The sequence below is a fragment of the Telopea speciosissima genome, chromosome 4 (genome assembly GCF_018873765.1).
Source record: "Telopea speciosissima isolate NSW1024214 ecotype Mountain lineage chromosome 4, Tspe_v1, whole genome shotgun sequence".
NCBI lineage: Eukaryota > Viridiplantae > Streptophyta > Magnoliopsida > Proteales > Proteaceae > Telopea > Telopea speciosissima.
Genome location: NC_057919.1, coordinates 61003065 through 61075153, shown reverse-complemented (window position 1 = coordinate 61075153; position 72089 = coordinate 61003065). Strand labels below are relative to the sequence as shown.

The window sequence follows — 72089 nt, the reverse complement described above, 5'->3', positions numbered from 1 at the left end:
TCCCAAATTGAGGTCTCCCTTAGAAAAATTAAAGAAAAATAAAAGACTAGAAAAAATTCACTAAAAACATGAGGGAATAAATAGACAGTTGGTGCATTGCCCTCAAAAATCGAAACAATGGTTCCAAAGCTGTAAGGTTGCCATATAGGTTGACAGCAAGGGAACCCGTATAGTCTTTAAGAGCCACCTACGGGCGACTCCAATTGGATTCTAATGTAGAGTGGAGGACTACTAGACGTTTTTGTTTCCAAGGCACTCACTATGTCGCTTTCCTGTTATCAAAGTTGGTTACCTCCAAAGATAAGTCATATGCCATTCCACCCAACCAAGTCAAGATGCAACGTCATAGGTAACTTAATCCTATGAGGGACACCAAAAGAGGTTGGGTTTGAGCATAAGAAAGAGTTTAGATTGGGTGCACAGTCTTTGAAATAGAAGAGAAAGAAGATGAGGTCTTAAAAAACTGATTTTTTTTTTTTTTTAGAAGAAAAGGTAAAATAAAATAAAACACTTCGAATTACTTAAAAATCAAAAAAATAAAGTGGACAATAATCTCCCCGGCAACGGCGCCAAAAACTAGTTTGAGTTTAAAAATTACTGCAAGCGTACGGATCAATCGTAGCTACGGGTCGAACACGAGAAGATATACGCCACTCTATTTAACTAACTTAAAAATAATGCAAAGTAAACCAAATTAAAGTGTTAAATTAAACTAATAAAAATTAATGCAACCTAACTCATAAGCATGTAACAAAATTAAGGGATTAAATTGGTGTCCTAACACATTAGCATATAACCTATCAAACTAACACAAATTGAAAGGAATAAAAATACAGCCACACATAATAACCACATAAAAAGGAATAAGGGAATAAAAGTGCATCCACAAACCACAACCATATATAAAAAAAATAAAAGAAATAGAGGGAGAAGAAGAAGAAGATAGAGAGAGATAGAGGAGAGGGAGAATGAGATTAAGGGTTTAGAGAATGAAAACCTGGATGTGCTTGAATCGGACTGAAATTGCTTCCTCTTCTAAATCTCCAAGTCTTGTCATCAACTTAGAAACTTAGACTAGAAAGCTTGAAACTAAACTAGAATTATTACAACTATATTGAAGACATAAAATTAAAGCATGAATTAAAGCATCACAACCATGAAATTGAAAGCATGAAATCAAACTAGAACTTAGAAAGCCAAAAATTAGAAAAAGAGAAGAAGAAATTTCACTAATTAATTGAACTAAAAACTACACTAAAAACTGAATTAAAATCGAACTAAAAACTAACTTAAAAACTGAATTAGAACTAACTTCTTACAACCCAAAGGGCAAGGGGTATTTATAGGGGGAAGGGAGAAGAGAGAAGAAGGAAGTGGTAGGAGAAATATTCCCTAAGAAAAGAGAATATTCTCTTCTCCTTCCTCCTTTACAATGCCTTGAATCCCAAGAAAAAAGAAAAAAAAATAGAAAGAAGGAGAGAAAAGAATCCTAGATACATACGCCTTCTATTTATTAAAAAGTAACTTTCTAATTCTAACTTGTGTTTCCATTCCTTTGTAGATGTCTTCTCCAAGTAATGAGATCAAAACATCTTTGATTTTTCAACTTTCCATATATGAGAGAATATCTTTCAAAAGAAATCTATCCCAAGTAGAATTCCAAAAGTGCCCTTGGAAAGTTGGAGGAGAGAGAGAGAGCAAGGGTGATGACTAGGATTGCACTCACAATTAATAAAATGTCAAACCTGTCCTTCAAAAAACGTGGAGCATGGGATGCTTATATGGGCCTCACTTTTGTATTCCTTACGAAAAATCACTCAAAATAGACCCAAATTTCGTCCAATTTGGAGTTCGGGAGCCTAAGATATCTCAAGTTGAAGTTGGACTGCTCCAGAGCCTTTCAAATGGAATCTTTCAGCTGACAGAAAGATAACTTCTGATAATTGCGCTAAGGCCCCTAAAATCCGAACTTCTGTTTTACTTTGTCCCTGGCCGATTGCCAATAATTACAAATAAACCCTTATCCATGGAAACTACAGTATGTTCTTCGTTTCAACTCGGAATCAGGTGCCGTTTGAACCGTTGCGAAGCTGACTCAATGGGCTACGCACCCATACTATTAACACCTCAAAATTATGCTAAGGGGCCCACTGTAATCACATTCAAATTTGATTGATTGGCGTGATTCTTTCAGTGCTCAATCCAAACTTGATTTTCTCGACTCCTGGGCGCTTCCGGCTATTCTTAGCATTTGCTCCATTTTCACAAGAATTCACCTAAAACCTGAAAAACACAATAAAACACCGAAGTAACTCTGTCCAATGTGGTAAAATGTATGCTTTATGCCCTAAGATTTCACACATAAATGTGCTCATCAACAGCCTTGTCTCACAAGTCATGCAAGAGGGACCCTCAGTTTTTATGAGGTTTTAAGATTTTGCACTTCAAACTTTGTTTTCAGTCTAAACCCGATACAATCGAACAACCAAAATAGAAAAGTACCCTAAACAAAAACTAACACTACTAACCAACATAAAAATAGAACTCTCTCTCTCTCTCTCTCTCACACACACACACACACAATAGGGAGTAACAAGTAGCTTAGTACTACTACTACATGGGTATGGGATCAACAAGCAATGAGGTAATGATCTCCTTCAATATTTCATTAGCAAAAGTGAAACCATCTTTATACTTGTAGACAACATCAATATTACGATCATAGTTGACAAACACTGATAGAACTGGCCTTGGGACAGCTGCAATAGTCATCATAGGTTTCATGCACGCTTCATTTACATCTTTCCATGCATCCACCACTCTTCTCTTAAGCTCATCATATACCTCTTGTTTAGAGACATCATATTGCTTCATGTAGCACTCCACAGTCGAACAAACATGTCCTCTCTCTTGCCCAAACTTCAAAAACTATTCAATATATGTTTTTTTTTTTTTTTTTTTTTTTTTTTTTTTTTAAGCCTTGAATATTCTCTGGGACCCGGGACAGCCCCTACGATTTTATTTCATCTTTCAAAAAGAATAGGTGTACAAGAGGGGGGGACATACCCACCTTACCCCAAACCCAAGTTGACTTGAGGCTCAATCGCACACACTCTAACGCTCCTATTAGAGTTCACACCCACCCTTACATGATTGGCAATCTTAGGATCTAATAACCGAAAGACCAATAGTGTCGTCGTGAACAATTCGCCGCAGCTCATGGGGCAACCGAGATTCCCCATAGAATGTGGATTAATCCTTCTTCCATTCACAAGCTAAATTTACCAAATAGTCTGCAGCCCTGTTTCCTTCTCTGAAGGTGAATTCTATCATTGGTTTAAGAGAGTTCACCATACCTAAAACATCCTGGAACCAATACCAGCCCTTCCAATTTCCATGTGTTCCCTTCGCTATGCACTTCACAGTTGTCAACGAGTTCGAATTAACATGAAACTCCTTGAATCCTAGGCTTTCACAGAGCCTAAGCTCGTCCCTCAAAGCTCTTAGTTCAGCTATGGTGTTGGTGCAAACACCATAGAAGTTGGCAAAGCCCGCCACGACTTCACCTTCCCTGTTCCTAATTACACCTCCACCCCCTCCTATCCCAAGGTTACCTTTACAAGCCCCATCTACATTCAATTTCACGGACGAGGGTGGGGAACACCAGTACACCGGAATAGGTGTTTTAAGAGAGCCAGGGTGATGGGACACACCAAAGTATTGTAGAGTAAGAGCTTCCCTAAAAGAGGGCTTGCTGCCCAGCGAGAGACATATGGGTATCTCCGCAATCCACCTCCTAATGACCTCCACAATGTATCTGGCCGACCGACCCTTCTCTCCATGCCTCCGATTATTCCTTTCTTTCCATAATTCCCATATAATAAGATACAGGAGCAGACCAATAATCATACCATATAACTTACCCTCATTCGCTTGATTGTGCCAGAACATCATGCGGCTGCGAACATCCTGCAGCGGAACCAATTCCACTTCGCAAAGCTGTGAAAAGAAGCTCCATACCTTTTTCGCTGTTCCACCTTCTACTAAGGCATGCATTGTCGACTCACACCTGGGCTGGCCACAGCAATGACATTTTGATGCAAGCGGTACCCCCATCTTCATGATAAAATCATCTGTAGGAATCCCTCCGCTCAAAACCTGCCAAGAGAAGAAACCCACCTTGGTGGGAAGAGCTCGGTTCCAACACCACTTCGCGAATGGCTTTTCTGCCGAACCCCACCTTAACTCATTCCATAGCGACTTTGTGGTGAGCTTCCCATCTTTCGTTGCTGTCCACACCAATCGATCCTCTCGATTTGACAGAAAGTAGCGTCCCTCCAACAAGCTATTTCAAACATTGTCAGAATCTATCATGTTCAAAATCCCCATGTTCCATGCTCCTTCCCGGCTAAGAACATCCTTGACACGAGTATCAAGATTCAGACTTAGTGCCCCCATCAACAAAATCCATTAGCGCACCCTTGCTTGACCAGTTGTCCAACCAAAATAGCACCTCCCCATTTCCAATTAGCCATTGCGAATTGGATAATAGCCACTCCTTGGACCGCAACGCTTTCCTCCAGATGGCCGATCTGCTAGCCCTATCTCCAGCCAGAACTGCATGTTCATTTTTAAAATATTTTGCCTGGAAGAATTGACACCACAGGGATTTTCCGGATATAGCTCTCCACAGCCCCTTCAAACGCAACGCCCTTGTCATGTCATCTAGGTGTCGAATTCCCAACCCACCTTCAGCGAGCAGCGCACACACCTTGCTCCATGCAACCCAATGGTGCCGTTTTCCCCACTCCGAATGACCCCACAAAAAGTCCGAGCAGAGTCCATTGAATTTTCTTAGGATTGTGGTGGGAAGGTCCAAAGAAGAAATAACATGAATCGGCATGGCAACTAGCACGTGTTTGAGCAATATTACACGCCCACCGGAGGATAAGATTTTCCCTTGCCAGCCCGCAATCTTCCTTCGCATCTTTGCTAAAAATTCTTTAAAGAAACTCACCCTAAGTCAACCTATGAATAGGGGCACCCCCAGGTAGGAGATTGGCAGCCTTTTTCTGGGAAACCCCGTAACCCATTCCACCATGCGGCTTCTTTACTCTGATGCCCTCTCACTGATCACAAAACAACTCTTCGATTTATTAACCAGCTGGCCCGAGACTCCTTCATACCTGTTAATAAACCCACAGATCTGCTTCAAAGAGGATTTCAGTCCCCTCGAGAAAATCCTCATGTCATCTGCGAAAAGACTGTGTGAGATTCCCAGACATCCCCGCGGGAGGCGGTAATACTCTGCCCTGCCCTCCATGAATAAAGATCTCAAGCCTCTACTCAGTACCTCCTCTGCAATAATAAACAGTGCAGGCGACAGGGGGTCCCCCTGACGCACCCCCCTCATGGATTTAAAGAAACCCATGGGCTCCCCTTCCATCACCACAGAGAACCAGCAATTCTCTATAGTCTTTTTGATCATCTGAATCCACTCTGTAGCAAAACCAAACTTGCCTAGGACTTTATACAAAAATTCCCATTCCAGGCAGTCATAAGCTTTTGTCATGTCCAGCTTAAGAATCACATTTCCTCCACGCGTTTTCCTGTTAATTTCTTGAGTTACCTCCTGCACCAAGGCAACGCAATCATGAATATTCCTGCCCTGAGTGAAAGCTCCTTGCTCCTCCGAAATAATGCTGGGGAGTATGGCTACAAGTCTCGTCGTGATAACCTTCGCAATAATTTTGTAGGAGAAGTTGGACAGGCTTATTGGCCGAAAATCTGTCATTGCTTCTGGGCTCTCCTTTTTGGGAATTAAGGCCAAATTTGCTGAGGTGTAACTTCGTGGCAGACTCCCCCTGCAAAGATTTCCTTGACCGCCGCCCAAACATCCATCCCTATAATGTCCCAGCAAGCCGTGAAAAAGTAGCCTGTGAACCCATCCGGACCAGGGGCACTATCCGCAGATAGGTCAAACACCGTCGCCTTGACCTCCTTTAACAAAGGGGTGGCCAAAAGCATTTGATTCTCCGCCTCGGTCACCAATGGTGGAATGTACTGAAGGAGATCCTCATCCTGGAGACAAGCCTGTGAAGAAAACATTTCAGTAAAAAATCTAACCGCCTCACCTGCTATGTCCGTCGGGTTGTTGAGCCAGTCACCCTGCGCATCTCTAATTTTTTCCACCCCCTGTCGCAGCCTGTGCACCTTGGCCGGGGCATGAAAAAACTTAGTGTTTCTGTCCCCCTCCTTGAGCCAGCAAATCCTAGATTTCTGCCTGCAAAATATTTCCTCTTGTAACAAAACCTCGTTGAGGGCTTTGGTGGGGTCTTCTAGCTCTCCTCTAGCTGCCTCAGAGAAGTTCTGTTCGAGCTCAATTTCAGCCCTGCAAACTCTGTCTTCCGCCATCCTTACATTCTGATGTATGTTGCCAAATACTGTCTTATTCCAGCCTCGAAGATGAGCACGGAGTGCCTTTAAATGGAGGTAAAGAGTATGGAGTGGAGAACCATACACTGGTGTCGCCCCAACTCTCTCTAACACAGTCCAAAAATCCTGGATGCGAAAGCCACATTTGCTGAAATTTGAAAGAACTGCTACGAGAATTCGCCTGTTGCGAGCTCTCTAAGAGAATGGGAGCGTGGTCCGAGCACACCCTGCTCAAATGCACCACTTTGTTCACTACAAATAAATCCATCCATTGACCATTAAAGAGATAGCGGTCCAGTCTAGCCACCACTCTCCCTCCGCCTGTTTGGTTGTTGGCCCAAGTATAAGTGTTCCCTTGAAAACCCCCCATCAACCAAGCCCGCACCATTGACGAAATACCCAAAGTCCTCCATAGAATTGGGGCATGCCGTCCTCCCCCCTACCTTCTCAGAAGGATCTAAAACTGCATTGAAGTCTCCCCCCACCGCCCAGGGCTGGTTGGAGCTGCGCACATCTTCCAACAAAATCTCCCACAGTCGTCGTCTCTCCCCCGTGCCACATAACGCATGCACAAATGTGAAATAAAACTTTTGGGACCCCTGCACTGAGCACTCCACCATCACAAACTGCACGTGCTCCTTTACCACTCTAATAAGGACCTCATTTTTCCAAAATATCCAAATTCTCTCTCCCATCTCCACCCCATTGGTGGTGACCGCTTCCATTCCTATTCTCCTCATAATTCTAGCCGCCTTCTCAAAGCGTACCTTGGGTTCTGCGATTGCCACGACATCCACTCTCTCATCTTTCACCAGGGCCTTCAAACGCCTCAAAGTCGGCTTATTCCCTATCCCCCTAATGTTCCAAAACAACACGATCATTATAAACTCGACGGGATAGGGGATCTGGCCTCATATACCTAGTGACCATGCCTCTGCGTCTCACTGTTTCTGATTGAGAACAGCTCTCTGTAATTGCTTTCTCTGAAGCACCCAGTGCCTCTATTGTGCCCTGAACCTCCCTGCCCTCCTTAACCCCAGCCATAAATGCCTTAAAGCCTTTATCAATCCCCTTGCTGCTTTCTCTCTCAACTCATTCAGAGCTGTCCTCCAGTTCTGCACCACGCCTCTGGCAGCCACACCTGAGTCATCTTTGGTTGAATAAACCACTTTCCTTGGGGGCACATATGAAGCATCTGGCCCTGCAGTTGTAATCAGGCCGCGCGACGATTCCCTGGCCCTCCCTGTACCCTCCACCAGCCCTGTTGCCTCTCCAATATCACCCTGAGCGCCTGCACCACACGTCACCGAGCGTGACTCACGTCACATCCCACCACCCCCCTTGGCCCTCCAGCCTGCGCCCTGTGGGCCTCCACTTTCGCCACCCCCTTTCTTTGTCCGTCCCTGAGGGGACCACAACCAATGCACGAACACCTGCATCTTCCCCCACTGCATGCGCACATGCCACCGAAGGTTCTCCCACCTCCAAATCACCCCTTGCACCCTTGTCAATATTATCGTTTTTTCCTTGGGGCTACAGCACCTCCACCAATGGGGTCCCTTCAACGCAGATTCCATGATCACCAACTGCTGGCTGCACTGTAGTAGGGCCCCGCACAATCTCCTTTAAACCACCAGGTCTCTCCCCCACCAATTGCTTGCGACACCTGTCCAACGCATGACCTAGCTTGCAACAGCCCACGCAAAACTCAGGTAGTTTCTCAAACACGACCCTCTGAAAAACCCCAGACGCACCGCACCCGACCCATATGCGATCCGGCAGTTTGCAACAAAGGTCCACCTCAATACAGGCTCTTGCCGCAACCGTCCTAGAGCACCCTGCTGTAGCACCGTCAACTCGCAAAACCTTCCCCACCACCCCTGCCACTGATAAGAAGTAATTACCATGATAAACCGGCACCACCGGTGACTCCAAGCCCGGTTTGAACATCCTGGTCCACTTGAACAGCCTGAACGGATAGCCCTTGATCACCAAATACTCCTTCAGCCATACCCTAACAAAATCAGAATGGTTCACGAAGCGGAGAAGAAGATGACGTGCGTCCAGGGAGGAGACCATCACGTCCGCCGCCAAGTGAAACACCGACTGTAGCGTTCGCTTCACCTCAAACAGCGATGGTCTACCATAGGAGCACTTCGCAACCAGCGCCAGGCTAAACGGTTCCTCCGACCTAAGAATTTCTTCCTCTGAAAAAAACACCGCAGGCGATCCTTTGTGCACAGAGGGCTTCTTCACAGTCTCTAGAGATGGTACGATAGTGCTACGCGCCACCACCGCCGAGAACGAGGGAAGTGTGGCCGACGCCGGCCGAGCACATTCCGGGGGGTGAGCCCCCCAGCACAGGGCGGCCCCTCCATCAAACCCTAAACCCACGCTAACGTGCACCTACAGATCGGCCTAACCCTCACACACGCTAACGTGCGCCAGTCTGAGTGAATCTTATTCAATATATGTTATCTTGTGTTAGATTAATTACATGTTTGGTCAAATATATGGTGGTCAAATATATGGGAAGCAGTTTTCTGTCAAAGAGTGTAGCCTACGCTAGCACTCCCATGTTGATTGGAATGATAATGTGAAATACAAAGGAGCTATATATGGGATTCAGATCCTCTACGGCCCTTGAAGAGCAGCGATCTAACCGGCCCTTGAAGCTCAGCTCGACACCTGTAAAAGTTGATATCCAACGGTTACTTTGATAAATTTTGAAAATTGTTGTTGGGAAATCGGTTCTAGTACTCAGACCTTTGATGGACCAAAACCGGTCTGGGCTGAACAGCCCAGCCCGGACCGGTCTACAACTAAAACACAAATATTTGACTTACACACACCCATTTTCCGCCAAAAATCGATCGTCTTCCTCCTTTGGTCTGCGAAAAACCTAGTTTTTTCTCTTCTTCCTGATCCTTCAATCGTGAAGACGAGGAACCCTAAACAACCGAAAAATCTGCATCTCTCATCTCTTCTTCCTCCCGTTTTATTTTCCCCTTCTTCCCAGCGTTTCTCGAAGTTCGGTGACGAAAAAACGCAGATCTCTCCCCTCCTTTGGTCGGCATCTCCTCTGACGACGGTCGACGGTGAACTCTCTGTCTCACTCTCTTAATTTCTCCATTCTATTGCTTAATAATTTCTCCTCTTAATTTCTTCCCAGCGAATCTCGAAGTCGGTGACGAAAAACGCAGATCTAATCTGGCGAACCAGTTCGATCGTCTTCCTCCAGTGGCTCTTGTGTCGAAATAGGTCTCTCTTAACTCCTCTGGTCCGGCGAAACAGAGTGGGTGCAAAACATGGCTGAATGGTTAAAATAATATTTTGATTATGCCTACCCTTTAAAAGATCAACAATTATGCCGTATGGCTCAAAGCTAAATCTGTTGGAATATATGGTGTACCAGCAATCGTTCAGGGGTTTCGTTGTTGGCAATGCTGACTATGATGATGTTTCATCAATCCGATACAAAGTGGTGCGTTGGGAGACTGGATTTGCCTGGTTACCTTATGAACAACAACCATCAACATTTAGTCTGCATCAATTTGTGGGTGGGTGTTGCATCCACTCTGTTTTTATCTCCAATCGCAAAAGCTACTAAAGGAATAGGAGAACATTAAAATAACTTGAGAACAAAGCCACCAAGCAAGTTTGCAGGCCTTGGAAGCACATGCAAATGAAAATTCAGTCTTGATTTTGAAAAAATAAAGCACGAACCAGTTCTTTTTTCTGACCCAAAAGAGGATGACAACTCCAATGACAGTGGTCTAACTTGAAGATTAGCTCACAAACAGAAACCTGAATCAAAGAAGAATGATTGAAGTTCAGAATTCAGAGTTTTAAGAAGTTGAATTCAACTATGATTTCTGAAATAGAGGGAGAAAACTGAATGAAAAACTAGAGAAGAACTATAGCAAGTAATCAAGCAAATCAATGGCAAGTTCCAACAGGTTTGAATCAAGGGTCAAAGCTGAAACTGAACTCGAAATAAAGCATTAATTAGAGTCCTGATGGAGTAGTGGAGGTACCAAGAACTGTGGCAGAATTGTAAGTTCAATCCCATCATATGCACTTGCTCCAGGGGGTGAAAAAACAGAGAGGAAGAGGATCGAGCAGTAGATGAATTGTAAGTTCAATCCCAGCATATAGCACTATATTACAAACAAGAAATGATAAAAAGCAAAAGTTAATGGGAGCAGCAAAGATGGCTTGCAAGCATTAGGGAAGCGGACAATTATTAGGGATGCAGGAATTGAATAACATTTGTTCCAAAACCAAATTTTGATATAGCTCAAGAGAAAGAGGCCAATTCAAGAAAAATGAGAGTGGCCATTAACATTTTGATCCTATGCCAAGGTTGTGTCCACATCATAAATTTACCTCCTGCTACCCATATGGTCAGAACAACACAACATTCATTAACCGAAACAAAATCAAAATATAAATAAGTCAGCCCTGAATTGAGTAAAAAACTATGAATGTAAAGCAAAATAAATGAAAGAGAAACATATCAATAGCTAGTATCCATGTAAGATATGATTTGTTGGAAGTCACAAGAACACTAATCTCTGAGAGACAGCCTCTGCAGTATTTCTCCAACCTATCAGGCTAATGAATCAATCACTTTCTCATTTTATTCATTCACTCCCAATGGCAAAGGGCTCATTCACTCAAAGGAGGAGGAATTTATTTTCTTTTTCTGCAGTTAGAGAGTCAGTAAATGGTATCCATGGCAACTTAAAAGAACTTGAGGATGGTCTTTTGTCCACCTTTTAAAAGACATAAAATCTGTTAAAACACTTAACTTCCATCAACCACACCACATCCAACTAAAGAGTTTATTGCCATATTAGTTTTACATGATCCACCTCCAAGGGTTCCCACAACTAATTTGTTCACTCTGTTCTTTCTTCTCTTCTCTTTTTCAATTTCTTTCTTGTCAATCAAGGATAAACCAATAGTCCAAGTGTCATTACAATCACCAAAAGCTTATAATCTAAAAAGAATTTCTAATGTTGTTCAAAACCAAATGTAAAACTACTCCCAACATTCAGCACTCTAAAGCTCATATTCTTTAATTATCTTTCCTTCTTCATTGAACATTTCTTGAAAATCTCAAGGTACACGAGCAGGTGGTTTATGTTTTGCTTGCTGGGTGTAACCCCAGTTTCTCTTCCGTTTTGAGCTAAAAGTTTACACTCAATAGGAGTCCTGGTGGGTTCGAACCACCATCTACTGGGTGTAACCCCAGTTGCTCTTCCATTTTGAGCTGAAGACTCACCTACCTCCATTTAAAACAGTAAAAAATTACTCACTGAAGAATGCTTGAACATGATAAAATATGCATCATGATGCTCCTAGAACTCAATAAATCTTGACACAGTCCTTTAATTATTATCCAAAAGGTATGGGGGGGATTGCAACAACTCAAAAACATCCTCTTCTAAGTTATGTAATGATAATAACAATAATGCTAATAACAGAGCATAATTGCTCAGTCAAGCTAACAATCAATTACTTTGAACAATTAATAAGCGTTTAGAACACTTATCAAGCAACAATGAAGAATAAATTATTCAAGAGGGAGCTTATATGGTTTGATTTTAGAAGAAGTGCAAGCTGTTGCTACCATAGTTACAGCATAATGTAAATAAATTATTCAAGACCTAAAAAACCCTATTTCCTGGAAATTATGACACTCTAAGGCTGCAATGGCTTCATCCATTATCACTGAACTGGTATATATCACGTAACCTGTTGTGATCTCTATCATATGTAACCCATTCTTCATTATAAATACAAACCAAAGAAGCCTCTGAGAAGGCACACACAGCAAAATAATCTGTTCTCACGTTTCTTCAACTTCTTACTACAACTTGAAATCTTAAAAATGCAAAATTTAATATAGTCAGTCATATTTAGGACAACTTCATACACAATCTAATATAATTATATTCATAATCTCTAGGTCAAAAACAACACCCAAACCCCAACCACTAAAAATAGATGATTCCAACAGTTAGCTTCAAGGGCCGGACAAGGCTAAGCAGGGGAAGGACACCACCATGGAGAAGATGGGGGAGTACAAGGATTACACTGCCGAGAAGGCTAAGGAAGGGAAAGATTCTACCATTGAGAAGCTACCTGAACTGAAGGACACGGCGGTGGATACTGCTCGACGGGCGGTGGAAATGCTGGCTGGTACGAAAGAAGAGACGAAACAGAAGGCAGAAGAGATTGGAGAGGCAGCCAAGGTTAGTAAATTTTTAATAGAAATTAAATTAGTTAAGAAACTCCGAACAACACCCAAACCCCAACCACTAAAAATACCAACAAGGTTAGGGTTTTGATTCTTGGAAAAATATGGATAAAAAAACCCCCAAAAAAAAAAAAAAATTTGTTCTCACCTTGGAGCTTCGCCGGACCAGAGGAGTTAAGAGAGACCTATTTCGACACAAGAGCCACTGGAGGAAGACGATCGAACTGGTTCGCCAGATTAGATCAGCGTTTTTCGTAACCCACTTCGAGATTTGCTGGGAAGAAATTAAGAGGAGAAATTAAGAGAGTGAGACAGAGAGTTCACCGTCGACCGTCGCCAGAGGAGATGCAGACCAAAGGAGGGGAGAGATCTACGTTTTTTCGTCACCGAACTTCGAGAAACGCTGGGAAGAAGGGGAAAATAAAACGGGAGGAAGAAGAGATGAGAGATGCAGATTTTTCGGTTGTATAGGGTTCCTCGTCTTCACGATTGAAGGATCAGGAAGAAGAGAAAAAACTAGGTTTTTCGCAGACCAAAGGAGGAAGACGATCGATTTTTGGCGGAAAATGGGTGTGTGTAAGTCAAATATTTGTGTTTTAGTTGTAGACCGGTCCGGGCTGGGCTGTTCAGAACAGACCGGTTTTGGTCCATCAAAGGTCGAGTACTAGAACCGATTTCCCAACAACAATTTTCAAAATTTATCAAAATAACCGTTGGATGTCAACTTTTACAGGTGTCGAGCTGAGCTTCAAGGGCCGGTTAGATCGCTGCTCTTGAAGGGCCGTAGAGGATCTGAATCCCTATATATGGGACTTGCTATTTATAGATAGGGAAAAACTTTCCCAGGGCACTTTATTGCCAATGTCGGCTCCTATCAATCCGGGCATGCGACAATGAGCATTTACGGCTTTGCCTTTGCCCAAATACCTTGCTCGAGTAGGGGTAAGGCGGTCAATACACCCACCTCATCTTAGGTGCTGCACATGACTGCATGCTGCCCAGATTGACAAGATCTTTTTCATCAGTGCGGTCCAGACACTACTTAAATTGAAATCTGTCTCATATTCTAATTTATTTTATTCTATTCTATTCTCCACTCCATAAATGAATTGGATTCTTCTCTTTTCGACGATTGGGTGGCTGTAAAGTATGGCTTGTCTAATTACAAGGATGGGTGTTGAACACGTAGCCCAAAACTACTTGTTAGGAATACAATATTTCACAATTCCAAAGCTAAATCACATCCAAGTCTCCTCTCAACTCTAAAGGATGGTTGTTGAACAGGTAGCTCTCTCCCTTTTTGTAAAGGAAAACAACTTATAGATTGTTCTTCACCAATTTAAGGTGGCTATTAATAAGGGAAGAAAGAGGAAGGGTGGTTCATACATACTTAATGATTCATAATTTGATTTGAGGTTCTATGATTTAGAGTCACAACCGGCCTGCAGCCTTGTCTCACAAAGAGCATGCAAGAGGGACCCTCACTTTAAGAGGTTTTAAGGGGGAAGATTTGCACTTTAAACTTGTTTTCAGTGTAAGTGATCCCAAAGCCCCAACTCCCACGTAACTTGACAAGAAGATGAAGGCTATCAACAACATATATCTCAGCAAAAAAAGAAAAAAAATCTATCAACCACATATTAAGTTCCCTATATTATCATGGATTCAATATCGATTCCAACCTTATCTAGAACTGTTATCACATATAATCATTTATCTCCTAAACCATGTATATCTTTTTGCATTGCACATCAGTCTTGCTAGTAAAAATGGTGTTTTAAGTACGTAAAGCGATTATTATTAGACAAAGTTTTCCTCCACCCATAAAGGAAGGTTTACCAACCATCCTAGGATTTTAGTATGTTCCACAATATCCTTCCGATACTCATTCCCACCCTCTCCCACCATCCTAGGGTTCAACTTGTTATTGTTTGGTATTTCCCCAACATTTTCAATCATCCATTTGCTCTTGGACCTAGTTTTCTTACATGGAAATTAAGGAAATAATCTTCTTAATGGGAACCTAGATCTACCACATGGCAGGTTAACTAGGGCTAAAATTTTATGGATATTTATAAAATTAAAAAAGAAGAAGATATTTATGGACTAGTAGACCTCAAGGTTCTTTGCTCATATGGCAATTCGAGTTTGTCAAGTGACAAAGCAAGAAAATGAAAACCAAGCCAAGACTACCAAGAGGGCACACTAGACTACAAGACGTGGGAGATGATATATGTATAGTTCACCAAAAAAAATTCAATGCTATACCCTCCTTCTCCCTTGTATGAAATTCCTTCTATTTTTTAGCGCTCCATATATTGGCAAGCACCCTTCTTATACATAAAATGCTTTCTTGTGCCGTTTGACCAATCACGTCTGGGGAAAACTTGACATTTGAGCAAAGAATCTTTACGTCTATCTTTCCCCAATATTTAAACCCCACTAGACCTGCCATGTGGCAATATTTGATTGTAGGCCTAAGATAACCCTGTAGGTAGGTAGACTAATACTTGAGGTGTTATCTTAGATCCTACTTGTCTACAACAAGTAAGGGTATCAAAAGTGCAGTTTGGTCCTAGAAATCATCAAGCTATAATCTGGTAGAAAATACAAGATGTAATAATTTGATTGGGTTATTGGTGTGGCGGGAAGATACGGGAGTAGGGAGAGATCACAATCTCCTGTACTAAACGCTGGACGAAATTTTGCTGCTACAAGGCTGACAGTCAAGGAAATGGACTCTTAAGGGGTATTGTAAAAAATACTAAAATCTAGGAGGGTATTTATGAACTCAAAGGAGAAGTGAATTATTCCATTTCCTTGGCTGTTAGCCTTGTAGCAGGAACATTCCTGCTATGGGCGTAGCAGCAAAATTTTTTTCCCTCAACGCTTGGGGTTATTGGGGTCAGGACCCCAACGTATTTCACTCATGTTGGGAGTCTCCACGAATGCCAAAGTGAACTCTCCTACCTTCTCGGCCTTCCCCCTCTTCCCAGCTCTCAGCACCACTTGCTTGCTCCGATCATATGAGAAGATGCCTTTGGTCAAGCGGATGCTGTCCCCCACCTCAAAGGCGTCACACTCTTCTCCCCACAGCTGGAAGTGGACCACTGTTGTCTCATCGGCCACTAGTTCCAAGCATGCTCTGTTTTGCTTACCTTGACTTTCCATGGTTCTTGTTGAAGTGTTGCGTTTCTCCAGCAATATAAATCTTGTGTTTATGTTATTCTCCGCTGCAGGGACCATGTCTTTCAGAGCAATCGAAGATGATGAGGCCATTCTTGTTGCTGTTTGTTGCAGTTAGGTTGGAGATTGATGGAAAAAACAAAAAATTACTGTTCCTTATGGAGTTGTATTCTCAAAGCTAAATATTTTTCTAATAAAAGCATGTGCATTCTTTACCCATTCTTAGACATCTGGTCAATTTGAAAGTTGGGATTGGTGATCAAGGTTTAAAGTATCGATATCGGGCATCGTATTGATCGAGCGATTTTAAGAGACGTATCGTATCGTATCAGAGATACATATCAAACGTTGTAGAAACGCATGAAAATGGTCAAAATACACATGAAAATACACTTGTGAACACAAAAAATAATATAAACAAGTATATATAGCATATATCATGCATAAATACTAAAATGGAGAATAATGTATAACAGACAACTGTGTTAAATTGAAATTGTTAGAAAAGATGATGTTCCTTACATGTTGTAATTGTCTATAGCCATGGAGAGTATTGGATGATGCAAAGGATGATGTTGCAGCACTCCTTGATTCATTTTTGAGTCCAAAAGTATGAAAAACCAAGATTAAATGCAAGATTTTAGTCTGTTGGTTGATAGTTTTCCTTCATTTTTCTGTTAGAATTAGAGTTGTATCGAGTTTGTGAGTAAATATGATTTTTTTATGGAATGTATCAATGGTATCGATTCGTATCGGTATGTATCGATATGTATCGAGCCGTATCGACCAATACGTATCAAACCACCCACGAAAACCTTTACTGTACGTATCGATATATATCAGTCGTATCGTATCGTATCGTATCGGCCGATTCATTTCAATACAATCAATTCATCCAACGAAGTGTGTGGAATGTTGTTGTCATTGTTGACAATGTATTTGGTTATACTGGTGTTGTGGCAGTAGCTATTGATGGTTTGGTAGAGTTGGAATGGTCAAACGGGCCTCTACACAGTGTCAAAGGTAGTTTGGTCATTTGGTAGCATTACAACGGCATCCGTGCATGGAGGATGACTTTTGACACTATATCAGGTCCTTATACAACGTTTGGCAAAGGTTGAACCGGCAGGTGAAGGCTATGTGCATCAAAAGTTGCGAAATCATAAGTTCACGCAGTGGCAGCATGTGTAGAGACATTTTTGGAAGTGATAATGATAGAACTGGGTGAAGTAATCTTCACAAGAAATGTAGTTTATCGAGTTGTGGCTATAACGCAACTGGTTTCACGTCATTTCAATGTCGTACAAGGATGTTACATAAGTTTTTGTGTAGTCACACAAAAATGGGGCGACTTGAGAAAGTGTTTAATGGCTTTGAACGAATTTGGGGAGTATTTTGTTGTTTATTTATGCAATAGGTCTATAATCACATTTTTGTGGTTACAGAGGTCATTTTCAAATTTGTTTGGGTTGATTTGGGTATAAAATGAGTGTTTTATAAGAAATATTCTATTTCGTGAGTTCTGGTAGGCCAGAAGGATGGTGTTTAAGGTGTTATGGTGTGCACCATTTCATTAACCACTGGCTGAGATTAAAAGATTCCAAGTAAACAAATTCTGTGAAGCAATACAAAGGCATAAGCGCTAGATTCTTGCGCAAGATTTTTAATAGGTGCGGCGCACCATGCATCACATGGATGCGCTACGTGGAAGTAAATTTCTGTTCTGGTGTATGGCACATATATGGTATCATACAGAAAGATTTTGTTTTGTTGACTGCCAGCAAACCCTCTTTGCTTTGCTTGAGGTGGAATCAACAAGATCTAATGGTTTTTAATCAGCCCGAGAATAGAAGGTTAATCGGACAGTCTAGAACAGACCCGCCCTATGTGGTGACGCGTGGATCGCCACGCCGCTCGGTGAGTGACGAACTGTCACGAAACATCTCTGAGCTAATCGAGATGCCCCCAGATCGTAAGGTTTTAGTAAAACAGAGATATCTCCCTCGTTTTGGATCAGAATTGAGCTCCGCAAAGTGCTACGCGTTCACAGAGACGAGACCTATCTTCCTGAAGAATAAAAAAAATGTGAAAAACCTTCTGCAAAACACGGTTTTGCATAGAAGACTTATTTTGGTGGAATTCTCGATTTGTGTGCACATGGGGATGTGTGTAGTGTACTGACCGCGTCAGAGATACAATGGAGTGTGGAAATACCCAAGGAGAGGTATTTCAGAATTGAAAAACCATTGTCTCATGGTTTTGAAGGTTTTTTGTATTTGAGGAGATTGAATACATTATTTGAGCGTGTTCAAGGTTGCAAGTACACGTCAAATAATTGGTCAACAACGGGAATACACGGGTAGAGGTACTCCGCAATTGAAAAATCCATTTATTATTTTTTTTTAGGTTTGTTGCATGTTCTGAACCCTAGGTTGTTGATGTAATGCGAGGAATTTAATTTTTGAATTTATATTGTATTTCCTAGCAAGTTGGGGCTTGTCCAAGGTTTGGGGTTGTTGCCCTTGTCTGAGTTGCACCTTAGATTGAAGCAGGGATTGGAGTTCCTGGGCTGTTGTTGCATTCAAAAATTTGAGTAGCATATTGAGCAATATACGAAACCCTGGGTGGGGTATTACTCTGTGGATGTAAGCAATTTGGCCGAACCACGTAAATTTGGTGTCTTGTCTGCTTTACTTTTCATTGCATATATTGGAGTGTGTTTTGATATATAAAGTACGTAGGGTGCATTGTCTGGTAGACCTGGCCACACAGTGGCTGCAAGGTGGACATACATGTATGTTGTGGGATTGGTAATTACGAGATTGCCCCGGTCAATCAAGTTTGCTTGAAGTCATCTCCATCAACGTTAACACAGGGTTGGAATTTAGGGATTATTTTTGAAGAACACTGATTCACCCCCCCCCTTTTAGTGTCAACCTAGGATGAACACAATCCGAGACAGTCCATTTAAAAAAAAAAGAGATGTATCGGTCTGTATCGTATAGGTACTGACTAATTCCTATATATATCGACCGATACAATACAATACGTACCAATACTTTAAACCATGCTGGTGATTCCTTTGACATTTGAAAAGATCCATGGATGTCGTATTGGTCTCATAACGATGTGGGGGTTGGTGGGATTGGTCCTTCTAATTTGTAAACTCTCTCACCTACTCATAGGACGAAGGTGGAATCCTCCTTCGATTAACTCCTTGTTTGCACTAGCATTGGTACCAAAGATTCTGACCATACCTTTAGCTTCCAATCCACAGGATTTATTATTTTGCCCTATCACCAAAATAGGGAACCTTAGTACAAAAGTTACTGCGAATTTCATTTCTTCATATAAGCTATTTTATCAGCAAAATTTTACTCTTACATCGTGATATGAATCCTCTTTAATCAATTGTATGAAAAACTAGGAGTCACCTTAAGTTTAAGATGTTCACCTGGAAACTCCTGCATTATAGTATTCCTAATAGGAACAAATTGGTTAGGTTCCTATCTATTGATGATCTTTACCCTTTCTTTAAAAATAAAATTTGAAATGGAATGAGACTCCGCCTCAAGAAGCTAGGTCTCGTGATCAAACCTTCGTTGCTGCATAATTTCTTGGGGTCACCCGCCTGAGGCTCACTAGGGCTAGTAGCTCCCGGTTCGTGCGTGGCGTGGGGGTCATGTACGAGCCCAGGGGAGATTTAGTCGGCCTAAAATCGGATACCCCACCTGTCTACAAAATAAAAAATTGAAATAGAATGACATCTTTTTCTTTCTTGCCCTTTTTCTAAACAAATTTGGGCATCAGGTATATTGTTGGGTTGGTTTTCCCTCCATGCGGAGGATGGCCCAAAGTTTTGGTGAAGCCATTTGGGTTAAAGCCCATATGGAGGGCTTCTAGTTATTATTAATTCATCATGAATTAGGGTTCAATCTTCAGATAAGGCAGCATAGGTTGCCGCAAACCTTAAACAAAAAACAGATTTTAAAGACTCTGAAAACTTGGATTAATGGATGGATTATTGAAGCTATGATACTAAGTAACTTGGTAGAAAACTATGAATCAACAACTCAAAGAAACAAATAGGAGAAGACAAAGAAGAGATGACAATAGAGTGAGAGAAGTGTAAACCAATGATAAATCTAGAATAATCCTATCACTAGTCAATAGAATTTTATTTATAATAGACTATAATAATCCAAACCCGGTACGATCGAACAACCAAAATAGGAAAGTACCCTAAACAAAAACTAACACTACTAACCAACATAAAAATAGGACTCTCTCTCTCTCTCTCTCTCTCAATAGGAGTAACAAGTAGCTCAATACTACTACATGGGTATGGGATCGACAAGCAATGAGGTGATGAGCTCCTTCAATATTTCATTAGCAAAAGTGAAACCATCTTTATACGTGTAGACCACATCAATATTACAATCATAGTTGACAAACACTGACAGAACTGGCCTTGGGATAGCTGCAGTAGTCATCATAGGTCTCATGCACGCTTCATTTACATCTTTCCATGCATCCACCACTCTTCTATTAAATTCATCATATACCTCTTCTTCTGAAACATTGTGTTGCTTCATGTAGCACTCCACAGCCGAACAAACATGCCCTCTCTCTTGCTCAAACTTCAAAATAATATTCAAATTTACGCTAGCTTGTGTTAGATTAATTACATTTTTGGTCAATTATATATATGCAGCTTAATAGATACATCTTCTATCCATATATATATATGGGGGCAGTTTTCGTACACGACTGTGTAAGCCATGCATGTGAGAGGGTGGTAGTTTTGAGGCAATAAATATAGGTGGGGGGGTTTATGACTTTTCCAACTCTTTGTGAGAGGCACTCGACCGTGCATGCTTGCACGGCTGTGTATGAAATCATTGGTATATATATATATATATATACAACTTTTTTTTGCTAAAGATCAGCAAAGTATTGTATAACTTATATAAAAAGATATTATGTACATCAAATGACCAAGCTACCAAAGAAATTTCCTCCCCACCTTCGGCATGGCCATCAGCAGGGAGTGAATTTCAAAAGCAAATCAAGCACAATAAAAATAAAAAAAAATCCTCATTGGGCGAATCTATGTTTAGGTCTTAATTGGGCATCCCAACTTAAGCCCTGGTTAATACAAGATGGAGCCATATCCCAGATAAATGAAGTTCTTGTAGCTGCAACATGCTTTGCTAAAATATGCAGCTTAATTTAATGATGCACTAATAAATTAAGTAAGAAAAAAATAATAATTGGAACTAATTAGTTAATGTACCTTATGGGCCTTCATATCATTCATGAGTCTGGCAATTAAGGTTGAAGCCTTCATAAGCTCTGGATTATTCATTGCCCAAGCAAAGGTTTCCTTTGTCACAAAATCTCCCATGCCAACCAAGGAATGGACTACTAGCAAGATATAAGCAATGCTGGTTGATGCATTTTGCATATACACTTCGAATGTTGGAATATATCCATCATTTAACCATTTGGCCTCGATGAAGTAGGTTCTAACTTGTGTTTGCATCTGAAAATGAAACCAATTAAACAAACCCCACTGGTCATCAATTATTAGAATTTTAATTAGTTTTTAACATTTTTTGAACTTGTCTAAACTATTTTTTGTGTTTGTAAAATGTCATCATCTTTAAGAAGAGGAACAACTTTTTAAAAGAATGTTAACCCAGTAGTAGAGTTATTGATGATCACACACCGCTTCTTTTGCATAGTAAAAACGATAAGATTGTCCATCCTTTCTCAACTCTTCCTCAGTTTCATTGTAAAAATCTAAGAGTGCCGAGTAGATAACTTTCATGTATTCAGGGAGTCCATCCATGGCGCTATAGTCCCACCTGAAAATTAAGCAATATATTTTCAAAGAAAACATGAAGCTCGCCGAAATCAGCAAAGTCACAAATGGGCCAAGAAAAAAAATTAATATTAGAGAATGGATCCTCTGCACGTATGTTCATTCACCTGCATGTACATGTTAATTAGGTGCCAACATCTATCCCTATGCTTCCATGTATACCCCTTTTCATCCTTTAAAAGGTAAGAAGTGGGATAGATGTTGGCCACCTCATGTGTATATGCAGGTGAACGTACGTGCAGAGTAAACTTGATCTCCTCGATATGTCCCCGATAATGTCTAATGTATCAAACCTCTCAACTGCATCTGTGAAGAGCTGGAGTTCTTCGAAGGTACCATATGCATCATATGTATCATCTATAATCACAATCAGGGATGTAACTTTGGTTATCATCTTTCTAGAAAGAGCATAATGAGGCTCAAAACACAACCCCATTGCAACAAAATATGACTCCACAAGTCTGTTTCTAGCATAAGGTAGCTTTGATGCAAACCCCAATTCTTTCCACCATCTGCAATTAATTATACATGTATGAATATATATCATTAAATATATATATATATATATGAGAGAGATAGATGAGTTAGAATTATTAGGTTACTTTGAGAGTTGGCTTAGCTCCTGCTGGTGGATGGACTGTAGTAGATTGAAATCTAGTTTTGCAAGCTTAAGAAGAGATTCATTCTTTGTATTGTAGTCTTCTTGGTAAATAGAGATGTAGTCCCTAGCTTCTATCCTTGGCGGGTTCTTGTGAAAGGATTTTTTCAAGGCATGCATCACTTGTGTTGCAAGAGGATGAGGTTTTAAACCATCAGTGACTATGGAATTAAGTCTAGTGGTTGTGAACTCTAGGGCTTCATCTAGAATATCTTCTCCATGTACCCTCAAATGTGTAGCTTCATACAAGCATAGCATCCCACTCACATCATTAATGAAGTCCTCTTCCTTGAATCTTTTGAAAACATCTGCAATATAATTCACCACACCACCCAAATGGTGATGACCAAATGATCAATAATCTAAGTTGAAGACCATATAGACATGGCCTACAAAGTATAAGAATGACCAAGCAAGCAAGATTGAGTTAGCTATCTATCTAGATAGGGACTTACCACAAGGGACATTATACCCTTGCTGTCTCAGTAAGCGAAATCGCAAAGCTATGGTATAAAGATCATCATTGTCATCATCAAAACCATGATCTGGGGCTTCATGTATCTGCTCCAGTATCTCCTCAATCTCTTCTTCAAAGTGATATGCCACACCAAGCCTTTGCAATGAATCAATCAAGCTTAGTTTCTTTAAAAACTCATTATTAGCATCACCCACTAGCATCCTTCTCACTTCTTCTTTCAATTCATCAACTTGTTTAAGACAAGCCTCATACATCTGCTAAAAAACATATTTTCTGTCTTTTATTAGTATAATGCAAAATGTAGCCCAAAATATTGCTATAATAAACACTATATAGTAACTTTGGTAACTCATTGTAGATAAGTAAAAATAATAACAAGTAAATTCTTTCATTGTTGCAGAAACTGAAAAAAGAGAAAGGAATTTAGTAAGAATAATAAGAAGTAAATTCTATCATTGTTGCAGAAACTGAGAAAAGAAAAAGAGGGATTTGATTAGATATAGCTGTCTTAAAAATTGCAACTTTGAAAATAATATAATGAGAGAAGGTTTTTGATCTGGCAGTCCATATAACCAAGCAATGGTTAGGTGTCTACTTTTAGTCTACAATTTTGGGGTAGGTAGACCCTAACATCCCCTACACATGTCAAATTTCAGTCCTACAAGTGGATTTGAATTTAGGTCTGAAATTTGACATGTGGTTAATCTAGACCCATGTCTTAGGAATTCAATGATACATTTACCATTTGATCCTTCTTTTTGACATGGTGAAATTAGGGTATCCAACCATAAAATTTAAAGAACAAAAAAAAATTAAATAATTACCATATCATCAGGAGGAGCATATGTGATGAAGCGATCACCCCAAATGCTAGGATGGAAATTGGCTAACGGGCGAATGATCTTTGTGTTTGCATTTGGAGTGGCAACAAAAGAAGATTGGAGAGACATATCTTTCTTTTTAAGATAAAACTGAAGAAGTAGATCAACAGAATGATGGAACGGAGAGCAAAAAAGGGTTGGAGAACCACTTTTCTTTTTAAGACAAACAAAAATAAGATGGAACTGAAATTGGGACAGCTTTGATGCAACGTCTTTTGATTGAAATGTGAATGTGAAGTACAAAGGAACTATGTGACTTTCTATTTATAGATAGGGAAAAACTTTCTCAAGATATTTTCATAAATTCCCATAATACTTGTTTTGATGATAGAGAAAAAATATATTAAAAGTATTATGAATTAGGTGGTGGAGAGAGTAAATGTCTACAACGATCTAAATGCATATTAAATAAGACCTCATTGATGTCACTCAAACCAGTGGTGATGGTGACAAAAAATAATTATATACAACAAATTGGAGACTAAGGGTGTTAAATGGTCTGATTTTGACTAAATGGTATGATTTGGTTTAAATCGTTTAATTAAACAGTCTCAATTTTGAAATCATAATCATACTGTTTATTAAACGGTTTTACGGTTTCGAATTTAAACAATTTGATTCGGTTTCGGTAAACGCTTTTTGTTTGTTTTTGAAATTTTTATGTATATTTTTAAATGTTAAACGGTTTATTCAGTTAAATGATCTGGTTCAGTTTAAACCATTTAATTAAATGGTTTTCATTTTGAAACCATAACTGAATCATTTATTAAATGATTTCACGATTTCGATTTAAACAACTCAATTTGATTTCAATAAACGATTTTGATTTGATTTTGACACCTACCCCAACTACCTTTAGATCACTTGGCACCATTATTAAATAAGACCCAATTTAATGGGTCAAACTGAAGGTGATGCTAAAATAATTTCATCTATTTTTTAACGAGGAAAAAATCAAAAGTAGAGTAGTTGGGAGTTGGGACAGTTGAAAATTTAATTTTCTATTTTTTTTTTTGTGACTTCGACTCACCCTCCTTAAAACTAGGGCTGTAAACGGATCGGATTCGGCTCGGATAGTGCTATATCCGTATCCGCATTCGATTAGCTATCGGACGGATTCAGAAAGTGCTAAATGAATACGGACACGGATACGGATTGGATATTTTATCCGTTTACATGTAAATATAGTTTTTCGGATAGTTATAGCCTATCCGTATTCGCATCCGTTTAGCTTTCGGACAGATTCGGATTGTGCTAAACGGATACAAACATGGATACGGAAACAGATTTCGGCTATTCATTTACATCAAAACCAGATAACTCTGGACGAGAACAAAGCTGAATCCCCTCCTAGAAGGGGTGTCAAAATCAAATCGAAATCGTTTATCAAAATCAAACCAAATCATTTAAATTGAAATCATGAAACTGTTTATTAAATTGTTCAATTATGGTTTCAAATTTGAAGTCGTCTAGTTAAATGGTTTGCACCGAATCGAACCGTTTAATCGAATAAACCGTTTAAATGTACATGTGCCAAAAAGAAACAAAAACCGTTTACTGAATCGAACAAAACCGTTTAAAATCGAAACTGTGAAACCGTTTAATAAATGGTTTGGTTATGGCTTCAAAATTGAGATCGTTTAATTAAACGATTTGAACCGAACCAAACCGTTTAACCGAAACTGCACCTTTTAACATCTGGCCTCCTGTAACAGTTTTATAGATATCAGGATCCATGGCTAAGCCTCTCTATTATGTAAATTAAGTGTTGTGTTATCTGTTGTTAGCTCAGTTCTTAATTTATAAGGGGAGAGACCAAGGACTTGATGAGCACCAAAATAATAAATTTTAAGGAAAATTACATGTCCCTCCCCTGTATTTTGGTCTAATTATACCTTTTTCTTTTATATTTTTTTTAATTACATAATTCTTCCCTCTATTTTGAATAAAATTATTATTACATCCCTGCCGTTAGCATCCGTCTGTTAGTTGCTGATGTGACATAAAAAGATTTTTCATAATCCTTAAACTAACCTGGGTCTTTTTGACATGATCCATTATTCCATTTGCCCTTTAGATTAAAAATGAATCTTCTTCTTCTCTTCTCTTCTTCTGCTTCCTGTAACCCCACCCACCCTCACCCCCACCCCTCTGCAATCCCATTTGATTAAAAATGATTCTTCTTCTTCTCTTCTGCATCATCTTCTCTTCTTCCTCTTCTTCCTGTAACCCCACCCACCCCACCGCTCTTCAATCCCGCCCCATTGTCAACAGCATCGGTGATTTCGCTCCCACTTCCCTTGGTGATCAAGATACCCCATATCTCTGCATCGTCAAAGTTAGCCAGATGTAGACCATCCAAAAAGAAAGAAAACCAAGCACAGAGCTGAGATCCCTCTGCAAAAAAAACTCACAAACCCATCTAATTTTTTTCATTTCTAATAAAAACCCTATCTCCACACCACTTAAGAAACCAGCCATGATTTGAGCGAGGTCACCTGCAGATAATCCATCCATTTACTATGAAGCTTAACTAATTACCATACAATTTTCTCCACCGAGCAAAGTAAGGTAAGACAGTTGAATGGATGTTATGGGTTTCATTTACAGATTCAAAAAGAGAATCTTTATCATTTTTTCACATATCTTCAATATTCCTCAAAAAGAAATTTGATTTTGGACCTCCAAAACCATTCTTTCAAGCCTCTTATACGCTTGGATGGGTGAAATCCAGCATATGAACATGAGAAGGGCTGCCATGGCAAATCCCGAAGTTGCAGTAACTGAAAAACCCTATCTTTCTACCTCTCCCTTTCTCTTTTTCTTCTCTATTTACAGCTTCAAAGTTGATTGATTCTAAGGGAGGAGAGCAAAAGGTATTTATAGATGGAAATTGGGGGTTCAAGAATGCTGGGAGGAGGGGAGCAGATTTTGCCCTATGCAGAGATTTAGAGGCAGATTCAGGAGCTACAAAGACTACAGTTAGCTAACCAAGAGCAACAACCTGTGTTCCAGAGAAAAAGTGATGGGAATCTTCCTAGGGCATATGCCGGTGAATACTACATCCAACGGGTTCCCGAGAAAATGGCTCCAGCGACAATGTCGATTCCAGCGGCCAAAACTCAGCTTCTGCTCAACTTAAGCAGAATTTCTACCAACATCTGCCTCAATGTTAAAAATATGTTCGTAGTGTTGTTGAAAAGAAGTTCAATGAAACTTTTATGACAGCCCTTGGCACTCTCAGAGACTCTTCTTCCATGATTGTTTTGTTCTGGTTTGTAGTTTCTTTGGAACTGTGTTTCAATTTAATTGATTCAAGTAAGACCTGTCTTTGTAATGCATAAAAATCTTCCTAAAACTTCAATCAAACTCACCTGAAAATCCTCAGCCGCAAAGCGAGACCTGTCTTTGAACTCTACTAACAGAACGAAGAAAGATCGAAATCGAAATAAAGATTGGGGGAATTAACAAACTAGAAACACCAAAAGAGAATCAAAACCCTAAAAATCACTTAGTAAAACAAAGTGGAAAATCATTAGAAAACAACATCACTAAACCCTTACAAACTTGGAGCTTGCTGGAGATGAACGCCCGACCTTCGTTTTTCATTATCACCTACAATTCTAACACCCTCCAATTCCCTACAATCCCTCACATGAGAGTGAAATGACCACTTACCCACTGCCTTGGGAAGTGTATCCAGGCAGTGGGTAAGTGATCATTTCAACTCCCATGTAAGGGATTGTAGGGGAATTGGAGGGTGTCAGAATTGTACGAGATAAAAATTCTTATCCCTCACATGAGAGTGAAATGACCACTTACCCACTGCCTTGGGAAGTGTATCCAGGCAGTGGGTAAGTGATCATTTCAACTCCCATGTAAGGGATTGTAGGGGAATTGGAGGGTGTCAGAATTGTAGGAGATAAAAATTCTTCGTTTTCCTCTGTTAGGGGTGTTTTAGATTGAAAATGAAGATAGGGGTAGCAACATAATTTAATTTTTATATTTTAATACAAGGGCAAAATAGTTTTTTCCAAACTAAAACTAACAGCAGGTTAACACCGTCAATCAAAGGGGGTCTAGATGTAATTGAGGAAAATACAAGACAAGAAAATATAATTAGGCCATAGTACAGGGCAGAGGCATGTAATTTTTCCTAAATTTTATTTCCTACCAGGTTTCCAATAACCAAGGATCTCATTTGACGCTTTGGTGTTGGTTTGGATCGACTTGATTTTCATACTCTTTGAGGTTAGTATTTTATTTTTCTTTTTACTCCTCAAATAGTAAATGAGACATAGAGAAGGGGATGAGACTGCCGTGCCCCAATGAAAGGCAAAAAAGACTGATTGCCTGATGCTTCCGTCTGTGTTCTCATTGACCCCTATGTGTGCACGAGAGCCACGCTCCCCCATAAAAAACACTCCCCCAAAATTAAAAGTCAACAAAGATAAATCGAGAGTGACCGAGACACAGGGAATAACCCCATTGCCCGAATTGTTATCCCCTCCAAATCGCTGTCCACTCCAATTCCTCCAATTTCACACATATGAGTAGAAATGACCACCCTACCCCGAACACACTGCCCAAGGTAGGGTAGGGTGGGCATTTCCATTCATAAGTGCGGAATTGGAGGAAATTGGAGTGGGCAGTGAATTGGAGGTGATAATTATTCACGTTCCCAACCGTTGCGTACATTATGACTAGATGCGATCAAGGTAAGAGTGTTAAGCGGTTCAGTTTCATTTTTTTGGTCCGGTTTCGGTTCGGTTCAAGATATAACATTTAAAAACCGAAACCGAATAGGAGCATGTATTTTGAAACCACAACTAAACCGACACGATTGGGTTTCGATTAGATTTTTATTCGGTTACATATTTGGTTTTGTCTCGGTTTGCATTCAGTTGGGCCCTATTAATTTAAGTATTTGAGCAAACTTTTTACATATTTATAACAAAAGAACCCCTTGTTTGTCAACGCCAATAATCCAACAATAACTTTTTGTAAACTTTAAAATAGAAAGGAATTCATCATCCACATTAATTAAAACATTAGAAACAAAAATATGATTTATTCATTTCCTTATTCAATTTAAAAATGGGTAATTCGATTTGGTCTTATGATTCCAATAAAGAAATTGAAACCAAACCGAACTGATTAAAGATTCTAGATTTTGAAACCAAAATCAAACCGATTCAATTCAGCTCGATTCGATTTTAAATAATCGGTTTCAGTTTCGATTTCAATTTCAAATTGACACCACGAGATTTATCCATTGACCAAGTCCCAGAGCACTTCCTAAGGGAGTAGTTTCAAAACCACCAAAGCAAGCCCTGGATATGCCATTTCACCATTCTAAAAAGCTACATCACGTCCAAATCCTCCTCTCAACTCTCAAGAGTCAAAGTGGAATACATTTCTATAGGTTACCAGTGAGCAATCCACGGAAGCGATTCAGGATCGATGATTATCGATGGGAGATGTCATTCAATCAAAAAGAACAACAATGGTTTCAATTGTTACCTTGAGTTTCACAGATGCAAAACCTCCAACCGAATATAGCCCTTTCTCAATTGTTTCACGCACCACTCACAACTTTGCGTTCCCACACGATCAAGCCAACTCCTCCTCTAGGGTTCACAAAACCCCAGACTATCTCCAAGAAAACACTAAGAGAAAGAGAGGAAGTGAGGATAGTTTCTAGGGGAGGGGAATACTGCTCCATGTTTTTTTCCAAGGATGTGTGTTTCTCAATTAGGTTTGGGCAATATCATAATTAAATATGATATGCCCTCACACTCCTAAATTGGTAGAGCACTTGGGTAAGGAATATTGAGTTTCCTAATGGGACTCAATCACCAAACCCACAAATCTTTCTAGCCAAGGAACGATCCCTATTGCTAGAGGAATCCAATATTGGGTCTAATATTCAATTTTTGCTTCAATACCTTTTCTTTTCTAACAATCTCCTCTATCCTACTATAAGATCGATCCAATCTTACAAGAGGATCACGAAAAGAAAAACATGATCAACCGTACTGGGTAAATGAATGGAATCGAAACAAAAGGGGTAGGATCACAATGGGATTCTACTCAGCTTCTACAGTGTCCAACACAAAAGAAGCCCAATAGATGTAACAATCAACATATAAGGTAATTAGTTAAGACATGCATTAGTCCTTCACAAAAACAATGTTGCATGGTTCAATATAAGGCATGTGTCGAAACTATCAATCCTCAATGAACTGATATATCGTACGAGAGATTATATTACCTTGATTGGATGGAGGAAATAAATTTTCAAGCCAAAGGTTCGAGAAAACAGATAATCGTTTTATAAATATACATATCTAAAAACATTTCAAACCATTTACAAAATGCTACCGGATCCGGGTTTGAGTCCAATCCTGTATAGAATACTCTTCTCATCATACTCCCAACGTATGGCCTGTGGATTCCATGTTGGGCATCTCTTTCGAATATACTCAGATATTATGAATCCAGCTTACCGATATATAGTCAGAGAGACATCAGCCGTTGGTGCACCAAAACCCACAGCATATGAATGCAACGATAAGGACCCCTCAGGTAAAGGGACCAATCGTGAACTACTTAAGAGAATTTCGTTTTCTTTATAAACCGACAGTACACCACATGTGAAATTCTCAAGTGATCCAGTCCAATGTACACATCGTATGTACACTCACACTTGTTTTGGAAAAATAACATCCCTAAGCACACACAATGTGACACCATATTAGACAAGATGTCCAGTCTTGTCCCTAGTGGTGAATAGATGTAGGTAAGTATACCTATGGACAAGTAACTGAGCTCAAGAACTGATCATGCTAATCGAAATTAAATTCATTAATTCAAAAGATTTTTTACATCAATGCCAATTACCAATGAACCTTATGCCCATATTCTCAGCATGTTCCTCAAAAATACTAGGAGATAAGCCTTTAGTCATAGGGTCAGATAATTTATCTGCAGTATCAACCTTAGCTATGGCTATGTCATCATGCTGAATGATCTCACGAATCAAGTGATACTTCCACTTCACATGCTTATTCCTCTAATGAGCTCTTGGTTCCTTTGCTTGTGCTATAGCTCCCCTATTGTCACATAACAATGGTATAGGTTGCTCCACAAGCTCAGGCACCACCCCTAAGTCAATCAAAAATTTCTTGAGTTAGACACCTTCCTTGGCTGCTTCACTAGCTGCCAAGTACTCAGCTTCTGTTGTGGAATCGGCTGTTGACTTCTATTTGGCACTCCTCCAAATCACTGTACCAGTCATAAAGACCATCCTAGAGGTGGACTTTCTATCATCCTTGTCAGTTTGGAAATCCGAATCGATGTATATATCTAAATACTGACAACTGATCACAACGAAGTAATCCTTGGTCCTCCTTAGATACTTGAGGATCCCATTGACAACTGTCCAGTATTCTTATCTTGGATTAAATTGATATCGGCTCATAATTCCTACAACATGACAAATATCTAGTCTGGTACATAATATGGCATACATCAGACTTCCTACAACCGAAGCATAAGGAACTCTCTTCATACCCTCAACATCCTCAGGAGTTTGAGGACATTATGATTTGAAAAGATTAATTCTATGTATAATCCTGCATGTTGAACTTGTTTAGCACTTTGTCAATGTAGGTGGATTGTGATAACCCCAACATCCTATTCTTGCAATCTCTCACAAGCTTAATTCCTAGGATGTAGCTGGCCTTACCCAGATCTTTCATTGAGAATGTTTTGGATAACCACATCTTAATTTACAAATGAAAGTAGTTCCACATCATTCCCAATGACTACTATACCATCCACATATAGGACAAGGAAACAAATGGCACCCCCACTAATTTTCTTATACACGCATGGTTCATCAATGTTTTGCTCAAACTCAAAATCCTTGATAGTCTGATCAAAACGGACTGATGAGTACATTTATGTGTGAAATCTTAGGGCATAAAGCATACATTTTACCACATTGGACAGAGTTACTTTGGTGCTTTCTTGTGCTTTTCAGGTTTTGAGCTATTTTAGGCTATTCTGGACTATTGGGAGCTGCATGTCCCGAGTTACACGTAAAGTTATCATTTTTCTTTCCATGGTTGTAAAGAGGATTAAATTTGGAGCAAGTTGGACGTGATGGAAAGCAAGTATGCATTCGTCTAGCCCACCGTACAGTTGATTATTCTTTTCAGCCCAAGAAAGGATAATGGGTCAAAAAGGAGCTGTAGTACAAGCCCTTAGTCATTCTACCACTGTCCAAGGACATTTTTGACATTATAGAAGATATTTCTAAGCAATGGTGGAGATCTACTACAAGTACAGGGCTATTTCAGTAATTTTGCATTCTTGAAGAGAGAGAAGGACTGCTACCCACATGGAGGGACCCACACTGCCATTAGATTTCATAGTTTTGAAGGCCCACAAGGTGTCCACGATTTTTTTGGGTTGCATTTAATGCTCCACGATTTTTAGAGGACACATTGGGGATTTTGTTATTTGGTTGAGTGGAATTCTAGTCATCACTTTCTCTCTCTCTCCTCCAACTTTTCAAGGGCACTTTTGAAAGTCTACTTGGAATAGATTTATTTTGAAAGATATTTTCTCATTTATGGAAGGTTGAAAAGTCAAAGATGCTTTGATCTCATTGCTTGGAGAAGATATCTACAAAGAAAAGGAAGCACAAGTTAGAGTTAGAAATTTACTTTTCTAGAAATACAAGGTTTATGTAAACAATATTCTCTTCTCTCCCTCTTTCTATTTATATTTTTTTTCTTGGGGATCAAGCATTGTAAAGGAGGAAGGAGAAGAGAATCTTCTCCTATTTTTGGATTCCCTTCTCACACTCTCTCTCCTCTCCATGATTTTTAGAAGGAGAGGAGCTCCAAAATCGAGGAGCCCCTCCCCCTCTTCTCTCTTCTCTTATTTCTTCTCTCCTTCCCCCTATAAATACCCTTAGCCCCTCTCTTGTAAAGTGGTTAAATTTCTAGTGAAATTTCTTCTCTTCTTTTCCTTCTAAATTGTGATTTTTGGCTTTCTAGTTTTTAGTTTTGATTTCATAAGATTAGTTCTTTCAAGTTCTTAGTTTTGATTTCATAAGTCTAGTTTAATGGTTGTAATAGCTTTAGTTTAAAGCTTCCTAGTCTAAGTTTCTATGTTGATGATAAGACTTGGAGATTTAGAAGAGGAAGCCATGGTAAGTTTATTCAAGTATTCATGCAAGCAAGTTCAATCCAGTTCAAGCACATCAAGGTTTGTGGATGCACTTTTATTCCCTTATTCCTTTTTATGTGGTTATTATGTGTAGCTGCATTTTTATTCCTTTCAATTTGCATTAGTTTGATAGGTTAGATGCTCATGTGTTAGGACGCCAATTTAATCCCCTAATTTTGTTAGATGCTTATGAGTTAGAATGCATTAATTTTCATTAGTTTAATTAGTTTAATTTAACATTTTAATTTGGTTCACTTTGCATTACTTTTAAGTTAGTTAAATAGAGTGGCATATATCTCCTCGTGTTTGACCCGTACACTTGTGATATTATTTTAACTTAAACATAGACGTTGCAGCTTCTAGAAGCCAGTTTCAGTCAATAAATGAACCTCAACAACCTGCATACCTTATTTTCTTCCCCTGGGAAAGCACATCCCTCTGGCTGATCCATTTATATGACCTCATCAACATATCCGTTACGGAAATTGGTCTGTACATCCATCTACCAGATCTCATAATCATGGTATGCAGAAATCATTAATAGAATCCGGATGGACTTAATCATCGCTACCGTTGAGAAGGTTTCATCATAGTCGATACCCTCCACCTTTCCATCCACACCACTCTTCCACTTGTAGATCCTTTTATAGCCAATGGGTTTTACCCCTTGTGGCAGGTCCTCAAGAGTTCAGACATGGTTAGAATACATAGAATCTATCTCACTGCATATTGTTTCCTGCCATTTGTCAGAGTCAAAATCCTTTAGAGCCTCAACATAAGTATAAGGATCTGTGTCTGAACAATCAGACACCATGTGGAATTCTTCCACCTTTTGATCTTCCTCTATGAGGAGATTCAAACGAGTTGGTGGTCGGATAAACCTTCCACTCCGTCTAGGCTCTTGAGGTTGTTGCTCCTCAATGGGTAGGTCAACTGAAACTTCTGTGGGTGCAGAGGGTAGCTAGTCATTAGATATTTTTTCTATGAATACTGGATCTGATCTCGGTGAGATCATGTCATCCTCAAGAAACGTCGCATTCTTACTAACTCTGACCTTCTGATTTATAGGGTCATAGAAATAGTAGCCTATAGTAGTCTTAGGGTATCCTAGAAAATAACATCTATCTGTATGAGATTCTAATTAATCCGTCTGTTGCTTCCATACATGTGCTATGCAACCCCACACCCTAGTATGTTGGAGACTGGACTTGCGCCCATACCACAATTCAAAAGGTGTTTTAGGTACAGATTTTGTTGGTGCCCTGCATAGATCACAATTTCTAGTGTAAAACCCCAAAAATTCAATGGTAATGCTGAATAACTCAACATGGACCGAGCGATGGAAGTATTCAGACCATCATGCATCAAAGCTCTCAATGGTCGCGGGTAGAGGAGAGAAGTAACACGGATGGAAGGCCAAGAGAGCTAAGCCACCCAACAGGGACACATCAGCAATCTGGTCATAAGTCTTTAGGAGCTCTCATCCAGGACCACCATTTGAAACAGGGAAAAAATAAGGGACTAGAATGGCCTGTGTGAGGCCGAACTGGTGGGCTAGAAATTGTGGGTTGTAGGGCTCTGTGCTGCACATTTTGTTCTTGTTATGCTCGAGAAACACCCCGTAGTGAAGGTCTCGGCAGGTCAGGTAAGAGCCCCACAAATCCCCATGGGCGGCTGGATCAGCAATTGCGTCACCGAGCCAACCGGGCAGACTATTCGAAGAGTGAAACAAAGTGAAAGTGGCCGAGGGTCGGACATCCTTGAGATGAAAAAAGAAGTCAAAACACTCTGCAGTAGAGCGTAGTGGCGGTGGCCGAAGTAACTTGAAACCAACTGTCGGGAACTCGGCGGCCAGGGGGTGGACTGAATTCGGGGAAGTAGGCATTCAACCACAGTTGTAAGACCTAGAAGGGGCCCCCGCCATGGGCGAAGCCAGATTCAACTAGATCGTTGCAACCCCTGTATAGGGAGGAGAGAACAAACGCTGCGAGATTGACAGAACGGCCAGCTGCCAAAGCATTGGCAAGGCCAAGATACGCTTTAGTGATCTTGTCGGCCCCGGCGCAGATTAGGCATTGACAGATCCAAGATAACAGAAAAGCGACGTATTCTTGTTTGCTTACCGAACCATTTTGCCTCCGGCAGTGAGACAGATAGGAGGAGTAGCTGGCGTTCCTCGTAAGGTTCTGGTCCCAGCCAATCCGGGAACAATAGGAACTGCCATTGATCTCTTCGTCGGCCAATTTCAGGCCCAGAAGTGCGCCAATACCAAGGAGGGTTAGCCCTAGCATCCCAAAGCTAAAATGAAAGCAGTTGGTTGAGCGGGACCAGAAATGCAGGGCGGCATGGAGAAAATCGACGTCGCAGGGACAGACTACGCTGGACATCTGGATGACATCATAGAGGCCAAGTCTCTTGCAATCCTCTGCCTTGGCAGCAGACATTCTCCTTACCCACTCGTCCCACTCGAGGTAATTGCCAACCCAATGCCGCTTCACGGCACCAGGTTTATACTTGAAGTTTGGGATGCCTTTGCCAAACAGAAGGCATTCGGCCGGATGAGCAGGAAAGTCCTTGAGGGACTGAGTAGCAGAGGGTTCTTCAAAGATGGGACCAAGCACGAAGTGGCCCGATCGTGGGATGAGCACCCCAAGGTTCACAGCAGGGTGCAGGTGGGCACGCTTGTCTTCATACTTCTCGACGGCGGTCCGGTTGTCGATGACCTCTTCTTCTTCAGCAGCCATTTTGCCTGAAATTGCAGAGCGAATGGGTTTGAGGGTCTTGCGAAGAAGGTAAAGGGGAGACGAGAGTTTGTCGCGCAATCAGATAGAGTTGAGGGTTTAAGAGGGACTCTCGCCCCTTTTGAAACTCAAAGAGGAATTATGACTGCCTTGGGAAACGGAGAAGATAATCCAAAAGGCGCGAGCGTCGGAACGGGATTGGACCACGTGTCCGTAACTGGCGACCCTTCAGCAGCCACAATCACGTCACATTACGGCATGCCAGGAAGATATTTTTGAGCGAAACTGGGATGGGCACGAGTTTCGAGGGCTCCCCTAATCGACCTCCCAACTCGTGGGGGGCATTGTTTACACCCAGTTGGTGCTCACCCTGTCATGGTTGAGGGGCCTTGGTCAAAGGGCAGCTCGGCCAGAAGGGTGACCGATCGTGCTCTGACACCTTCAGTCAGGAGTCGTTTCATCGGCCAGGAAGGAAAGCGGTTACCATTACAAGCAATTTCTTTGCAGTTTGCGTTGAGAAAGAGTGGTGGCTTGAACGTGGCTGGGCTTTGGCCGATAATTAAGGGAACAGTCTCCGACGGTTACACTCACTATAAATAAGCAGGAGGCATGGAGAAAGGCATCAATCAAACACATAACAAACCTGCAATTTTATCTATCTTTCTTTTTCTTGCATTTTCTTTCCTTTACTTTCAAGATGGTGTGAACTTAAGGTTTTCTTTCACTTTATGCACCCTTTTGATTTGCAAGTCCTCGGATTACCGGGGCATGAGTACAACCCTAGATAGCCACATTCGATCAGTGTCTCATTACAGATTTGACCCTATTGCACCGATTGCAGAAAATTTAGCATAACAACATCACAATCGAACCATGTTAATATTTGGTGACGTCCTCTCTATCTCCTTCGTTCTTTCTCTATTTCAATAACTTTTAAAAAAAAAATTTAGAAAAAGGTGCCTTCAATTGATGGGTCATTCTATAGTATTCAATCAACAGGATGAAGGTTGCGGGTCAGCCGCTAGCCCGCTACATCCCCAACTGGTGGGCGCAGTAGAGGAGTTTAATGAGATTCCTGGTGCTAATGATGTTGAGCAGAGGACGGCGGACAATAGCCGAAGTCGGGAGTGGAGGCCGCGTGAGGTGCTACCGGCGGTGGAAGATCGACCCAATTTTGTTGCAACGGCCGGTGATCATGCGGATGCGATAATGGATGCTAGGGAGGAGACTACTGCGGTGAACCCATTAGTTCATAGTGTGAACCAAAATCCTCATCTGGACATGATTTCTACTCTGGCGGCTCCCACCTCATTAAATAACAAGACTTTTGAGGGGAGTTTTTTGAGTTTAGCACATGAAGACAATCAAAGTCTTAACGTGTCGAACCAAAACTTGGAAGAACTTACCCACGTGGCCCAGACTGATAATGTTTCTATGATTGCAACTAGTAACAATTTGGATATCTCTACACAACCAGATGGCGCAAATTTGGTTGATGGAGATTTGCATGAGCAAATTAAATACTCCAAAAGATATTCCCGTATTTCAAATTCAAAATTTTTGGTTCATGGAGGTTTGACTGATGGGCCGGGTGGTGGATCCCATGTGCTGGTTCATTGAAGTGGTGTGGTGCATAGACGTGGGTCATCCAGGGGGCTGCAAGTGGAGTCTAACCGTGGGGGTAGGCTTGCTGGCTATTCTCCTCCTTTAGTTGCTCATGGTGTGGAGTCTTCGGCTTTGGTTGGGATTTTTATCTGCTCTATTACTGACACGTTCCATTTTGCTCTATCTATCCTTTAGATGGTTGACACATGGCATACTTAAATCCAATGGTCAAATTTGAATTATGAGATTTACCCATCCAACCCTAACCTAACCTGAGTTAATTATCCATTCTCTCTCTCCTCTCTGCAACCCATAATCTCTCCTCTCTCTATGCAACTCCACCTGCAACACCGCCCCTTTCTCTCCTCCCACCTCTGCCCTTCCCCATCTGAAACCCTCGGCGAAGAACAAAGAAGAAGAAGGTCAGCTAGTTGCTAGCCCCCATTTTACGCTTCTTCGTTTGACCAAAGGTCTCTGCTTCTTCTTTTGCTTCGTCGACTCGGGGTTCTAATGGCGGAAAACAATGAAGCGAAAAGTACGCCAGAACCTAAGAAGAAGAAAGAGCTACATACAACATCATGGCCTACTCATTTGATTTCATTTTATATCTAAGCGATGTAGTCACGAATGTTTATTCAATGTCTCTAGATAAATGTTCTAAAAGTTATAAAGAAGTGGGAAGTAGTTTGGAAAACAAGAAGAAAAGAGGAAGAAAACAGAGGAAAGTCTACAAGGAGAAGTCCCTTAGAACATGTAAAATCTTTATTCATCAGTTGTCCATAAGTTCATCTGTTCCAAATCCATCTTGTGCCAACAAATCTCAATAAAGGCAATGGATCTAAACCTGAGCTCCAAAACTTCAACCCCTGCTGAGTAAATGGATTAAGAGGATCAAAGGAGATAAAAAAAAAAAAAAAAAAAAAAAAAAAAAAAAGGAGAGATTGGTCGCTGCCGCAGTGGATTGGATCGTCTCCCTCGGGCGACTCAGATCCTAGGTCCCTGACCCCAACTATCTCCTCTATCATGGGATACTAATTTGAAACCAAACCTGACATTCCTTCTCCCGCCAGACCCAGGTTTATATCCACCGATCCCTCTTATTGCAGGTTTTCTCAATTTGATTTGTAGCACTGTTAGGAGGATTGGTAGTTGCGATTCACTGCCTGAATAACCCACATCGATTGAGTTCCTCAAGAGGGAGATCCCATCTCGAATCACATTCCTCGTCTCCGAGAGTTGCAGCACAGAGAGAGAGAGAGTAGGTTAGAGTTGGAGGAGGAGAGAGATGAGGGTTGGATTTGAAAACCATGGTTAGGATTAGGATTGGTTTTGAAAACCATGGTTAGAATTGGATTGGTTAGATTTTGAATGATCTTTATTTTTAACCATTGGATTTAAATATGCCATGTGTCAACCATCTAAAGGGTAAATGCATATGGAGCAAAATGGAGCATGTCAGTAATAGAGCAGATAAAAATCCGATTGGTTAGGGGAAATCTGGAGGTGGTCTTGCCAGCAGGGGAGCCTCATGTTGTGGATGCTATTGCTCCTACGTGTTTTCGTGATGGCATGATGGTGGTGCATGCGGTAGAGGTTGTGGAAATTGACCAATTGGCCATTGCAGTTGAGAAGGCGGATTTTTAGGGGCAAACCAAGCAACGTCGAGGGAGGAAGACATAGGATGTTGATAATGTGGATCGCAAGCATTCTGATCGCTTGGCGTCTAAAAAGACAAGTAGCCAATGAAATTAAATTTTTTTTGGGAACATTAAAGGCATCAAGAAGAATGCCGCTCTAAAAGAATCATGGATGTTGGGGTCTTGCTCCTGTGTGGGATTTAGAATAGTTTATTCTGATTTATGGTTGTAGGGAATTTATCCCTTATCACCTTTGTTCTTGTATCCGTCTGGGTATGCCTGGACGTTAGACATTTTTTATTTTTCTTTTTCTTATAATTTAAAATCTTGCTGGCCTTTAGCAAAAAAAAAATTCAAAAAATCAATAGATAATTAGGGACTCTAGTTATTATTAATTCATAATGAACTAGGGTCCAATCTTGAGATAAGGCAGCATAGGTTGCCACAAACCTCAAACAAAAAACAAACTTTAAAGACTCTCAAAACTAGGATTAATGGATGGATTAACTTGGTAGAAAACTATGAATCAACCACTCAAAGAAACAAAGGAGTAACAACTAACAAGTAGCTCAGAACTACTACATGGGTATGGGATCGAAAAGCAATGAGGTGATGAGCTCCTTCATTATTTCATGGGCAAGAGTGAAACCGTCTTTATACTAGTAGACAACATCAATATTACGATCATAGTTGACAAACACTAACAGAACTGGCCTTGGGACAGCTGCAGGAGTCATCATAGCTGGTTTGATGCACTCTTCATTTACATCTTTCCATGCACCCATCAATCTTCTCTTAAATTCATCATAAACTACCTCTTGTTCTGAGACATCGTGTTGCTTCATGCAACACTCCACAGCCGAACAAACATGTCCTCTCTCTTGCTCAAACTTCAAAATAATATTCAAATTTACGTTAGCTTGTGTTAGATTAATATACTAATTAAGTAAGAAAAAAAAAATATATATATATATATATATATGGAACTAATTAATTGATGTACCTTATGGGCCTTCATATCATTCATGAGTCTGGCAATTAAGGTCTAAACAAAGGTTTCCTTTGTCACAAAATCTCCCATGCCAACCAAGGAATTGACTATTAGCAAGATATACCCAATGCTGATTGATGCATTTTCCATATACACTTCGAATGTTGGAATATATCCATCATTTAACCATTTGGCCTCGATGAAGTAGCTTCTAACTTGTGTTTTCATCTGAAAATTAATGAAACCAATTAAACAAACCTCACTGGTCATTATTCATTAGAATTTTAATTAGTAGTTTTTAACTTTTTTTTTGAACTTGTCTAAATTGTTTTTTATGTGTTTGTAAAATCTCATCATCTTTGAGAAGAGAAACAAATTTTTAAAAGAGTGTTGACGCAATAGTAGAGTTATTGATGATCACACACCGCTTCCTTTGCATAGTAAAAACGATAAGATTGTCCATCCTTTCTCAACTCTTCCTAAGTTTCATTGTAAAAATCTAAGAGTGCCGAGTAGATAACCTTCATGTATTCAGGGAGTCCATCCATGGCGCTATGCTCCCACCTGAAAATTAAGCAATATATTCAAAGAAAACACGAAGTTCGTCGACATCAGCAAAGTCACAAATGGGCCACAAAAAAAATTAATATTAGGGAATGGATCCTCTGCACGTATGTTCATTCACCTGCATGTACATGTTAGGTGCCAACATCTATCCCTATGCTTCCATGTATACCCCTCTTCCATGGCCACCTCACGTGTATGTGCAGGTGAACGTACGTGTAGAGAAAACTTGATCCCCTCGATATGTCCCTAATAATGTCCAATGTATCAAACCTCTCAACTGCATCTGTGAAGAGCTGGAGTTCTTCGAAGGTACCATATGCATCATATGTATCATCTATAATCACAGTCAAGACTGTAACTTTGGTTATCATCTTTCTAGAAAGAGCATAATGAGGCTCAAAACACAACCCCATTGCAACAAAATATGACTCCACAAGTCTGTCTCTAGCATAAGGTAGCTTTGATGCAAACCCCAATTCTTTCCACCATCTCCAATTAATTATACATGTATGAACATATATATCATTATATATATTCACATGATATAGAGATAGATCAGTTAGAATTATTAGGTTACTGTGAGAGTTGGCTTAGCTCCTGCTGGTGGATGGACTGTAGTAGATTGAAATCTAGTTTTGCAAGCTTAAGATTGTCATGTAGTCTTCTTGGTAAATAGAGATGTAGTCCCTAGCTTCTATCCTTGGCGGGTTCTTGTGAAAGGGTTGTTTCAAGGCATGCATCACTTGTGTTACAAGAGGATGATCAGGTTTTATAAGATCATGATCAGTACTCATGACTATGGAATTAAGTCTAGTGGTTGTGAACTCTAGGGCTTCCTCTAAAATATCTTCTCCATGTACCCTCAAATGTGTAGCTTCATACAAGCATAGCATCCCACTCACATCATTAATGAAGTCCTCCTCCTTGAATCTTTTGAAAACGTCTGCAATATAATTAAGATGAAGAGTATATAGACATGGCCAAAAAAGTATAAGACCAAACAATAAGATTGAGTTAGCTATCTATCTAGATAGGGACTTACCACAAGGGACATTATACCCTTGCTGTCTCAGTAAGCGAAATCCCAAAGCCACGGTATAAAGATCATCATTGTCATCATCAAAACCATTATCTGGGGCTTCATGTATTTGCTCTAGTATCTCCTCGATCTCTTCTTCAAAGTGATATGCCACACCAAGCCTTTGCAATGAATCAATCAAGCTCAGTTTCTTTAAAGACTCATTATTAGCATTACCCACTAGCATCCTTCTCACTTCTTCTTTCAATTCATCAACTTGTTTAAGACAACCCTCATACATCTGCTAAAAAACATATTTTCTGTCTTTAATTAGTACAATGCAACATGTAGCCCAAAATATTGCTATAATAAACACTTCATAGTAACTTTAGTAACTCATTGTAGCCAAGTAGATTCTTTCATTGTTGCAGAACCTGAAAAAAGAAAAAGAAGGATTTGATTAAATATAGATGTAAAGGATTCTCTCTCTCTCTCTCTCTCTCTCTCTCTCTCTGAGTTCATGCAACTTAAAAATTGCAACTTTGAAAATAATATAATGAGAGAAAGTTTTGATCTGGCAGTCCATATAACCAAGCAATGGTTAGCTGTTTACTTGTAGTCTACAATTTTGGGGTAGGTAGATCCTAACATCCCCTATACATGTCAAATTTCTGACCTACAAAACAACAACCATAACCTTATCCCAACTAAATGGGTCGGCTACATAGATCCAAACAGGCCATGAGAGTAAAAAAATAAGAAAAGTAAAACAGAAATAAAAGAAGTAAAAAAAAGATGAATAGAAAATAAGTAAAGGAAAAAATCAAAGCAACATCCCAGGAATATTCCCCTACAAGGGATTGGCTACATGGGTCCTTGTCCTCGAAACAACTCTATTTGTGATCATACTAGGATCGAACCCTACCACATGCTTATCCTTTCTTACCACTTCTCCAATAGTCATCTTAAGCCTGCCCCTACCTCTTTTAGCTCTATCAAACTAAATCTGGTCACTCTTCCTTACCGGTACATTCATATGTCTCCATTGGACATGACTATACCACTTCAGACGGCTCTCACAAAGCTTATCCTGGATTGGTGCAACTCCCAATTCGATTCTAACATCCCCTACACATGTCAAATTTCTTCCCTACAAGTGGATTTGAATTTGGGTCTGAAATTTGACACGTGGTTTATCTAGACCCATGTCTTAGGTATTCAATGGTACATTTACCATTTGATCCTTCCCACATGGTGAAATTAGGGTATCATATCCAACCATAAAATTTAAAGAAGAAAAAAAATTAAATAATTACCTTATCATCAGGAGGAGCATATGTAATGAAGCGATCACTCCAAATGCTAGGGTTGAAATTGGCTAATGGTCGAATGATCTTTGTGTTTGCATTTGGAGTGGCAGCAAAAGAAGACTGGAGAGACATGTTTCTTTTAAGATAGCTAAAATAAAAATAAAACTGAAGTAGAAGATCAACAGAATGATTGTTCAAGTTTGGAAAGAGAGGAAAAAAGGTTGGAGAAACACTTTACTTTTTAAGACGCAAAGGAGCTATGTCATTTGCTATTTATAATTGGTGAACCCATGGCCTTCCACTCCTCATCGTTACATGTGCTATGAGAAGGGTTTGTGAAAGTGGTTGTTTAGTTGGATAGGAAAGACGAGATCTCCTACTTGCAGAAGGGAATTACTTCTTCTCCACTAAGTCTGAGAGCTATATTAGAGGATATCATATTTCTGCACCGTTCTATTTCCGATCTATGGTTGCATAATTTGTGTAATGCCCAGTCATGAGTTTCTCACGTTATCCTTACTAATATTTTCTTACAAAAAAATATATATTTTGATAAATTCCCATAATACATTTTTTTTTATAAAACAGAAAAATATATTAGAAAAAAACTGGTTAGATTCTGTCCCATATTCCATTTAATTGTATTCAATCCTATTCGCAGCTCTATAAATAAATTAGATTCTTGTTCCTCTATGAACCAACACAGCTAGGAGAGGCTCTCATAGAGACCAGCACTATCTAACCCTCCTCTTTTTGATTGAGTCGTTGTGAGGTATGGCTTGTCCAGTTGGAGTAAAAATCTCTTGTTGAATCTTGTTCTAACTTTTGTAACCAAGGGAGTGGTATATGATCAGCTGGAAGAAGGTTTTTTTTTATTTTTATTTTTTTTTTTTTTGGGGGATAACAGTCAATTGGAAGAACGTAAACGAATGACACGAGAGACATTGAAACAAAGGCCTCAACTAGCTTGAATGGGACTCGACGTACAAGTCAACTAGGTGATAATTATTCTTATAGAAATCATCGCTTTCCAAGAGGTGTGGGCACCGTCTGATCCCAAGTGACTCCTTCGTGGGTCCTTGTAACCTTGCACACCACAAGAAAAACTATGTGAGAAGAACAAACTGCGGCATATATATATATATATAAAGAAATCGAAACCAAAATCTAAACGACTCAATTCAGCCCGATTCGATTTTAAAATAATCGGTTTCAGTTTCGATTTCAATTCAAAATTGACACCCTTAAGTCAACGAGATTTGTTCAGTGACCAAGTCCCTGAGCACTTCCTAAGGGAATAGTAGTTTCAAAACCACCAAAGCAAGCCCTGGATCCGTCATTTCCCCATTCTAAAAAGCTACATCACGTCCAAGTCTTCCTCTCAACGCTCAAGAATCAAGGTGGAATGCATTTCACCATTCCAAAGCTACATCATAGCCATTGGATTAAAATCCTCTGCAATTCCCTAAACTGTGTAGTGCGATAGTTCGGGGTGGAGATTTTGACACGTGGTAGCTTGCACATCCAATGGTCCGAGCTCATTGACTTCCATTTTTTTCTTTTTTTTGTTGAGCTCGGCACTGTTGGATGTCCAAATTGCCACGTATCGACATCTCCACCCCGAACTGTCGCACTACACAGTTGTAGGGAATTTGAGAGGATTATTTTTCCACATCCAAGTCCCCTCTCAAGTCTAAAGGTGGGGTGTTTGGATACTTAGCCCTCCCTTTTTGTAGGAAAATTATCTCCTCCAGTTCCCTGCCCGTCCCAGTTCTACAGTTCCTCCAATAGGGAGTGGTGGACCCCACTCGGACAGAGTATTTAGGCAGGAATAGGGTGGTCATTCCAGCCTTCCATGTTAGGAGAACTAGGGAACTAAGCCGGGCAGGAAACTGGAGGAGATAAAGATCCCTTTTTGTAAGGGGGAACCAACTTATAGATTCTTCACCTATTTAAGAAGGCGGCTATTATTAAGAGGAGTGACTGGCAGCAGTGCCACCCCTTAAAACGTTAAACGCACACCTTAAACACACCACTGAAATCTATACCGTTGAAATTTTTATTTCAATTTTAGTCGTTGAATATATAATGCCACTCAACCTGCTCACCGTTACAGCAGGTTTCATCCTCCTCCTCCTCCTCCTCCTCTTCTTCTTCCCGTTGATATGCATCCCCACCCCTGCATATCACCCCACCCTTGTGACCCTCACCACCTCAGTCAACACAGTTCCAGCCCCGCACCTCCGCTCTGCCATCATCGCTCGGCCCAATCGCTCAACCCCTGACCACATCCTTCTCTCCCAACCTCCCCCACCCTTCCCTGCAACCACTACCCTGGCCCACCCTTCCTTGCGACCTTAAACCCTTTGTTATTCCTCCCAAGAAAAATATGTTGAAATTCAAAAAACAAAAAACAATAAATCCAGGTTGGATTTAAAGTTCTACAAAAAAAAATAGTTGGATTTAAAAAAAATAAACAATCATTCTTTCTAATTTTTTGAAAAATAACTTTAGGTCTAAGACCTCCCACTCGAACCAATATGTAAAGAACAATTCATTATCAAAAAAACATAAATAAAAAAAAAAACAGATTTTATGTACAAGTACATCTGAGAAGAAAGGAACAATAACTGCAACACAATAAAACAAGTAGCAGTTGCAAGCGTAGCAAGAGAGAGAGAGAGAGAGAGAGAGAGACGCATGTGAAGAATCCACATTATCACATGTGGAGAATCCGTCTCTTTCCTTCTAGGATTTTATACCCTTCTCATGTATGAGTACATTAAGATCTTCAATGAAAATACACAGAGAATTCTCAGCTTCAATATGGTATTAGAGAGGTATAAGGCCAGGCTGGTTGTGAAAGGGTTTCATCAGCAATCTGGCGTTTATTATCTTGAAACTTTCAGTCCCGTAATCAAGCCCACTACTATTCGCTCCATTTTGACAATTGCAATTTCTCAGGGTTGGTCGGTTCGCCAACTTGACGTTCAAAATGCATTTTTACATGGTGTTCTTTCAGAAGATGTGTACATGGTGCAACCACCAGGTTTTATTGACACCACTCGCTCTGATCATGTATGCAAGCTCCACCGGTCTCTATATGGGCTAAAACAAGCCCCTCGTGCTTGGTTTCATCGCCTCTCACAATATCTCCTTTAGCTGGGGTTTAGTACATCTCAAACGGATCCTTCCCTGTTTATTTTCAAGGATGCTCATCACACGCTTTATGTGCTCATCTACATGGATGATATTTCAGTGACCAGTAACTCTGTTGATCATGTTGCATTAATGCTCAGCCAGCTATCATCTGAATTTTCTATCAAGGATCTTGGCCAGTTATCTTTTTTTTTCTTGGAATTGAGGCGACCTACAGCTCCAAGGGTCTCTTGCTTTCTCAATCTCAGTATGTCTCTGATCTTCTACAACGTGCGGGTATGGTGGATTGCAAACCTGGTGCCACCCCCTTCAAATCATTGGATGCAGGGGGTGCCCCCTTCCTAGATGCTACTAAGTATCGTTCAATTGTTGGTGCTCTTCAATATATCACTATGACACACCCTGACGTTGCCTTTGTTGTCAACTGCGCTTGCCAATATATGCACGCACCTACGGATCGAGGATCATTGGTCTCTTGTCAAACGTGTCTTGCATTACTTAAAAGCAACTCATACACATGGTCTTCTGATTAGCCGGTCTCCTAACTGCACCTTACAGGCATATTCTGATGCTGATTGGGCTGGCAGTATGAAGACCGTAACTCTATTGGTGCCTATGCTATTATTCTCGGCCCAAATCTCATTTCCTGGAACTCTCGTAAATAGCGAATGGTTGCCCGTTCCTCCACTGAGTCTGAGTATAAGGCCTTGGCCGATGCTGTTGCTGAACTTGTTTGGCTTGAATCACTATTTACTGAGTTGGGCCTCACTCTATCTGGCCCCCCAATTTTGTGGTGTTACAACATTGGGGCTACCTACTTGTCTGCCAACCCAGTCTTCCATGGTCACACTAAGCGTGTGGAGATTGATTTCCATTTTGTTTGGGATCGTGTTGTCAAACGTCAGCTCTCCGTTTCGTTTATTTCTACGACTGATCAATTGACCGATGCTCTGACCAAACCGCTGCCTGCTGCGTGTTTCCAATTTTTACAGGACAAACTAAAGATTCGATGCAACGACTCTCCAACTAGAGGGGGTGTATTGACGTATATAGAATTCCACTCAATTAGAAACTCTATATACGGTTGTAGTGTTTATTTTAGTTAGGATTTCTTTCCTATTGGTTTTATTATCACATGTAAAGAATCCACATTATCACATGTGGAGTATCCGTCTCTTTCCTTCTAGGGTTCTATACCCTTCTCATGTATGAGTACATTAAGATCTTCAATGACAATACACTGAGAATTCTCAGCTTCAATACTTCGAATCCAAATCTACTTGAGTCGCTGAAGGCAGAGGTGTTTTGGATCTTAAAGTCTCTGTCACATCTACTTGCTTGTTCTTTTTCGGATCCACATCTACTTGCGTCACTCCCTTCATGATGTCTTCCTTCTCAACCGATGACATGCACACTATTAGTAATGTTGAAACGTTGACGACAATCAATGGCTTTATGGCTCATGCGGGTGCAAATCAGACATTGATCATTACCATGAGATGAAGTTTTACCTTGATGAGAAGTAGATCCAGAGTGTTGTGCATTTTGATAGTCATAGTGAGGAGGGCGACCTGGACCAGATCTCCCATGGTGGTAGCAATCGCGGTTGTTGGAACAACCGCGATAATTTGTATTTCCTCGAAAAGGACGTCCACCACGAGAGTCGACAGAGGCAGCGATGAAGTGAGCTGCTGGAGATGAGATATGGTTTGGTTGGAAGGTAATTGAAGGAAAGAAAAATGAAATCAAAACAAAAATAAAATGGTAACTTTTCTACTTGCTACTGACAAATACTGTGTGACAATTCAACCACAAACTTAAATCTAGGAAGTAAATTTTACTTCACATTTGAACTCAATTCCCTGGTTTTGAATATGAAATTTAATAGGGCAAAGGAATCTATTTGAAAAGTTCAGTTGTCATATTTGTTAAGACTTCAAGTTATATAATCATGATTGCAGAAGTTTCCACTTTCTTTTTCAATTTAATTCACTTCCCTTCATTTCCCTCTAGTAGACACAGTCTTTAGAGCCTTTTATGCTTATTCAGTTTTATTATGAGAAAGTGAAGAAGAGATAGAGAAAGAAGAAGAAGAAGAGAAGATAGACACAGCAGTATAACGTGGTTCAGTTATAGCATAAACCTACGTCCACAACAAAGCTTTCTTTTTTGTTGTTTCATTCAATCAATAGAGTCTTTATTTATGGACGTTGTACATTGTTTGAGAGGGAAGGTTCCTCCACTTTAGGAAACAAGGCTAATATGATTCTCATCACTTATTCTCTTTCTAGATGTGGCATTCTCAATTGAAGGCAAGTCTTGCGGACCTGACTCCTGTGCATCCGGAGTCAGGGCGCATCAAAGTGGCATATAGAGGGCATTAACGGTGTTGCGATACAAAGTCGGATCATCCATTAAGGTACCGGAGAATTGTGTGAGTTGAGTAGATGTGGCGGTAGGCGTGGAGAGAGGCTTGCAATTGGCCATGTTTGATTTGCGCAATAAGTCAAGGATGTATTGCCGTTGTGAGAGAAGTAACCCTCGCACCACAAGAATCACATTAATCCCCAAAAAATAGCAAAGCAGCCCGAGTTCTTTAATGGCAAAGGCAGCCGCAATTTGACTAATGAAGCGAGTGAGGGCAACATCATAGCTTCCGGTAACTATAATATCATCAATGTATATTAATATATAGATGGTGATGTCCTTGTAATGATAAATTAAAAGAGAGGTGTCAGCTTTGGAACTAGTAAAACCAATTTCAAGTAATAAAGAACTTAGCTTTTCGAACCAAGTGAAATATAAGGACTTGTAAAGCCTGCACACATAATCAAGATAGAGAGGGTCAGTAAAGCCTGGGGGTTGGGACATAAAAACTTCTTCTTGGAGGACACCATGAAGGAAGGCATTTGGATATCAAGTTGGCGGATAGGCCAAGAATGAGAGGTTGCAAGGGAGAGGACAAGACGAATCGTGGTGGGTTTAACCACGGGGCTAAATGTCTCATTGTAATCAAGTCCTTCTTGTTGGCTATACCCTTTAGCGACTAATCGGGCTTTGTAACGGTCAAGAGCGCCATCTGCATTGCGTTTGACACGAAACACCCATTTGCAACCAACGATATTCATGGAGGGTTGGGGTGGAGTAAGAGACCAAGTGTCATTTTTGAGAAGGGTTGTAAACTTGGTATTCATAGCTTGATGCCACTTGGGATTGTGGTTGGTCATAGTAAAGGAGGTAGGTTCAATGATGTCATTAGATGATTGCAGCAGTTGTGCAACAAGTATACGAGGTTTTCAAGTGCCATCTTGAGTGTGTGTTATCATCTGGTGGCGCGAGATAGATGGCCTATCAACCGGAAGGCCAACAAAGAGATCCACAATGGGAAACACGGAAGATGTAGTGAGGGAAGATATATGCAATGCTGGTTGATGCATTTTGCATATATACGCAATGCTGGTTAATGCATTTTGAGTATTCACAAAATCTCCCATACCAACCAAGGAATTGAGTATTGGCAAGATATACGCAATGCTGGTTGATGCATTTTGCATATACACTTCGAATGTTGGAATATATCCATCATTTAACCATTTGGCCTTAATAAAGTAGCTTCTAACTTGTGTTTTTATCTGGAATGAAACCAATTAAACAAACTCAACTGGTCATTATTACAATTTAATTTAAGTAGTTTTTAACATTTTTTTAACTTGTCTACTTGGGATACCAACAAATTAATTTTCAGAACTAGATAAAAATTAATTGTTGTTTTATATGTTTCTAAAATCTCATCATCTTTGAGAAAAACAGATAAAATTAAGAATAGTAACCCATTAGTAGAGTTATTGATGATTTCACACCACTTCTTTTGCATAGTAAACATGATAAGATTGTCCATTCTTTCCAAATTCTTCCTCGATTTCATTGTAAAAATCTAAGAGTGTCGAGTAGATAACTTTCATGTATTCAGGGAGTCCATCCATGGCAATATATTTAAAGAAAACATAAAGTTCGCCTAAATCAGCAAAGTCACAAATTGGCCAAGAAAAAAATTAATATTAGAGAATGGATCCTCTGCAGGTATGTTCATTCACCTGCATGTACATGTTAGGTGCCAACATCTATCACTATGCTTCCATGTATACCCCTTTTCATCCTTTAAATGGTAAAAAGTGGGATAGATGTTGGCCACCTCACGTGTATGTGCAGGTGAACGTACGTGTAGAGGAACTCTCCTTGATATGTCCCCAATAATGTCCTATTTATCAAACCTCTCAACTGCATCCGTGAAGAGCTGGAGTTCTTCGAAGGTACCATACGAATCATATGTATCATCTATAAGCGTGATCAGGGCTGTAACTTTAGCTACCATCTTTCTAGAAAGAGCATAATGAGGCTCATAACACACCCCCATTGCATAAAAATAGGACTCCACAAGTCGGTCTCTAGCATAAGGTAGCTCTGATACAAACCCCAATTCTTTCCACCATCTGCAATTAATTATACATGAATAAATATATTATTATTATTATTATTATTATTATTATTATATAGTCAGTGTACCAACCTTAGTTAACCACTGAGTTTGTGTTCCAATTTTGACCAAATAATCAGCATTGACAGGGGCGTTATGGTTACTTTCAGCATTAATTAATCCACAAATTAAGTGATCTCATTGTCTAGGAGATAATCAATCCAAGAACTGGAAATGATCTCATTGTCAAGGAGGCTTTATCTGTAAAACCATTTGGAAATAAAAAAATAACTTCTCAGAATTTTAATTTGCATCAACCCACCAGTTGATTTATAGAGTCACCAGTTGATTTATTGATTCTATGTCAAAATCTTTAATATGGTAGCACTCTTACGGCCCTGTGCTCTATCATGAATTCATGAACACTTAAAAGAATAAACCCTAAATTCTTTTTAGAAACAGCACCATTTCAGTATTCATATAGGTAAGGTTCTTTTTTAGTATCCATGTTATTGTAAATATTCTTACTAAACATAACCCCATTAAAACTTCATAGAAGTTAACCTTAACTCATAACAGCTAACATTGACACCTTTTGGGCTATTAATTTTAATGTTTTTACAATCACTTAACAGTAGCTTGTTATTACCCATTAAACCTTATCTATAAGGTTGGGTTGGGTCTTACTACTGGTGACTAAAAGGGTTTCAGTCTCATTCCTTTGGATGTACCTTCTACAAGCTCCCTAGGTAGGCTTTTTGTAAAAGGATCCGCTAAATTATTGTTAGACTTCACATATAAAATGGTAACTATACCATCTCAAATCAATTGTCTAACATATTCATGTTTTAAGCTTATATGTCTAGATTTTTCGTTGTAGATCTTACTATAAGCATTAGATATAATGGCTTCATTATCACAGTACAGAAAAATATCTGGCATCGATTGTGGCCACAACTTTATATCCAGTAACATATTTTTAAGTCATTCTGCTTCTTTTCCTGCTGCTCCCAAAGCTATAAATTCAGACTCCATGGTTGAATGTGAGATACAAGTTTGCTTCTTTGAAGCCCAAGATATAGCTTCACCAGCTAGTGTAAAAATCCATCCAGATGTGGACTTATTATCACTTTTACTATCCAACTAGCATCCAAGTATCCCTCTAATACTGCTGGAAAATTTTTATAAAATAAACCAAAATTAATAGTCTTCTTAAGATATCCAAAAACTCGACCAATGGCTTTCCAGTGATCCACACTAGGATTACTAGTATATCTCGAAAGTTTGCAAATAGCAAAAACTATTTCAGGTCTTGTACAATGCATTGCATGCATTAGGCTTCCAATTGCACTAGCATACTCAAGCTGTGCCATAGCCTTACTTGAATGCTCGATCGTTTATCTTAGAACTAGAATCATAAGGAGAACTTACTTCTTTTATGTCAAGATACTTAAATTTCTCTATCATTTTTTGAATATAATGTGACTGACATATAGCAAACCGTTCACTATGTTTCTTTACTTTAATTCCTAAAATAGTATCCACTTTATTTAAATGTTTTATTTCAAATTTTGAAATAAGATACTTTTTAGTTTCAAGTACCCCAATTAAATTAGTTTCAAAAATAAGCATATCATCGATATAGAGACATATAATTACACCATATGTGACTATAAATTTAGAATATATGCATTTGTCTGCACTGTTATGACTAAAACCATTTGACAAAATTATTTGGTCAAACTTTTCATGCCATTGTTTTGACGCTTGCTTTAAGCCATTAAGTAACTTAACTAATTTACAGACTTTCTTACTATTTTCAGGTAGATCAAAACCCTCGGGTTGTTCCATATAGACTTCTTCATCTAAATCACCATTTAAAAATATTGTTTTAACATCCATCTGATGAACACATAAATCATATAATGAAGCTAAGGTAAATAACACTCTAATGGACGTTATTCTTGCAACGGGTGCATATGTATCAAAATAGTCAATGCCTTCCTTTTGTTTAAAACCTTTAGCAACAAGCCTTGCCTTAAATTTTTGAACAAATCCATCTGTATTTAATTTCTTTTTAAATACCCATTTACAACCTATGGGTGTAGATCATTGAGGTAAATCAACTAACACCCATGTGCCATTAGACATTATAGAATCCATCTCATCATTAATAGCCTCTCTCCAAAAAGTTGAATCCCTTAAACACATAGTCTCACTATATGTTTTAGAATCATCTTTTAAACTGAATACTATTGGTATTTCATTAAGAACAAGTTACATATTCCCTTCCACAAGAAAAATAAGAGCTTATGAGGAAATAAAATCTGAACCTAAGTCCTTTTCTTTTCTGACTCTTTGACTTCTCTTTGGTTCACTAATCACACTCGAATCTCTTTTCAAACTAAGAGATGGTTGAGTTTTCATGTTAGTGTGACCACTAGAATCCAAAATAGAAGATGGTGTCTGAATAGGTACCTCTTCAGATTTTGATTCATTAATGAATTTATTCTCTATAAATTCCACATCTCTTGATTTAACAATTATATTGGAATCTAGATCTAAAAATCCATATATATGCTTTTGAATTTTCAACATATCCCACAAACACACTTTTAAGTGCTCTTGGACATAATTTTGTCCTTTTAGGATCTGGTGTTCTATAAAAAGCTAAGTACCCCCACACTTTAAAATATCCAATGTTAGGCTTCCTTCCTTTTCATAACTCAAATGGACTTGATTGTATTTTTTTGCAAAAGAATCCTATTACTTATATGACATGTAGTTAATAAGCCTCACCCCACAAGTTATTTGGCAATTTAGCACTTGATAACATAGCATTTATCATATCAATAAGTGTCCTATTTTTACTTTTAACTATGCCATTTTGCTGAGGTGTATAGGGTGCAAACCTTTGGTGTATTATCCCATGTTCTTCACAAAATACAAAAAAATTATTGGAAAAATATTCTTCACCTCTATCACTTTTAAGGATTTTAATCCTTTTATCCTTTTGATTTTTTACTTCTCCTTTACACCTTTTAAACATGTTAAAAGCTTCAACTTTAGTTCTCAATAAAAATACATGTCAAAAGCTTCAACTTTAGTTCTCAATAAAAATACATGTGAAAATCTTGTACAATCATCTATAAAGATTATAAATTATCTTTTTCTTCCTCTAGTTAAGAGGCCATTAATTTCACAAATATCAGAATGTATTAATTTCAGGATTTGTGAATATCTCTCAATATTTGAAAAAGGTTTCTTAATCATTTTTGGTTGAACACAGACTTCATATTTATTTCTATTTTCATGCTTACAAGAGATTAAACCTTGTTTTAACATATTTTTGGATATTAGATTTCCCAGAGCATGTTGATGATGATCTGCATGTGTTCAAAGTTTATGAAGATGATGATCGCCAACTTTGATGGAAGATCGGACGGAGGAGATGGTCGAATTGAAGCAAGCTACATCCTTAGCATGATGATGCACCCCTGATATTTATTACATTTAAATTTTTATTGGGAGGAATTTTTAATTACTTCTAATAAAAATATTGTCATCTCATACTCACTTATAATTAATGTTGATTAATTATGTTTTTTGATGCCATCCATGATATGTTGTGAGAGTGCTTCTTTATCCCTCTTTGATTACAATACATGTATGATATGGATTGATCTTAGTTAATAGACATGTCCATGGCCTCCTATAGAAGGTAAGTGTAGAGGTTGTGTGATATGACCCCGCATACGCGGACAGGACATTGCCAGGCTCCATATCACATGATCATCTATATTTATCTCTATATAGTCATATAGATATGTTAAGGTATGGATAGTGAGAGGGCACTGTGATAGTGGACCATCTTTCATGATTCCATGATTCTCACTAATGCAATAGGTATATACATGACTTGGGTGTGTGTCAACCGACAGGATCTGAACATGATACCCAGGTGGCCAAAAATATTGGAAGCCTATGAAGCGGACAGCTTAGTCCACACTACCATGGTTTGCATAATGATTCCCCACAGGGTAAGTTATGCATGCAAGGGTTGTAAGTATCCAGTTCATTGTTTGGGTTATGAGGGAGATCCAAATTATGAGAGACTATTGACGTGTGTGCTCAAATTTTTATCAATGGTTATTAATATGCCTGTGTTTTTACTTATAATTCTGTAGATTTTAATTCAATGGCTACCGTTAATACCAACCTGTTAATACTCATTAAAGAATACAAACTAAATGGTACAAACTATGTTGACTAGTACCGGAGCATTAAATTGCTTTTGACTGCAGAAGGCCTTTACACGGTTCTTGATGAACCAGTTTCTCCTCAACCCGACCCGAATGATTTTGAGGCAAATGAAGAGATGCAGGATTTCCTTAAGAGGGACTCCAATGCATCACTTTACATCCTAGGATCATTGAAAAAGTCAGTATTGGACTCAGGCAAAGATATACGTACCACATGGGGTAAAATGGATAAGCTTGTTGATTTGTTCAATAGGCAGCTAACATATGCACACTCTGATGTAGTAAGTCAGATCTATAACTACAAAATGTCCCAAGGGACTCCAGTGATGGACCATGTTATGAAAATGATTAATCTGTTTAAGAAACTAGAATCCACGGGAACTGAATTTAGTCTGCAGTACAAGACTGATGTGATCTTGGCATCACTCACTTCTACCTATGTACCCTTTAAGATGTCTTACAAGATGTCAGATAAGGAACTGGAGCTCACCGATCTTGCTAATGCACTGGTAGAAGTGGAAACCACCTTGAAAAAGGATAAGGTTGAGGTTCATGCTACTGATGTGAAGCCTTCTTCAAATGGGAAGAATAAAAAAAAGAGAAATAAGGGTAAAGCCCTAAAACCCAAGGGTGGGAAGTCTGGCAATAAGAAAGCTAAAGGCAAGTGCTTCTATTATAAGAAGGAGGGTCACTAGAAAAGAAATTGTTGTGCATTCCTGGCCAATGTAAAAGACAAGAAGCCAAATGAAACAGAGACTACTAAAGAAGGTACATGTGATGTTTACATTCTTTATGAATCTAATTTGTCCTTTGAATTGACCAATTCTTGGTTGGTGGATAGTGGTTCCACTGTTCACATTTGTAATTTATTGTAAGGGTTTAATGAGACAAGGAGACAAAAAAAAATGAAGTGCGTCTTCCGGTGGGCACTGGAGCTGAAGCCAATGCATTGGCTATAGGAACTTTTACTTTAAGTTTTAGTTCAGTTAATTCAGTTTTAAAGGATTGTTACTATGTACCTTCTTTTAAGAAGAAGATTATTTCAATTTCAAACCTTGTTTTGGACGGATATAGTTTTTCCTTTAATTCTAAATTAGTTATTCATTTTAATAATTCCTTTGTGGCATCTAAATATTTGCAAAGTGGATTGTATTTCCTAGATTGTCCTATTAGAATGAATATTATTTTGAATATTGATTTGAAACGTAAAGCAGCTTCAGTGAACTCAACATATCTGTGGCATCTAAGATTAGGTCATATTAACTTGGACCGAATCAGTAGATTGGTAAGGGATGGGCCTTTAGAGAGTCTAAGAGTGGAACCATTCCCTACCTGTGAGTCATGCCTTCAGGGCAAGATGATCAAAAAACCCTTTAGCAATAAAGGTACTAGAGCCACATATCTATTAAAGTTGATACATACTGATGTGTGTGGACCCATAAATATACAAACAAGGTATAGATTTGAGTATTTCATAACATTCATTGATGACTACTCTAGATATGGTTATATCTACTTAATGCGCAGAAAATCAAAAGCATTTGATAAATTCAAAGAATTCCAAGCCCAGGTCGAAAGATAGCTTGATAAACTCATCAAGTTCTTACGATTGGATCATGGAGGGGAGTATTCATCAGATGAATTTAGGGAATACCTCACTTCACAAGGGATAGTTAATCAATTAACTAATCCAGGTACACTACAACAAAATGGTGTATCTGAATGACGCAATCGAACTTTATTGGATATGGTCCAAACGATGCTCACTTATAGTGAACTACCTCTTTCTTTCTGGGGGTTTGCCTTAGAAACAGCCATCTATATCTTGAATAGGGTTCCAACTAAGTCTGTAGGTAAGATACCCTTTGAGTTGTGGAAATGACGTAAGCCTAGCATACAACACCTTAGGGTATGGAGTTGCATAGCACATGTACGAAAACAATAGACAGATAAGTTAGAATCTAAGACTTCAAGATGTTATTTCTTAGGTTATCCCGATTGGTTATTATTTCTCTGACCCAGTTGACCAAAAGGTCATTGTAAGCAAACATATTACATTATTGAAGGAATAAATGTTGACCAAGAAAACTGAATCTGTAGTTATTGAGGAGTTATTGGATAACTCAGAAACTTCACTTGCAGAAGTGAAACCAGTTGACATACCCACTAAAAAGGAAACACCTCAAGAACCTCGATGCAGTGGGAGGACTATTAGACCACCCACTAGGTTTACTCTTCTCACCGAATAAGAGAAAACTGTGGAAAAGTTCCACATGGTGTTAGTTGAACCGAATGATGATCCAATAACATACTCAAAGGCTCTTAAAGATGTTGATGCCACTAGGTGGCTGGAAGCAATGCGCTCTAAAATCGATTCGATGTATTCCAACAAGGTTTGGACTCTAGTCGATCCACCACTTGGAGTTAAGCCAATTGGATGTAAATGGATCTTCAAGAGGAAGAAAAGCATGGATGGAAAGGTCGAAAGATTCAAAGCGAGACTGGTGGCAAAGAGCTATACCCAGAAAGAGGGTATAGATTATGAGAAAACCTTTTCACCAGTGGCGATGATGAAGTCCATCAGGATTTTATTGGCAATCGTCGCATACTTTGATTAAGAGATCTGGCAGATGGATGTGCAAACTGTATTTCTAAATGGATTTCTTCAAGAAGAAATTTACATTGAACATCCAAAAGGGTTCTCTTCCTTGGCAGAAGAAAGAAAAGTATGCAAATTGTAGAGGTCCATCTATGGACTGAAGTAGGCTTCCAGGAGCTGGAACATTAGGCTTGATCAGTCAATCAAATCATTTGGCTTTGATCAAAACATGGATGAACCATGCGTATACAAGAAAATCATTGGGAGTGCACTATGTTTTCTCGTTTTATATATAGATGACATATTGCTGATGGGTAACGATGTAGGTTTCTTTTATCAGTGAATCAGTGGTTGTCCACAACTTTCTCGATGAAAGACCTTGGTGAAGCTAGCTATATCCTTGGGATCAAACTCGTAAGAGATCGCCAAAAAAGGATGCTAGGCTTGTCACAGGCTACCTATATAGACAAAGTCCTGGCCAAATTTAGCATGGAGAACTCTAAACGGGAAAGTGTCATTTTTTATATGGAGTCAGTCTTTCCAGATCTCAATATCCTCAGTCTCAAATTGATATTGAAGAGATGAAGAAGATTCCCTATGGCTCTGTAGTAGGGAGTCTTATGTACTCTATGTTGTGTATGAGGCCAAACATTTGCTATGTAGTAGGTATTGTGAGTCGTTATCAGTCTAACCCTAGACGAGAGCATTGGACTGCTGTCAAGAATATCCTCAAGTACCTAAGAAGGACTAAGTATTATTTCTTGGTTTTTAGATATGATCAGTTGTCAATTCTGGGTTACACACACTCAGATTTTCAAACTGACAATGATGACAGAAAATCAGCGTCTGGGATGGTATATCTAATGGGTGGAGGTGTCATTGTGTGGCGGAGTGTAAAACAGAAATCTACAGCCGATTCCACTACCAAAGCGGAATACCTTGCAGCTTGCGATGTAGCAAAAGAAGGTGTTTGGCTAAGGAAGTTCCTACCAGATTTGGAGGTTATCTCTGACCTTGTCAAGGGTCTCATTCCCCTGTTATGTGACAACAGAGGGGCTATTGCATAAGCTAAAGAGCCTAAGGCTCATCAGAGGAACAAGCACATGCAGCGGAAGCATCACCTCATCAGAGAAATTATCCAGTAGGGCGACGTGAGTATCTCCAAAGTGGACGCTACTGAAAATGTGTCTGATGCCATGATAAATGGTTTGTCTTCTAGAGTGTTTGGAAAACACATGGAGGGCATGGGTTTAAAATGTATGAAAAATTGGCTTTGATGTACAAGTGAGAGATTGTTGGATTTGTGTGTCCATCAAACCCAGTTCGGTCCGGTTTACTTTGTATTGAACCTTTTATACATTTTGGTTTAATATTATCACATGCGATATAAACTTTTTGAGCATTATGTGTCTGTAAGTTTTACTTAAAATGATAGTCACGATTAGGGTTTGGGTTGGGCACCCTTATCATATGGTCATCGCATTGGGTATGCCTAGACATGTGATGTTAGGGTACGAATGCGAGAACTTACATGTTTAATGTGTGTATCGGTGAAAAATCTACTTTGTCGATTCCCTCATATGTTACTGCCAAATGTAAGATAGGATAGACATGTGTCACCGAGACCCATGTACCTGAGAGAACCCTGTCACTGCAACATGTGACCGGATTCTTTGGTTCATCAATGACTGAGACTCAAGTGAGTCAAAGTCGGTGTTCTGGGAATGCGCGAACATTCTATGAGTGAAGGAGTTACTCAAAATGGTCACCATTGCCCGATTGGGGAACACCAAGATTTAAGTTGTCTGTGAATGGTCGGATCAGAATCTGGATCCAGTGCTGTTTGGAAATGGTTTTTGTAAAACCTATTTTATATAAAATAATAGATTATATGTAGTTATTTAATTAAAATGTTTTATCGAGTTTTGCGAGACCCGATCATATACATAGACACTCTTATATGGACATATACTATGGAATGGGGTTTGGCAGTACTAGTGTACATGCCCTAGATTCTATAATTATGGTATTGATTAGTAATGGGTTGGTACATAATAATTAATTATTATGTGAGGGTATAAATGAAATTTGCTAAAATAATTAGTTATTTATTTAATTAATGGATATGGTGCTAATTATAATTATCCATAAATTAAAATAGATAATTAATTAACTATTCCCTATTAGATTCTGCTTCTTCACCAATTAGAAGCATTTAAGGTTTAAACAGATCAAGCCAATGAGGAGAGAGAGTGTTAGACTCTCACAAGTGTTCTTAAATCAGGGTTTTGGAAACCCTGTCTATTTAAACACACCAAGGGGAGGGGCCAGCCAACAAATTCTCCAGCCTTGGCCAAATTTTGGCTCCCCCCTCCCTTGGACAAAATTCTCTCTCTCTCTCTCTCTCTCTCTCTCTCTCTCTCTCTCTCTCTCTCTCTCTCTCTCTCTCTCTTGTGATCTCCTCTCTCCTTCTTCTTGCTCTCTAGTATTTGAGAATTAGGGTTTTGGAAACCCAGATCTGTGCTTGAAGAACTCAAGAGGATCTAGGATTGGCTCGGAGAACCTTGGCTACACCATTGGAGGTTCAGATCTGTTTACCTGAAGTGCTCGTTGGAGGAAGAACCACTGTCTATTGGAGGAGCAACACTTGAGGCTCATCAGGTTAGCAAGTTCTGTTAATTCCTCTTGTTTTAATTATTTGATTATCCATGGGATGTGAAAGAAACCCGAATCGATCTCTTTCCGCTATGCATTCGGGTATGGGATGGATCCCTCTTTCCATGGGAAGGCAAAGAGATGAAATTTCTCTGTCTTTAGGATTCCATAATTTTTATGGGACAAGAAAGAGAAGAATTTGGTAATAATTTTTAGACCAAATGTCATTAGGGATCTCATGGGAGACCATGGGAGTCCCTAAATATTAAATAGGGAGCCCTAGCACAACCCTAGAGATCCCAAGTGTTGAGAACTCAAAATATAATATTTATTGGTTTACCAAGGTGAACCACCATGATCCCATGGACCGTAGTTTTGACCTACACCCTCTAGTTTTTACCTTTTTCACTCACAGCAACAAAATTCTCATCTCTAACCCATCACCAGGGAAAATTGTCTTCAAATATGATCAACTATGGATGATGTCCACACCCCCTCCCCCCAATGCTTACCTACTGATCAGTGGAGCTAATGTGCTCTTACAGTCATTCTCATCATGGAGTGTCTGGTTGTGATACACTTTCAGTCCAATCATATCATCTACTACTGATTATTGCAAACTTGCATTTTTTTTTTTCTTTTCCCATTCGCAAATGAAAAACCCAAAAAAGAAGAATGAAGATTGATATGGTGGGCCGCCATGGAGATCTGCAACTGTTTTAAATTGTCAACAGGAATGTAAAATTGTAAATGGGACAATGTGGACCAAAAGATTTAGAAAGATGCCATAAGTGATAGGGGTTGATGCTGTGATGGATCCAACGTTTAGTGTGTCCCCAGGTGTTGTTACTGTTATCACTTTTCACCAGTCCTGTAAGTTAGACTTTCTTGTGTATCATTGATGGATCTAAGAAGTTTAAGGCTTTATGAATTTTTATTGAATTTTTTTATGGGCTCATGTTCTCTGTGCCGCAGCGTAGGCTGCGCCCAGACACATGGGCCTGCCACTAGGGGGGCAGGGTGGTCATTGCACCCACCCCCATGTGTCATTCTCCCTTTTTTTATTGTTTAACTTTCCAAAATTAATAATAAAAAAAAAGTATTTAACATTTTTTTGGGGGGTGGGGGTGGGGGGGGGGGGGGGGGGAATGCTTCTAAAAAGCCATGAAGTTCTGATATATTATATGTTCTCTATTCCTGTTCTAGTTTGCTTAAATGCCTTATTTTGTGGGTATCCTAAGGATTCCTGTACATTGCCATGCATATCCTTTTGTATCCATAGCATGTCTCTTAAAATCAACTTTCCAAAACCATGTCCTATTCTGATACTTTAAATCTTACCTGCCACTCTGGTGATCATTTCTGCAATCCTAGAACACATGAAAATTATCACAGACGCATATGTTGCAACAGTTGGTCATTGTTTGAGTGAGAGTGACACCAAACTACAAATTCAGTGAAACCCTCTCAACATATCGCCTGTTTAAGTGTATAGTTTTACTTAGTTACTAAGGCCATTGGAAAGGCTAGCTAGCTGTTTGGAAACAAAGGGTAGTAACACTTGATATAGATCTAAGTTAACATTAACAGGTGACAAAAATAGATTTATGCTTCAAGGGAAACATGCATCACCAACATATGAAAGATAAAGGTAGTAACAAATGAAAACAAATCTTGATGCCTTACGATCAAGGGTACTTCATAAAGGAGTAGCAGTCTTTGCAGATTCGGAGGTTCTTCTTGATCACAATATGTGTACCAGGTGGGAAGCTTATCAGTGCGAAGGCAAGAGCCAACTTTTCCCTATGGTGCCTCAAGAGCACTTCCTTTTGATCCTCCTCCACATCATGCAGGTCTTGTTCAGTCTCGGCCAAGTAGTCTTGCTTCTTCATCTCATCAGCCAAATCCTCCAATTTTGCATAAATATCACCAATTCTAGGATGGCTTCCTTCTCCAACCATGAACATGTGAACCCTGCCCTAAACTTCAATCCAACTCTACCCCATCACCTTTTTCACCCCACTGTCCTTAAGAAGCTTCCTCGACCTTGCAACTTCCTCCCACCTTTTATTGGCTGCATATAGATTTGACAGCAATTCATGGTTTCCTGCATTATGAGGTTCAATTTCAAACAAATGTTTTGCTGCAATCTCAGCCAACTCATAATTCCCATAGTTCCTGCAAGAGGCCAACAAAGATCCCCACATGGAAGCAGAAGCCTCAAGCGGCATTGTTTCGATCATGTCCCCAGCTTCATGAATCATCCCAACCGTGCCTAGAATATCAACCATACACGAATAGTGGTGCACATTGGGCTCCATACTCGGATCTCTGTTCATTAAGTCAAAATATCTTTATCCCCTTTCAGTTAAACCAACATGACTTCAGACAGATAAAATAGAAACGTAAGTAATTTCATTTGGATATATACCCATCTGTTGCATTTTCTCAAATAGTATCATCGCCTCCATGAAGCGTGCATGTCTAGCAAAACCAGAGATCATTGCATTCCATAAGACAACATTCTTCCCTTCCACGCTAGCAAAAACAAAGTAAGCTCCTTCAATGCTTCCACACTTTGCATACATGTCTATGAGAGAGACAGACACGAAAAAGGTTTGAAACAAAACCAGTTTTTACCAACACTGCATGCAACTGGCTACCTTCAATAACTGCAGCCAGACTTGCACAAGCACTGACAGCAGCAGAGAGTGTAAACTGAGACCACTCCAACCCCATCTTTTGATCTCTATGAAACAATATCAAAGCCTCTTCGATCATAGAGATCATTTTGAACATAACCAGCCAACATTGAACTCCATGTGATACCACCTCTTTCAGACATGGTATCAAATACCAGGCGAGCATCTTCAATTAACTTACACTTTGCATAAACATCAAGTACAGCGGTACCCATAATGACATTGGAATTCATTGCAGTTTTTAGAGCAAATGCATGTAATTGTTTGCTCTCATAGACAGCCAACTTCACAGCACACGCACAAAGAATACTTGACAAGGTGAATTCACTAGGTGGGTCTCCTTCTTTTAACATCTGCATAAAAAGTTTAAGAGCTTCTACCTCTTCTCCATGCTGAGTATGTGTACCAATTATGGTATTCCAGGAAACTGGGCTTCGCTTAGGCATCCTAACAAAGATCTGGCATGCAGACTCTAAAAGTCCACATTTGGAATACATGTTAATGAGAATATTTGATGTAAGTATGTCCTTTTCTAGACCATAAAGAACAACTCTCCCGTGGCATATCTTCCCTTCCTTAGCTGCCTTGTTCCTTGCACATCTTTGCAAGAGATTGTGTAAATCAAGTACTTCAGAGTCATTGGTGCCAACACAAATAAGACTCGCTGGGTATGTCATGTCATGTCAGATTCACCTTGGAGCAAAACTGAAAAGCATCTACGATAAAAATTAATGGAACTACATAATTCCCTATATTTCCATTGTAAGGTTCTCATAACTCAGTTTAAAACCTCACGAGGGATTACACTGAAGCTGATTTTCATTAGCAACTGCTTACTGAGAAAAGACTATAAATCCTAGTTAACAATGAACGCACGCACAACTAATTTTTTTACTTCAGGTTTTTTCCTCAATGACAAACTTACAAAATGTCTGTTCAAGGGGCGAGGATCAAGTTGATCTTCTTGTGGTGTCTTGTTAAAAATCGAACAAAAAGGAGAAGACAGAAAGAAGGCACGAGTCGAACGAAATCGTTCGTCCCTTAAGACTATTTGCACCCTCCTAATCCTGCAAAGGGTTGCAACAAACTGCCTCCCAAGATAAATCAGCGATATTCTTGGTTGCGAGAGCAGTGCCTCTTGTGAAGCTATCGAGAATCTTTTTTTTTTAATAATCCTGGATGAGAGAATTCGTGGCCCATTTATAGGCCCACAAGGCCTGTTCGGATGGGTCACACCCATTGGCTCATATGGCTTGACCGACAGGTCATGACTATTGGGTGGGCTCCTTGGTGTTCGTGTGGGCTGCAACTCTTGGGGTCAATATTAAACCAAGGGTTGCACTCCCTCTTTGATCGCCACCGATCCAACGGTCGGATCGATCCTAAGCACCCTTTGATCGACACATCGATCCGAAAAGATTAAGGCGACATCTGCGACGATGCGCACGTGCGAAGTGCAAAGTGCGCCATCAAAGCGCCACATTGCGCCTCACGCCACACGCACGCGCAGCGCGTACGGGCTCGGACGGGTACCGTCCTCGCTCGCAAGTGCACCGTACAATCTCTTCTAACATTACATATGATAATAATAACTACTTACTACTAACACATATAAATCCAATGAGCTTTCCTTTCATAGCCGATGTGGGACTAAAAGTCCACATCAATATTTTGAAAAATTCCAACAATTTCCCCCAATTTTTTAAAATAATTGAGCCTCGATCAATAAACTCTCTGTACTTCTAAATCATACTTACATAAAGGTGTCTTTCGACTTGAACCTTTATGTTGTCAAAATACATTAGTACTTGTCAAAAACGAAGTAGCCGTAGCCTTGAACTTAGAATTTTATAGCGACAAATCTAATATACTAGACATATGACTTACTTGAACATAGTTTCAATAACACCCGCACATTTATAGCCTTGTGCTTTCATCTTAGGTTTTCATAAGTGCTTTAGAGACAAGCTTTGAATCTCGCAGAAGCGGCCCCACTTCCTGCACTTATATAGGTGAATCTAATCAAATGCAATTGTATGACTTGCATTTCCTATAAGGCATAGACTCATTGAAGGATTGATCCTACCCTCTATCGGTTTCTCCATACAAACATGCACTACCTTGAGATGTCAAGAGATCTTATCTCTACTAGTTGAGTGCATAACCGGTTATTACTACAAGTGTTTTTCCATTGAACTAGTTGACTAGATGTTGGTCTAGTGTCTAGTTGGTTTCCACTTGCAGGTTACCTCTCATTTAAAAGCTTTAAACCCATCTCCCTGGAAGTCTTCCATACCACATCCCTACCCAGGCCTTTTGTAAAGGGATCAGCCAAATTTTCCTTTAACTTTACATAACTAATAGTCACAACTCCTTTGATGAGTTGTTCTCTTACATAGCTATGTCTTAAACTGATATGCCTTGACTTTCCATTGTAGACTTTATTATAAGCCCTTGATAATGTTGCTTCATTATCACAAGATATTGATATAGTAGGTATTGGCTTAGGCCACGGAGGAATCTCTGTTAAGAGGTCCCTAAGCCATTCCGCTTCCTTTATGCCATTGCTAAAGCGATAAATTCAGACTCCATAGTGGAGTGTTAAACTACGATCTGTTTCTTGGATCCCCAAGAAATTGATCCTCCACCCAAGGTAAATATCCAACCACTTGTGGACTTTGATTCATCGGATCCTGTGATCCAATTAGCATCCGTATATCCTTCTAGTATCTGCGGGAAAATCCTTATAACTTAATGCATAATTCATTGTGCCCTTTAAGTACTTAAGTACTCTAGAAACGCATTCCAATGAATTTGTCCAGGGTTATGAGTAAACCTACTCAAAACACCAACTGCAAAAGCTATATCGGGACGAGTGCACCTTGCATGGCATACATTAAGCTGCCAATGATACTAGCGTATTCCAATTGAGATATACAATTCCCTTCATTAGAAATTAATCTAATAGAATGATCATATGGGGTAGCAACGGTTTCTGATCCTCATGATTGAATTTCTTTAATATTTTCTTTATGTAATGAGACTGTGTTAAAGAAATACAATCGAGAGGGTTTAACAATTTTGATTCCCAAAATTATATTTGCTTCACCCATATCTTTCATATCAAAACACGAAGATAGGAAAGCCTTTGTCTCCAAAACGATGCTTGCATTAGTACCAAAGATTAACATATCATCAACATATAAACATATTATAACACCATGTCCATTCTTGAATTTAGAATAAACACATTTATCGATTCATTTATTCTAAATCCATTTGCTACAACCTTTTGGTCAAATTTATCATGCCATTGCTTAGGAGCTTGTTTTAGACCATACAAAGATTTGACTAGTTTACAAACCTTACTTTCCTGGCCTTTCAAAACAAACCCTTCAGTTGTTCCATGTAAACTTCTTCTTCTAAATCTCCATTTAGAAAAGCGCTTTTAACATCCATTTGGTGTATAACAAGTTTATTAATCGATGCTAAAGCAATTAACAATCTAATTGTACTAATTCTAGCAAAGGAGCATATGTATCGAAATAATCAATGCCTTCTTTTTGCTTAAAGCCCTTTGCTACAAGCCTAGCTTTAAACTTATCAATGGTTCCATCAGCTTTAAGCTTTCGCTTAAAAATCCACTTACAACCAATAGATTTAAAACCAGGAGGTAAATCTGTTAAAACCCATGTTTTATTACCCATGAGAGAATCCATTTCATCATTTATAGCTTCTTGCCAAAAAGCAGTAATCTTGAGAATTCATGGCTTCTCGAAAAGTCAATGGATCATGTTCAACATTATACACACAAGAATATGTAACTTCATTTCTGTTTCCTTCTACCAAGAATTGATAGAAATCGGACCAAAGGATTTTTCCACTCTAACTCTTTTACTTCTTCTAAGTTCAACACTCTCATTATTCTCGAATTTGATTGAACAATATCTTGATCCTCCTTGTTTGTATTTTCATTCTTCCATTTCCTAGAGAATGAATCCTCAAAGAACTCAAGCATCTCTAGATTCCAAAATTGTATTTTGGCTAACGGTCTCTGTAGATTCCATCGTTAGAAATCTATAGGCCTTGCTATGTTGGGCATAGCCAATGAAAATACATTCAATTGCCTTTTCACCTAATTTAGGTCTTTTAGGATCGATTAATCTTACCAATGCTCTACATCCCCATATTTTGAAATATCCAAGAGAAGGTTTTCTCTTCATCCAATATTCATAGGGAGTGATATTAGTCTTTTTATGGGGTATACGGTTAAGTATATGACAAGCGGTCATTAATGCTTCCCCCATAAATTCTTTGGTAAGTCAGAAGTAAGTAAAAGTGTATTCACCATTTCTGTTAGAGTCCTATTTTTTCTTTCTGCTACTCCATTCTGTTGAGGACTATAAGGTGCCGTTGTTTGATGGATAATTCCATAAACTTCACAAAAATCATCGAGGAGAAGTATTCTCTTCCCCTATCGATTCGTAAGATTTTAATCTTACGATCCAATGGTTTTCCACTTGGCTTTATAGATTTTGAATTTCTCCAAAGCCTCATCTTTAGTCCTTAACGATATACATATGTGTATTTTGAACAATCATCTATAAATGTGATGAAATATCTTTTACCACCTCTAGTTAGAATACCTTCTAATTCACACAAATCAGAATGTACTAATTCTAAGAGTTGTGTATTCCTTTCTACTTTCTTAAAAGATTTTCTAGCAATTTTAGACTTGATGCATACAGAACATTTGTCATGACTAGAAGATGTGCATTCTGGTAATAAACCTAATTTAACCATATTTCTCATGCACTTATAATTAACATGCCCAAGTCTAGAATGCCATGTATCAAAAGTAGAAACAATGTAAGCAGAAGATGAGTTTTCATTAATCATATTAAATTTATACATCCCGTTCGATGCATATCCTTTCCCAACATAAACTCCCCCTTTGGACACTATGATGTTCCCGACTCAAACAGATTTTAAATCCATGTTTGTCAAGCAAGCTTACTGAGACATTAAGTTCTTCCTAATATCAGGAACATGAAGTACATCATTCAAAGTAAGCTTTTTCCCGGATGTGAGATTCAGAACCACTGTGCCTTTACCTATGACCTTTGCGTTGAAGAATTTCCCATAAAGAGATCTTGTCCATCTGCTATAGGTTCATAAACTTTGAATAAATTTTTGTTCTTGGCAACATGTTTGGTTGCACCGAATCGATCCACCATTCCTCATCATCACCCACCGCATATACCTCGGATATCATAGCAGCCCAGTCATCATTGTCAATCATGTTGGCTTGGTCCTTTTGTTGCTTCTCCTTGATATAAACTCGACCTGCTTGTTTCTTGAAATGACCGGCTTTTCCGCATTTCCAAAAGCCGCTTTGGGGTTAATAAATGTACCCTTTTTCTTCTCGAAAAGTTGCCTTTCCCATCATACTTTCTCTTCTTGCCCTTAGAAGATGCATTTTCTATGACATGAGCCTTTGGAGATTTTTCCTCCAATTCAAGTTTATCCAGGTTTAGAAATTCTCTTCAACTTGGATATACTTAATCAACTCTTGCATAGTCATTGCATCCTTCTTCTTTCAACTCTTTCCGACAATCTTTCCAAGCAAAAGGTAACTTTGAAATAATAGATGACACTTGGAAAGATTCGTCAAGAGAATGGCCCTCGGAGATGATTTGATTCATGAGACCTTGCAACTCATAGGTTTGTGAAATAATAGACTTATCTCCTACCATCCTGTAATCAAACAACTTACTTATAAGAAACTTCTTGTTGCCAGGCATCCTCAATTTTGTACTTTTTGTCGCGATCCTCCCATAGTTCTCTCGACGTGTTTGTCAGTAAATTTGGGCTCATACACATTATAAAGTGTGTTTGATAACCCATTGAGGATGTAGCCCTTGCACATGAAGTCGTCTTGCTCCCACTCACGGCTTCTTTTTCGCACCGGTGTCTCTCCATTTGAAGCTTACTGCGTGGTGTCCGTCGATTGTCGGTGCTCTTGGCTTCTCTTCGTTCGAGGACATGAGCAACTTTCAAAGCAGTGAGGAAGAAATACATCTTCCCTTTCCAACGTTTGAAAAATGACCCATCAAACTTCTCAAGTTTGCTTATCTCGTTCCCGGTATCTTCATGATTGCGCTCCTCCATTGAGTAAATCATGTCTTAAGATTGTTAAAAATCTGAACAAAAAGGAGAGGACAGAAAGAAGGCTGAGTCGAGCGAAATCGTTTTGTCCTTAAGACGATTTTGCACCCTCCTAATCCTGCAAAGGGTTGCAGCAAACACTGCCTCCCAAGATAAATCGAGGACGATTTATTCTTGGTTGCGAGACAGAACAACGTGAAGCTATCGAGAGAATCTTTTTTTTTAATAATCCCTGGGTGAGAGAATTCGTGGCCCATTTATAGGCCCACAAGGCCTGTTCGGATGGGTCACACCCATTGGCTCATATGGCTTGACCTGACGGTCATGACTATTGGTGGGCTCCCTTAGGTTCGTGTGGGCTGCAACTCTTGGGGTCAATGTTAAACCAAGGGTTGCACTCCCTCTTTGATCGATCACCGATCCAACGGTCGGATCGATCCTAAGCACCCTTTGATCGACACCGTCGATCCCGAAAAAGATTAAGGCGACATACGCAACGATGCGCACGTGCGAGTGCAAAGTGCGCCATCAAAGCGCCACATTGCGCCTCACGCTGCGCACGCGCACGCTGCACACACTCGGACGGTACCGTCCTCGCTCGCAAGTGCACCGTACAATCTCTTCTAACATTACATGTGATAATAATAACTACTTACTACTAACACATATAAATTCAATGAGCTTTCCTTTCATAGCCGATGTGGGACTAAAAGTCCACATCAATATTTTGAAAAATTCCAACATGTCTTCTGGCTGTTGAGATTTAGAATCTTCCTTCTTTTCCATAACTTGCATTATCCCTTCTTGATATTCTTGTATAAAGCTCTTCAGTGCATCCCTGTAAGCGGATGCTCTTGTCATGTACACCCGCTGCAAAACAGGCTTTAGAGTTTCCATTTCTCCTTTAGCCGCAACCGTTGTTTATGTATTCCCACCCATAAAAATTAATTAAATGACAGTGAGTTGATCAACCAAATATAAATTTGAAGAAAGATAAAATCCCATTATTACTAAGTTTTTCAACATACACTACCTCAAAAAAAAATAAAGTTTTCAACATAAAAATTTGAATACCAAGAGTCAAAGCAAAACAGTGAAACTAGGATTGTAACAAGGTTAGAAGCATGTACTTCGTTAGCCAACCAGAGAAAAAATAGAAATGCACTTCTGATCTTTCTAGTTAGTTAGAATAATGCAGTCATACTTCAAATATTAATCCCTGTTTTGGTAATAGATGGTTATGGGCCTTTGTTATTTCTTTTTTTTTTTTTTTGCTATAATGAGCACAACCATAAAGCCCAAGAATATAGTTCAGGGGGAAAAACGAATTTTAAGTATTTTCCTATTAGCATCAGGAGTTTGAGAGACTACCAAGTTTTTTAGTCCTATCTCATATGGGATGCCCGGCAGTGATTTTCATTCAAGAAGAGATCGATCGATTTGAAGTTCCGTTTAGGTTTTCGCTCATCGCCAAGTGTGCATATGGAAGGCCGTCCATCTTCGAGGTGAAGGCAGGTATTCAGTCCATGTTCCACCTGGTTGCGGATGTTGCAATCTCCAGTTTGGATCAACGCCCCCTGCTCCTTCGGTTCGTGGATCAATCGAATTTTGTGAAGGTGTGGCTTAAGGAGCAGGTACATATCAGAGGCTTTCCCTTTAGATTTTTCAAGTGGTCTAGGCACTTCAGGCCTGGCACCGAGTCCTCGATCGTTCCGGTGTGGGTCTCGTTCCCAGGATTGCTGGTGAACCTTTACCAAGGGAACTACTTGCGCTCGGTGGTGGGTGCAATTGGGAATGTCACCAGGGTAGATGGGGCAACAGCAGGGTGCACGAGAACTGTTGCAACAAGGGTTTGTGTCGAACTGGACCTGAGTGATCACCACCCGGAGAAAGTTTGGATCGACTGTGGGGCAGATGGGTTCTTCCAGAAGGTCATCTATGAACGTTTGCCTGCGTTTTGCACTACTTGTTCCAAGGTTGGTCACTTCGCGGAGAATTATAGGAGAACGCAGGGGAGGGGTGCTGCCTCGGGTTTGGATCGTGCAAAGGGTAGGGGCGACAACACAGAGGTGAAGCAGAGTGGCGGCAATGGAGGTGTGAACCCGGGGGCGGTGGAGCAAGTTGCTGGGCAGGCATCGGGGGAAGCAGTGGTTTGTGATGTAGGGGCAAGAGAAGTGAACAGAGCACTGGTGGCTCACTCCAGTGTTTTCACTAGGTTGCAAACCGATCTGGGAGCGCATGGTAACCAGGCAGTGGTGGTACGGGACGAGGTAGCTTGTGCGCAGGATCATGGTGCGGCTGTTGGGGGGTTTCCCTAGTGTAATGACCCCGTGAGTGGAGGGTGCTGAGCTGTTAGTGGGGCAGGACCAGGTTCCTTGGGCTGAGGGACTGCCATCCATGTTGGGGGAGGGGGTTGGTGGAGTCTGTCCGCAGGGTGTTGGCGGGGAGGAGGAGGTTTTGAATGGCCCAGGGGAGGAGGTGAAGGGTCTGCTGGACCTTGCAAGGGGTATGGGCAGGAAGGAGGGGGTTTCGGATGTGCTGGATTTGGTGAAGAGGCTGCCGCGCTCTCACCTTCGTGGCCTCGCCGGAGGGCCCAAGGGTGACACTTGGACTGAGGCTGGGCCCTCTGTAGAGGGTGACCAACAGAACTGTTTGCAGGCATTGAGAGCTTTTGGGTGCTCATCGCAGAGAAGGGTCAATGGGGTGAGTAAGTTTATTCGTAAGAACCGGCAGGGGGAGGGGGACCCCCCGATTGATTCCAGCTCCATCGCGCCTAAAACTCCTCAGGAGCGTCGTATCACTAGAAGCATGGGCCCTGGCATTAAAAAACCCAGATACAGTTATTTAGAATGAATTGTTTGTTCTGGAATTGTCGCGGTTTAGGAAACAAGCCCACGGTTAGGAGGTTAAAGGCACTGGTTAAGGATTATAATCTTGATTTGGTAGCAATCGCAAAGCCGAAGGTCTCCTTTGATAAAGCCTCTCTGGTTATGAAAAGTATACATATGCAGCATTGTGTTAGTAATGGGCCGGATGGTGCTAATAGACTATGGATTTTTTGGAAAGGCCACGTTAAGATGGAAGTGGTGGTTGATCATCCTCATTTTGTCTCGGCCATATGTGAATCCGCAAGGTTTAGTGCCTGATTTTGTCTCATGATGGGTC

General features: G+C 39.8%; 4 protein-coding genes and 1 pseudogene across 4 annotated transcripts in view; 2 read left to right on the top strand and 3 right to left on the bottom strand.

The window, feature by feature from the left end:
• Window positions 1–15586: 15586 nt before the first annotated feature.
• Window positions 15587–15982, bottom strand: LOC122659498 (SOSS complex subunit B homolog). Its single transcript, XM_043854602.1, has one exon. It carries the CDS (start codon window positions 15980–15982, stop codon window positions 15587–15589), a length of 396 nt encoding a protein of 131 aa, XP_043710537.1.
• A 4241-nt stretch (window positions 15983–20223) lies between these two features.
• On the bottom strand, window positions 20224–43090 carry LOC122659497 ((-)-germacrene D synthase-like). Its single transcript, XM_043854601.1, has 8 exons — window positions 43053–43090; window positions 23737–23862; window positions 22890–23166; window positions 22379–22742; window positions 22070–22288; window positions 21621–21759; window positions 21186–21434; window positions 20224–20529 (listed from the first exon to the last, which is right to left on the bottom strand). Exons 2-8 carry the CDS (start codon window positions 23860–23862, stop codon window positions 20224–20226), a joined length of 1680 nt encoding a protein of 559 aa, XP_043710536.1. The 5' UTR covers window positions 43053–43090.
• Window positions 43091–61742: 18652 nt separating this feature from the next.
• On the bottom strand, window positions 61743–63726 carry LOC122659496 (annotated as a pseudogene).
• A 6592-nt stretch (window positions 63727–70318) lies between these two features.
• LOC122659495 lies at window positions 70319–71242 on the top strand. Its single transcript, XM_043854600.1, has one exon. It carries the CDS (start codon window positions 70319–70321, stop codon window positions 71240–71242), a length of 924 nt encoding a protein of 307 aa, XP_043710535.1.
• A 79-nt stretch (window positions 71243–71321) lies between these two features.
• Window positions 71322–72089, top strand: part of LOC122659494 — a 2850-nt gene continuing 2082 nt past the window's right edge. Inside the window, exon 1 of the mRNA XM_043854599.1 lies at window positions 71322–71627. Within this exon, the coding sequence (XP_043710534.1) occupies window positions 71322–71627 (306 nt within the window). The remainder of the gene's footprint in view (window positions 71628–72089) is intronic.

Coding starts and splice junctions, on each gene's coding strand:
- LOC122659498 (XM_043854602.1), bottom strand. CDS start 15,982: ATGGCCTCATCATCTTCGATTGCTCTGAAAGACATGGTCCCTGCAGCG.
- LOC122659497 (XM_043854601.1), bottom strand. CDS start 23,862: ATGTCTCTCCAATCTTCTTTTGTTGCCACTCCAAATGCAAACACAAAG. Junction 21,435..21,620: donor TTTACTATGCAAAAGAAGCG/GTGTGTGATCAT, acceptor TTTCATTTTCAG/ATGCAAACACAAGTTAGAAC. Junction 20,530..21,185: donor ATGATATGAAGGCCCATAAG/GTACATTAACTA, acceptor ATTATTTTGAAG/TTTGAGCAAGAGAGAGGGCA.
- LOC122659495 (XM_043854600.1), top strand. CDS start 70,319: ATGGGATGCCCGGCAGTGATTTTCATTCAAGAAGAGATCGATCGATTT.